Below are 72,089 nucleotides of genomic sequence, written 5' to 3' on the forward strand. Positions count from 1 at the left end.
ATCTGTTCACCACTGCATCAATGGAGCTGCACAGTAGGGGTGGTTCGAATGTCACGATGGGCAGACCCTAACCCTTCAATGTCCCTGTTTTCACATGCAGGCTAGGATGAACGACAAGAGCGAAGAGCTGGAGAGACTGGGGGACAGCCAGACACCTCTGAGGAGGAGGAGGGAGCCTCAGATGGTGCACCATCACCTCATTCCCCTGCACCCTCCACCAGCACAGAAACCCTCACTCGGTGGGTATCCACTTGCTGTTAGATTTGGGCACACAAGCTGGTGAGCACGTCACAGACAGGCCCGGGCAGCTGACGGAGGCTGTGATAGCCGAGGCCACTGGCAGTTGGAAGCCTGTGGGAGGCCAGGCCCATGCTGAGTCCCAGGCTGATGACGTGCCTCTGGTGTCACCAGCAACACGGAAAATACTGCAGCTGCAGCAAGAGGTCAGGCAATATCTGGCAGAGTTGCCAGAGGATATGTGTACCCAAGTTCGGATGATGGAGGAGTCCATCCAGGCCTTGCATGCTGTACTGTCTCTGATGGGGGTGTGTCTGGCTTCCTTCCTTGAGAGATTGGTGACTCTGATGGAGAGCCAGATCCAGCCGACCAATCAGTGGCTGCCGGAGATGTGCGCAGACTTGCACTCCATCGCTTTGTCCATGAGCTCCATCCAGCGGTGACAAGGTGAAAGGGGGACGTGGCACCTGAACTCTTCACCAGGTCCACGTCCCTCTCAGGTCAGCAGCGAGGTACAAGTGTGTCTTATAAGGGGGAGGAGCAGCTGGCTGCTAAATCTGGGGTCCCCTCTCAGGGTGTTCCTGGTGTGGACAGTAGCTCCAAAGCCCCTCTGCGAGTGACACAAGTGATGCCAGTGCCAGCCTCCATCATCCTCGATGACAGAGTGGGGTCCCTGTACCTGTGCAGGAGGCCCTCAGTGTGCCGGGGCCCTCCAGGCCTCAGGCAGCAAGAGGACGGCCACCAATGTCATCCCAAGCCATGGGGCAGCAAGGTCAGCAGCCTGTCTCCATCTCAGTTGACAGAGCAGGGGGAGCACCACGTAGGAGCACCCGGAAAAGATTTAAGAAGAGCACCTAGATTCACTGAGGGGTTCACGGGTGAATGTACATTCCAGATGGATAGGGTTGTGTTTGGTGTCACACGGAATATAGAAATGATGTTCTCTCACTATGTCTCCTTCTTATTGTTGATACCCTTTGGGACTTCATTTAAACCCTTCCTCCCAAGGGGCTGGAAGTGAGGGACCAAGCCCTGAGTTTACAAAGCTTCGGCCTTGTCACTGTGCGATGTGTACCTGGACGCTGCAGAACAGAAGGAAGGAGGTGACAACAGGGCTGCTTAAAGCTAAGACTTTATTGCTGTGGTTCCAGAAGGTGGTAAGGCTCAAAGGAAACTTGAATGTATAAGGGTGTCTCATGTCTCCCTTGTGTGTATCTCATGGCCCCTTTCCTGCTGTGCCTGAGGTTTTTCATCTGGCACTGCTTGGGCAGCATCCTCCTCCACATCCTCATCATCAGAGGAGACACCACACTCCACGATATCCTCACTAGTCAACACCTCACCCCTCTGTAATGCCAGATTGTGCTGTGCACAGCAAACCACCACGATATGCGAGACCCTCGCTGGGACATACTGAAGGGCTCCACTGGATCGATCTAGGCACCTGAATCTCATCTTCAGGAGACCAATGGCCTCCTTGATGGTCGCTCGGGTTGACCCGCAGCAGGTGTTGTACCTCTCCTCTGCATCCGTGCGTGGGTTCCTCACAGACGTCAGTAGTCATGTCCTCAGTGGGTAGCCCTTGTCTCCAAGGATCCATCTCTGAAAGCGGATGGGGCCGCGGAAAGGTTCTGGCACCTGGGAGTGCCTTGGTATGCAGGCGTTGTGGCTGCTTCCCGGGATTTGTGCAAACACCTATGGGATCCATTTGCAGTGGTCGCAGACCAATTGCACACTGAGCAAGTGGAAGCCCTTCCTGTTGAAGGCTGCTGGCTGGTCTGCAGGAGCCTTGATGGTCACATGGGTGCAGTCAATGACACCCTACACCTGGTGGAATCCAGCGATGGCCCCGAATCCTATAGCTCTCTCAGCTTGACTGTTTGGATCAATGTGCACATAGTCACTGGCCCTCCTGAACAGGACATTGGTGACCTCCTTGATGCACTGATTCACTACAGACTGTGAGATTCCACACATATCTCCAGTGGATCCCCGCAATGATCTGGTGGTGAAGAAGTTCAGTGGCACGGTGACCTTCAGTGACACTGGCATCAGGTGCCCACCAAGTCGCATGGGGCACAGCTGCATCATGGCAGAGAGATCAGTGACGACCTCCGTGGAGAGGTGCAGTCTGCGGAGACATTGTCACTCGGACATCTGCAGGTAGTTGAACCTCGGCTGACGTGTTCCTCTGCCTCCTTCTCCAGCCTCATGTTCGAGGCTGGCCTTCCTGTGGGCCCCCAAGCTGCTGTGGTGCCCCTGCTGGTGCCTGCGCCTCCCTCCCTTCCTCTCTACTCCTCCTCCTCCTCCTCAATGGGAGCCTCGAATCCAATGAGAGCCTCGAATGAGGCCCATGACAGGTTGCCCCTCCCTGAGTGCAAGGCCTTCACAGTAAACAACACCCAGCCACATTTACCTCACTTGTCATCCTCAATGAGGTGGCACTGCCCCAATGACACCCTGGTGTGGCTCACCCTGCAGAGCTGGCACATTGGCCCCCACTCCTGACAGTGTTTCCCGATGCCCTATCCCCCTCCACCCTTGCTGCCAAGTTACGCTGCCTCACCCGATAGCTTCCCAGTGAAGCCAACACTCAGCTCCCACCTCCCAGTCACCTCCTTTAACCAGGCGAGGCTCTGAAGCCCCAGGGTTCCCGTGTGCTATTAGTTCAATTGGATCCAGTGAATAAAATTGCTGACAATTGGACTCATAAATACTTTAAATGCCTTCTTGCCGTGTGGATGTGCGAAGTCTGCCCTCCATGTCAGCCGCCGACAGAAAAATCCGGTCCAACGTCTTCCATCCCTATTTTATACACCCCCCTCCCCCTCCCCAGCCTCCATTCCCGTCTCCAACGGTCCCATAAAATTCTGGCCCATGTCTCTAAGACTAATGGGAGTGAAACTACAGCTGCTCCTTAGACTGAACAGGGAGAGCTGCTCTCTCTGTGTTTAAAGTGAATGAATCTGCTCTTTACCTTGTCTTACTGGAACGTTCACTGTCTGGAGATGTCTGTTTGAAAATGTTTTCCTGTTATATTAATGGAGCAGAGGAGCAGATGTGAGGTACTGTTGAACAGAGAGGTTTGGAAGTGGGTGAAGGGGTGGAGTGACGGTGTGAGTGAGAGGTGCAGTGAGTTGGCCATTCTCAATAGAGTGTCAGGAATGAAGGTCAGCGGAACAGACCAGGCAGGAAACACAAAAAGAGCGAGGAGAATCTGGTGTGAAAAACAGAGATTAAACAACGGGCTTGTTCATTTGGTTTGGGTCTGGTGTTTAGAATACCTGGAATCTGGGTTCACTTCCCTTCCAACTCAGCGAATTGTATCAACATTATGTTCATAAAACCATAGAATGATACCCAAAGAAGGAGACCATTTGGTCCATTGTGTCAGTGCTGTCTCCTGTAATCTGTACATTTTTCCTTCCAGTATTTATCCCTATCGCTTTTCAAAGTTACGACTGAATCTGCTTTCAAGTCCTGATCAGACAGTGCATTCCAGATCACAACACATCACTGTATAAAAAATCATTCCTCATTTCGCCTCTGGTTCTTTTCTCAATCACCTGATGAATACATCCTCTGGTTACTGACCCTTTTGCCACTGGAAACAATTTCTCCTTATTTAACTTATTGAAAACCTTCTTGATGATGTCACATACTAGACTGCCAGTAAAACTGAAGCCCATGGAATAAAACGGACAATGACAGCATGCATATGAAGTTTGCAGACTGATGGGAACATAGGAGCAGGAGTAGGCCATTCAGCCCGTCGAGCCCACCCTGCCATTCAATATGATGATGACTGATCGTCCACTTCAATGCCTTTTTCCCACACTATCTCCATATCCCTTATGTCATTTGCATTTAGAAATCTGTCAATCTCTGCTTTAAACATACTCAATGACTGAGCTTCCACAGCCCTCTGAGGTAGAGAATTCCAAAGATTCACAACCCACTGAGTAAAGAAATTTCTCCTCATCTCTGTCCGAAGTGGCTTTCCCCTTCCGTTGAAATTGTGTCCCCTGGTTCCAGACTCCTCAACCGGGGGAAACATCTTAGCTTCATCTACCTGTCTATCCCTTTAAATATTTTGTAAGTTTCAATGAGATCACCTCTCATTCTTCAAAACTCTAGAGAATACAGGCCCAGTTTCCCCAATCTCTCTTCATTTGACAGTCCCGCCATCCCGGGAACAAGTCTGGTGAACCTTCGTTGCACTCCCTCTCTGGCAATGATATCCTTCCGAAGGTAAGGGGAACAAAACTTCACACAGTATTCCAAAGTGCAATCCAACCAAGGTTATATACAAATGAAGCAAGACTTCACTACTCCTGTACTCAAATCCTCTTGCGATAGAGGCTAACATATCATTAGCCTTCCTAATTGCTTGCTGCACCTGCATGTTAGCTTTCAGTCACTTATTGACAAGGACACCCAGGCCCCTTTGTACATTCACACTCTTACCATTTAACAAATAATCTGCACATCTGTTTCTCCTACCAAAGTGGATAACCTCACATTTTTACACATTATATTTCATGTGCCACTTTCTTGTCCACTCACTAAGTCTGTCCAAATTCCCTTGAAGCCACTTTGCAACTTCCTCACAACACACATTCCCACCCAGTTTTGTGTCATCTGCAAACTTGGAAATACTACATTTGGTCCCCACATCCAAATCATGTGAACAGCTGGGTCACAGTGTGGTGGTGAACAGTTGTATTTCTGTCTGGAGGAAGGTTTACAGTGGGTTCCCCATGGTTCCTCATAACTTCAGTTATGTGCAGAGACTGGAAAAGCTGGGGTTGTTCTCCTTGGAGCAGAGCAAGTTCAGAACAACTTTGACAGAGTTAGAATCAAGGAATCAAATGGTTACAGGACAGAAGGAGACCATTCAGTCCATCATGTCCATGACAGCTCTTTGCAAGAGCAGATCAGCTAATTCCACTCCTCTGCCCTTTCATTGTAGCCCTGCAAATTTTCTCTATTCAGGTGTTTATCCAATTCCCTTCTGAAAGCCACGATTGAATCTGCCTCCAGCACACTCTCAGGCAGTGTATTCCAGATCCGAACCACTCACTCTGTCCCACACCCCGGTACCATTGCAGAAAATCTTTTCTGTTCATTTCATCCCTCATAAATAATTGAAATGAAATGTTTATTAGGAAATGCACAACATAAAAAGGAGAGAGAAATAAATGCTGAGTAAAATAGAAGTCAATGTTTGGAAGGTAAAAAGAGCAAAAGATGTAACTTTTATTCTGGATGAGTGAGAGGAATATATCACACTTTGGGGCTTTTGTAAGAGGATTTACTGATAAACCTGGGATATGAGAGGAAGCTGGTTCATGGTTTACAGAACAAATTCAGCCCCTGGGGTGGAGCCAACAGCTGCACCGTCCAATAACAGACAGGACGGGGACACTGTCTCAGGCCTGGTGAGCTCAGTCGATGAAAGCATGAAACTCTGAATCTCAAGTTTTTGAGTTTGAGCCCACGGTGGGTGTTTTCTATTTCCTTTTTAGGCTGATTTTACAGGCATTCTCCAGCTCTGAATTCCTCGGCAGAGAGTTCAAGGAGTGTTTGAAATGAGATTCAACAGCAGTATGAGAAAGTCTGTCCTTGATTCAGGACTCTTACCTCTCTGCAGCATCTCGCTGCTGAAGATTGAACTTTTTCTCATTTCATTCTCAGCTCAGGGTCAGTGTGGATCACTGGGACTTCTGTCTGTCTCCCACTTCACAATCCATCAGTGCTGAGAAATCAATGGGGAATATTACTCACATGTTGTAATGTTTTATAAATACTTGAATGCATTTCACACTGTGTCCAACAGTGTGAATCTCCCCTGGTATATCAGCGCACCAACACTTCAACAGAACATTCACATAATGTGAGCTCTGAGATCTGTTCAGATCCCATTCCCAAGACCTGGAAAGTGGGATTGGGCTGGATCACTCTTTTTCAGCTGGCACAGACACGATTGCTAAATGGTCTCATTCTGTGCCATAAATTTTCTCCATTTTCTATGTTCTATGAAGTGAGGTGTGATTGGGAGGGGCAATTCCACCAGGGTTATATTTTCTACCAAAGGAATGACACAAGGGATACTTCACATTTTTATTCATTCATTCATGCGATGTGGGCATCGCTGGCTAGGCCAGCATTTATTGCCCATCCCTAATTGCCCATGAGAAGGTGGTGGTGAACTGCCTTCTTGAACCGCTGCAGTCCATGTGTGGTAGGTACACCCACAGTGCTGTGAGAAAGGGAGTTCCAGGATTTTGACCCAGCGACAGTGAAGGAACGGCGATATAGTTCCAAGTCAGGATGGTGTGTGGCTTGGAGGGGAACTTGCAGGTGGTGGTATCCCGTGCATTTGCTGCCCTTGCCCTTCTCGGTGGTAAAGGTCGCTGGTTTGGAAGGTGCTGTCGAAGAAGTCTTGGTGCATTGCTGCAGTGCATCTTGTAGACGGTTAACACTGCTGCCACTGTGTGCCGATGGTGGAGGGAGTGAATGTTTGTAGATGGGGTGCCAATCAAGTGGGCTGCTTTGTCCTGGACGGTGTTGAGATTCTTGAGTTGGAATTGCACCCATCCAGGCAAGTGGAGAGTATTCCATCACACTCTTGACTTGTTAATTGCAGATGGTGGACAGGCTTTGGGGAGTCAGGAGTCATGGATGAGTGAGAGGAATATATCACACTTTGGGGCTTTTGTAAGAGGATTTATTGATAAACCTGGGATTTGAGAGGAAGCTGCTTCATGGTTTACAGAAAAAATTCAGCCCCTGGGGTGGAGCCAACAGCTGCACTGTAATTACTCATCTCAGGATTCCAAGCCTCTGACCTGCTCGTCTAGTCAAGTTATTTGTATGGCTCCCCATGGTAACCTCCATGATGTTGATGGTGGGGGATTCAGTGATTGTAATGCTATTGAATGTCAAGGGGAGATGGTTAGATTCTCTCTTGTTGGAGATGGTCATTGCCTGGCACTTGTGTGGTGCGAATGTTACTTGCCACTTATCATCCCAAGCCTGTGAGACTGAAATAGCTCAGTTGGGAGTGTGTTAGACTGAAGATCCCTGGTTCAATCTGGGGTTTTGGCAGTTCTCCTTTATTCTGCATCGCCCTTTGGTTTTGACTCTTGAGCTGCACAATTTACACTGAAATTATTTACCCAACTCTGAAGGTTGGATTGGAATAGAGAGATATCAAGGATGGGAAATATTTACATTGTCTGCTTTTGCTTATTCTCTATCTCCTTGTGTCCTTTTCCCCAGTTTTTGAATCTTTCGGGGCCGGGTGAACATTTGATTTGCTGCACATGTCCCAAACTGAAGCCTTTTCCACATCTCTGTTCGGTCAGACCTGCTCTGTCTGTTTTTGCTGCTCGTGACCATTAACGAGAACAGGCCACGAGTTCAATGTTTATCAGCAAACGGAAGATAATTGGAATGAATTCTGTGTTACTCCAGACCAGTGACAAAGATGCAATGGATGTTATTCAAAATAAATTCCCTTTGACATTTGATGTAAAGTTGTTTGCATCTAAAAGTTGGATTTTAAGTGTGACAAAAATGTGTCAAATTAATGACTGACCATGTGACAGCGCACATGGGGATCAAATCCACAGCCTTGTTGTTATCAACACTGCGTCCGAACCAACTGAACTAAACGGCCTATAGACAGAGCCAGGTATGGGTTTGAGCCGCACGCTGTGCGGTTTGTGTTTTGTTTCTCACGCTGGGTGACAGAGCGATTGTCCAAACAATGGACACATCACATCCCTGAAACATTGTTCTGATAGAAAACAGTGTGAAATAAGAATTGAGCATGGAAATGGAACGGAACCAGAAATCAGGACTTTAATCTATTAAAGTTGATCTTGAAATTCCACCATGCACGAACATTCCAAGAGAACGAACTCTCTTCTGAGAGAAAATCCAGGAACATGAGCTGCTGTAAAATATAAGTGAGCCTGACATGATTTGAACACACAACCTTCTGATCTGGAGTCAGATGCGCTGCCGTTGCGCCACAATCTCACAGGTAAAGCAAAGTTTTACATTCCTTGCAGATTTACTTCTTGTTTAGATTCAGTGATTGAAATTAATTCACTCCTCATCTGACCTCCGCTCTGAAAAGGCCTGCCACCCCGACCTGAACCCAACGGGACCCGACGACCTGTGTCGGGTCCGGGTCGTGTTGGGTCACTCTTCCGGGTCTGGCTTTAGGGCTCGGGTCAGGTCGGGCCAGGTTCGGGTCGGGCTGGGTCCAGGTCGGGCTGAGTCCGTGTCAGACACACACAGTAAGTATTACATTTAACTCTGCTGGGAAGTTGAGTTTAATAAGTGTCAAAAGTTGAAAAGCCAACCTAAGCTGGGAGTCCGGGTCATCAAGGAGGGAAACTCTGAGTCTGCTCAGTGAGCAAGTGAGCATCTCTATGACGTCATTGCGCTCATGCTGCAGCTTCCTGTAGATTCGGAATCGGGAGGGAGGTGAAGTGAACATTCCGGTGGTCGGGTAAGGCTCGGGTCGGTTCGGGCGCGGGAATAAATGGAGATACTCGGGCCGGGTCGGGCTCGGGTCCAATGTGGTTCTGTCAGGTTCGTGTCGGGTTTTTTTTCCTGACAGTTCAGTGCCTTATTTAAACTATTACTTGGAGTTCTGTTTTACAGGGTCTCGGCAGTTTAAGTGTTTCCCAGACCCACTACTCTGATTAATCAGACATTTTGCTGCTAACTGCTGCTGCTACAATTGAAATGTAAAAAAGAATTTCCAGTGACCTGCAACCAATGGACAAATACATTTCAGAAAGATAAAGCTCATTCACCAATCCACAAATGTGTTTTTCTGCTTATATTTATAAACAACTCCTTCTCTCCACTATGAGAACTATACAATCACTACAGTTATTTGAAAGTTAGTATAAGATGTTCCAGTTCATCAATTTTAAAACTGCATCAGGTATTTTCCAGAAAACTTCTCTGTTGGAACCTCAGTCCCATTTCGATTGAAAGTGGACAATTAATGTATTCACTTGTTCATTGTGGACAGGTTCTGACTTAGAATAAATCTCATTAACTTTCAATGAGGTGGCAGTATTTCTGTGCTCCCATTTTACACAGTCTGTCCTGTTCATGCACCATGTTTTTGTTCTCCTCTCCCATTCTCCACAGGATACAGATTGCAAGCATCATCAATCTAGCTGTTGAAAAGCATTGGAAGAATCTGGTCACACAGGTATTGAAACGTTCATTTTCTGCCATTTTACAAGTTGGTTGCTTTAAACACAGTACGATGTGCAATCATCTTGAAAAGAGATTCTCTTCAATATCCAATACAAACTGAATTACAAACCTGACAGACAAACACAGGAGAACAAGTGACCAGTGAACACAAACCTCATGGTGCTCATTTTCAGATTTCTTGCAGTCATCCGAGAAAACAAGTGAAAGAATATTCCAATGAAATGATTTGGAAAGTAGGTGTGACTTTTGTTGGTGTTTTCTTTGCTCTGTTGGTGAAACTTTCTTGCACCTGACTCCTGTTCATGTCTCTGTTTCCTCTATTGAATGAGGAAGGAGGTATTTGATCAGAAATCAACTGGATTGTGTACCTTTGAGAGGGGATTTCTGCACCATCAGGGCTGGAAACAGGAGTGAGTGAAAGACAATGTGTGGAGTTTGATTTTGTACAGAGGGAGAGCAAATCTAACAGGACTGTGAGATATTGGCCTGGATTTTACAGCCCCAATAGCGGTGAATTCTGAGACTTTCACTGCTATTGAGGGTCTGAACAGCACTGCAACTGCTGGTACATGCACACACTAACACCAGCATCTGGAAGTTGTGGTGGTGAGAAATGTGCTTAGAAGGAGCCTCTGATCATAATCGCACCAGCCCACTCTTTAAAGTGACAGGGACCTGTAGTTCAGCAATTTGGGCTCATTGCCCACAATGTACCCTGATTTTTACCTGGGTTGGATTAAAGCCGGTACCAACAGGCTGCTCGGGAAAGACTTTTCTGTTGACACAACAGCTCCACTATTCCAGGAAGACACCGGCAGCAGCAGTGGTCAAATTTCAGTGGGAGTTCAGACATTTTAAATGTTGTATTTTATTTCTTAATTGTATGTAACTTTTTAGCATAGCCTGATCAGAGTTCTTAAATTTACATCTTACTTTTTATTAACAAGATTGAAGTGCTTTTAAAAGATCTCTAAATGAATACGACTTTTTATCAAGATTTACTTGGCTTCTTTGTAAAGACTCTTGAGCAAGATTGAAGTGACTTTTAAAAACTACATCTTATCCTTTAAAATCCTGCTTCCATGTAGATGACATTGGAAGATGACTTCAGAATAGCTTAGACTATCTTTCTAACAGGTACTGCAACAGCTTAAGACCTACTTTTCTGCAAAAGCTGGTGAATTACCTTCCGGGAGCGGAGAGGAGCGGAGCGGAGCAGACCTATATTGACCGATATGAGGAGAACGTTGAGAGCGGAGCCTATAAATCCAATCCGAGGATCGAGGCCCAGTCTCTTCCCTTCCAGGAGTGGAGTGGAGCTCTTCCAGTGTGCTGGAGTTTTGAAAAAAAAGAAGCCAACTGTGATGTCAGAGGAGAGCTGCAAGGTGATTGGTTGGTGAGTCACTGCTGTTCGTGTATTTAAATATCATAAAGAAAAGGGCAAAGTATTTTACTTGAAAAAAAAACCTCTGCTGATAAGATGAGTACTACTAAAGTGTTTTTTTAAATTCAGTGTCGCTTATGAAGGACTTGAGATTGTAGTGGGTAGAACAAGGCCCCTAGTGTCATTAGTATTTTTTAATTAAGGGAGTAACTAATTAATCTAAGGGTAAGTCATGGCAGGAGAGCTCAGCCCCGTGATATGCTCCTCCTGCGCTATGTGGGGATTCAGGAACCCTCCCAGTCTCCATGACGACCATGTGTGCAGGAAGTGTATCCAGCTGCAGCTACTGGCTACTCGCATTATGGAGCTTGAACTGCAGGTGGTTTCACTGTGGAGCGTCCACGAAGCTGAGGGCATCATGGATAGCATGTTTAGTGAGGTGGTCGCACCGCAGGTCATGGATGCACAGGCAGAAAAGGGATGGGTGACCACCAGATGGAATAGTAGGAGCAGGCAGGTAGTGCAGGAGTCCCCTGTGGCCATCCCCCTCTCAAACAGAGATACTGCTTTGGTTACTGTTGGGGGGATGACCTCCCAGGGGAAAAGAGCAACAGCGCGGTCCGTGCCACCACGGAGGGCTCTGCTGCACAGCAGGGGAGGAAAAGGGGTGGAAGAGCTATTGTGATAGGGGATTCTATCATAAGGGGTGCAGATAGGCGTTTCTGTGGCCGCAAACGAGACTCCAGGATGGTATGTTGCCTCCCTAATACTAGGGTCAAGGATGTTTCGGAGCAGCTGCCGGAAATTTTGAAAGGGGAGGGTGTGCAGCCAGAGATCGTGGTCCATATTGGTACGAACGACATAGGCAGGAAGAGAGATGAGGTTCTGCAAAGTGAATATAGGGAGTTAGGCAGAAGGTTAAAGAGCAGGACCTCTAGGGTTGTAATCTCAGGATTACTCCCTGTGACACGTGCTAGTGCGGGTAGGATTAGGAGGATTAGGCAAATGAATGCTTTGCTGAAGACTGGCGAAGGCGGGAGGGCTTCAGGTACTTGGATCATTGGGATCTCTTCTGGTGCAGAGGTGACCTGGACAAGAGGGACGGGTTGCATCTGAACTGGAAGGGGACCAATATCCTTGTAGGGAGATTTTATAGTAATACACTGGAGGGTTTAAACTAGTCTTGCAGCGGGGGTGGGACCCAAAGTAGTAGTCTCTCCGATGAGATAGTTGAGGCAAATGGAGAGGTTAAAGCAAGCAAGTCCAGTAGGCAGGCCAGGAAGGGGCAGGACAGGGAGCGTGGAAGGTCTGGTGGGCTAAACTGCATTTACTTTAATGCAAGTATCCTTACAGGTAAGGCAGATGAACTCAGAGCATGGATAGGTACATGGGATTGTGGTATTGTAGCTATTACGGAAACGTGGTTGAGGGATGGGCAGGACTGGCAGCTCAATGTTCCGCGGTACCGATCCTTCCGGCGTGACAGAGGTGGAGGTAAGAGAGGAGGGGGAGTTGCACTATTGATTAGGGAGGGCATCACGGCAGTACTTAGAGAGGATATCCCGGGGTGAATGTCCAGTGAGGCCATACTGGTAGAACTTAGAAATAATAAAAGGGTGATCCCTTTGATGGGATTATACTATAGGCCCCCCAATAGTCAGAGGGAAGTGGAGGAGCATATATGTAGGGAAATCACAGATCGGTATAGGAATTATAGGGTTGTAATAGTAGGTGATTTTAACTTCTCTAATATTGACTGGGACTGCCTTAGTGCTGAGGGATCAGATGGGGAAGAATTTGTTAAGTGAGTCCAGGATAGTTTTCTGAAGCAGTACGTGGATGGCCCGACTAGAGAAGGGGCTACACTCGATCTCCTCTTAGGAAATGAGGATGGGCAGGTGGTTGATATGGCAGTGGGGGAGCACTTTGGGACCAGTGACCATAACTCTATTAGCTTCAAGATAGTTATGAAAAAGAATAGGACTGGTCCTCAGGTTGAAGTCCTAAATTGGGGGAAGGCTAATTTCCATGGCATCAGACAGGAACTCTCAAAAGTTGAATGGGAGAGGCTGTTTACAGGTAAAGGGACGTCTGGCAAGTGGGAGGCTTTTAAAAGTGAGATAGGAAGAGTTCAGGGCCAGCATGTTCCTGATAGATGGAAGGGCAAGGCTAGCAAGTTTAGGGAACCTTGGTTGACGAGGGATATTGAGGGTCTGGTCAGGACAAAGAAGGAGGCATACGTCAGGTATAGGCAGCTGGGATCGAGCGAGTCCCTCGAGAAGTATAGGGGATATAGGAGTATACTTAAGAAGGAAATTAGGAGGGCGAAAAGGGGCCATGAGATTTCCCTGGCAGATAAGATAAAGGACAATCCTAAAAGATTCTATAAGTGTATTAAGAGTAAAAGGGTAGCTAGGGAGAGAGTAGGTCCCCTTAAGAATCAGTGTGGCAATCTATGTGTGAAGCCACGCGAAATGGACGAGGTCTTAAATGAATATTCCTCGTCTGTATTTACCGTGGAGAAGGTCATGGAAGCTAGTGAGTTCAAGGGAGGGAACAGTGATATCCTGCAGCATATCAACATTACAAAGGAGGAGGTGTTGGAGGTTTTGAAGCGCATTAAGGTGGATAAATCCCCAGGGCCTGATCAGATGTATCCTAGGATGCTATGGGAAGCAAGGGAGGAGATTGCTGGGGCGCTGGCAGAGATTTTTGTATCATCGTCAGCCACGGGTGAGGTACCGGAAGACTGGAGGATAGCTAATTTGTTAATTAATAAATTAAATAACAAATCATGTCGCCTCTTTCTCTTCTAAACTCTGGTGGAGACAAGCCTCGCTTGTCCAATCTTTCCTCGTAAGACAGCCCACCCATTCCATGTATTAGTCTCGTAAACTTTCTCTGTACTACCTCCAATGCATTTACATCCTTCCGCAAATAAGGAGACCAGTACAGTACTCAGTACTGCAGAAGAGGTCTCACCAATGTTCTGTAATGCTGAAGCATAACCTCCCTACTATTGTAATCAATTCCCATGGTGATAAATGATAACATTCTATTAGCTTTCCTAATTACGTGCTGGACCTACATACTAACCTTTTGCAATTCATGCCCTCGGTCACCCAGATCCCTCTGCATCTCAGAGCTCTGCAATCTCTCACCATTTAGATAATATGCTTTTTTATTCTTCCTGCCATAATGGACAATTTCCGACTTTCCCACATATACTCCATTTGCCAAGTCTTTGCCCAATCACTTAACCTATCTATATCCCTTTGTAGCCCCCTTATGTCCTCTTCACAACCTACTTTCCTACCTATCTTTGTGATCAGCAAATTTAGCAACAATACCTTCGGTCCCTTCATCTAAGTCATTTATATAAATTGTAAAAAGTTGAGGCCCCAGCACAGATCCCTGTGGCACACCACTCGTTACTTCTTGCCAACCAGAAAATGACCCATTTATGCTGACTCTCTGTTTCCTGTCAGCTAGCCAATCTTCTATCCATGCCAATATGTTACCCCCGACACCATGAGCTTTTATTTTCTGCAATAACCTTTGATATGGCACCTTATCCTTCTGGAAATCGAAATACAATACATCCACTGGTCCCCCTTTATCCACAGCACATGTAACTCCCTCAAAGAACTCCAATAAATTGGTTAAACATGATTTCCCTTTCAAAAAACCATGTTGACTCTGCCTGATTACCTTAATTTTTTCTAAATGCGCTGCTATAACATCCTCTGTAATAGCTCCAAACATTTTCCCTAAGACAAATGTTAAGCTAACTGGCCTGTCGTTTCCTGCTTTCTGTCTCCCTCCCTTTTTGAATAAATGAGTTACATTCACTCTTTTCCAATCTAACGGAACTTTCTCGAATCTAGGGAATTTTGGAATATTAAAACCAGCGCATCAACTATCTCACTAGCCAATTCAGGACCTGGCGACTTGTCAACCCGCAGCTCCAACAATTTGTTTAGTACCACTTCCCTGGTGATTGTAATTTTCTTGAGTTCCTCCATCCCTTCAATTTCCTGATCGCCGGCGAATACTGGGATGTTATTTGTATACTCAATAGTGAAGACCGATGCAAAGTATCTGTTCAATTCATCTGCCATCTCTTCATTATCCATTATTAATTCCCCAGACACACTTTCTATTGGACCAACAGTCGCTTTGTTAACTCTTTTCTTTTTAAAATATCTATCGAAACTCTTACTAGTTGTCTTGAAATTCCTTGCGAGCTTTCTCTCATACTCTAATTTTACCTTCCTTATCAATCTTTTAGTAATTCTTTGCTGTTTTTTTTATATTCTGTCCAATCTTCTGACCTGCCTCCCACCTTTGCACAATTATAGGCTTTTCCTTTAAGTTTGATAGTATCTTTAACTGTTTTCGTGAACCATGGATGGTGAGTCCCACCTTTGGAACTTTTCTTTCTCGTTGAAATGTATCTATTCTGTGTATTCTGAAATATCCCCTTAAATGTCTGCCACTGCATCTCTATTGACTTATCCCTTAACCTAATTTGCCAGTTCACTTTAGCTAGCTCTGCTTTCATGACATTATAATTGCCCTTATTTACATTTAAAATACTAGTCTGGGACCCACTCTCCTCTCCCTCAAACTGAATGTAAAATTCAATCATATTATAATTGCTACTACCTAGGGGCACCTTAACTATGAGGTCATTAATTAATCCTATCTCGTTGCACAATGCCAGGTCTAGTATAGCCTGCTCTCTGGTTGGCTCCAGAATGTATTGTTCCAAGAAATTATCCCCAAAACATTCTATGTACTCCTCATCTAGGCTACCTCTGCCCATCTGAATTTTCCAATCTATATGTAGATTAAAATCCCCCATAATTATCACAGTACCTTTCTGACAAGCTGCCATTATTCTTCCTTTATATCCCATCCGACAGTGTGGTTAATGTTAGGTGGCCTGTACACCACTCCCACAAGTGACTTCTTGCCTTTATGATTTCTCATTTGTACCCAAACTGCTTCTACATCCTGATCTCCAGAACTCAGGTCATCCCTCTCTATTACGCTAATACCATCATTAATTAACAGAGTTACCCCGCCACCTTTTCCAAGCTTCCTGTCCTTCCAAAATGCCATGTCACCTCCAATATTCACATCCCAATCTATGTCGCCCTGCAGCCATGTCTCTGTAATGACTATCAGATCGTACTTATTTATTCTATTTGTGCTCCCAGTTCATCTGTTTTGTTTCAAATGCTCCATGCGTTCAGATACAGAGCATTTAGTTTTGTCCTTTTATTATTTTTGTCACCTCCAGCCTTATCTGTCGATTTACTCTTAGATTTGTACATTCTGTCCCTTCCTGACACAGTCTGTTTATCATTTCCCATATTTATACCTTTCTCTCTTGCCTTGTCTCTCCTCCTTGATTCACCATATCTTCCCAAATTTGATCCCTTGCCCCCACTATTCGGTTTAAAACCGTCTCTACTTCCCTCGTTATGTGGCTCGCAAGAACACCGGCACCAGCACGGTTCAGGTGTAGACCGTCCCAATGGTACAGCCACCTCTTTCCCCAGTACTGGTGCCAACGCCCCATGAACCAGAACCCACTACTACCACACCAGTCTTTCAGCCGCACATTACTTTCTCTAATCTTATTTGTCCTATGCCAATTTGCACATGGCTCAGGTAATAATCCAGAGATGATTAACTTTTAGGTTCTGCTTCTTAATTTGGTACCTAGTTCCTCATACTGACTTTGCAGAACCTCTATCCTTGTCCTGCCTATGTCGCTGGTACCGACATGGAACACGACGACTGGATCCTCCCCCTCCCATTGTATGTTTCGCTCCAGCCCTGAGCAGATGTCCTGAATCCTGGCACCGGCAGGCAACACAGCCGTCTGGACTCTTGCTTTTGCTGCAGAGAACAGAGTCAATCCACCTGACTATACTGTCCCCTACTACCACTACATTCCTTTTTTCTCCCTCTTTGAGCTGCAAACACTTACTGCAGACGTGTTTGCCCTGGATCACACTGGCATCCAGGAACTCCCACATGCTGCAGCTGTGACACATCACCTGTCCTGTCATCCTTAACGTGTTTCAATTAACTACTTAAATATTTTATTCAATTATTCATTTTATTGCATATTTTATTAAACTTACCACTAGTTTGTTTACTATTTTAAACGTTAGGACTGAAATGGATCTTAATCACTTACCAGATGCGCATCAAACATGCAGCTTTTTCCAAACCAATCAACTACCTGCTTGCCTGTGATGTCACAGCTCAACAGATCCTCACCAAACAGCTCCTTCCACTGCACCGAAGCAAGAACCAAATTCTGTAAGACCGCAATTGTTGACAACGCGATCGGTAGGTGGCGCTGTTTTGGCACATGCGCAGATGCAGCATGTGCCACGAAAACGTCATAGCCAGCGACTGTTGCAGCTGCCAGGACCAAAGATGGCGCTATTCAAATAATCACAGAGATGAAACCTAACAAACACGTGGCAGAATACAATGGCCGGAGTGAGAGAGTGGAGCGGGCCGGGGAGATCAGCGCGGGGGCCGGGGAGATCAGCGCGGGGGCCGGGAAAGGCAGCGCGGGGGCCGGGGAGATCAGCGCGGGGGCCGGGAAAGGCAGCACGGGGGCCGGGGAGATCAGCGCGGGGGCCGGGAAAGGCAGCACGGGGGCCGTGGAGAGCAGCGCGGGGGCCGGGGAGATCAGCGCGGGGGCCGGGAAAGGCAGCACGGGGGCCGGGGAGATCAGCACGAGGGCCGGGAAAGGCAGCGCGGGGGCCGGGGAGAGCAGCGCGGGGAGACCAGCGGTAGCGGTGCCGGGGAGGTGGGGGGGAGAAAGAGGGAGAGGGAGGGGGGTAGAAAGAGGGAGAGGGAGGGGGGGAGAAAGAGGGAGAGGGAGGGGGGGAGAAAGAGGGAGGGGGGAGGGAGAGGGAGGGGGGAGAAAGAGGGAGAGGGAGGGGGGAGAAAGAGGGAGAGGGGGAGAGGGAGGGGGGAGGGGGAGAAAGAGGGAGGGGGGGTGAAAGAGGGAGAGGGAGGGGTAAGGAAGGGGGAGGGGGAGAGCTGGGGGGAGAGGGAGGAAGGGGAGAGAGTGGGGGGGGAGCAGCGGAACGGAAGAGGAGTGCAGCAAAAGACTTACTGGCCAGTCCCTGGACCCGGTGACACCAAGGTCTTCGCACGCTCGCTCCCCGCGGCTCTCTACGGCCTCTCGCTTCCGGCCCTCTCCATTCAGCCGTTCCCTCCAGCTGCGGATGCGCAATCCAGTTGCTTTCTCCCCTACCCAGTTGCTTTCTCTAAATCTCCTCAGTACTTCAGGCATTGCAACTGTTTGGTCCCTGCATTTTGCATGCTCCCTCTCCCCACCCCTCCCCGCACTCCCCACCCCTCCCCCTCTTCAAACACCCCTCCCTATGCCCCCCCCCCACCATAGTTGAATATCTGAAGTGCAGTTGCAAAGTCGGGGAAATAGCATGCAAAACAAAACCTCAACAATTCTGGGTTTAATTATTGAAAAGTTTTATTAAGTTCATTAAGTATCTGAGGAACTGCTGTGCATGGATACATGAGTGTTGTGTCCAGCATTCCCGTTAGACAGACAGGCCGATTCTCTGCTATGCACAGCTGAAGAGATTGTTCCTGGAGAGCCTTGTGGTGAATAAAAGCTTGGCTCTCTATTCCACTACTGTATTGTCCATGTGAAGAAGGCAAAGTCACAAGAGTCTGAGCTCAATCTATTCTTGGTGAATGTTCCCCAAGTGCATCCCAATGTTCATTCCCAATTCATCCATAAATGCAATGTTCCTTTTCACATCGTGATGAGCTCCGCAGCATGATCCAGTTGCCTTCGTTGCTTGAATGCTGACCGTAAGTCTCGAGGATTGTTTTCTCGACGGCATGTTTTACATGAAAACAAGAAAAGCAAATCAGAGTCAGAGCTTGCCTCCCTCCATCCACTGAAATTACTGTTGCGCACACCTTTTTAAGTTCTGCAGTGAAGGCACCAATTGATAACGTCGCCAATGAAGCACTTATTACCCACCTCAGATGCAGGAATCATCACATCCTTGCGTCCTCTCCCGCACTGCCTCCTTTGCTTGAATGCCGTCCTTAAGTGTCAAGGATTGTTTTCTCAAGGGCACGTTTTACATGAAAGAAAATAAGGAAAGAACATCAGTGTCAGAGCTTCCCTCCCTCCAATGAAATTACTGTTGAGCATGCTTTGTGTTCTGCGGTTAAGGCATGTACTGATAACACCGCCAATGAATCACTTAGTACCCACCTCAGCTGCAGGAGGCAGGATGATGTTACTGCCCCTATCTCGTGATGGTTCAATGCTGCTCTCAGGGAAAACATAAATGATGTGAGGGTGCTGGAAAAGAAGCACATTTCTTTTGGGCTATGAACATAAAGCTGGCCATTTAGCCCAGCAGTTCCCTGCCAGTGGTTATGTTACTCGTGCGTCTTTCCATCCATTCCCATTTAATCCTGCCTACTACTATCACCAGTTGTGTTCACAGCAAGAGCATTCACATTTCTGCTACCACTGGACACGGCATGCTTGTTTCTTTTAGTGCTCAGTCTCTTCTTGCTGAATGTTCCCCAAGTGCTTGACCCCTTTGGACGCCCTCTCTGCTTGACAGGCAGCAACTGGCAATTGCGGAGACTCACAAGGCTCTGCATGGTTGTTTCAACGTCGGATGGGGTAACAGGTGGCTGTGTGTCCATGAGCACTGCCCTGATGGGTGTAGGAGCAGGTAACTGTGTGCCCATGAGCACTGCCCTGATGGGTGTAGGAGCAGGTAACTGTGTGCCCATGAGCACTGCCCTGATGGGTGTAGGAGCAGGTAACTGTGTGTCCATGTGCACTGCCCTGATGGTTGTAGGAGCAGGTGACTGTGTAACTGAGCAGCAAGGAGAGGGTACCGCAGGTAGGGGAAGTGGAGATTTGAACAGGTAGGCATATGTATGGTCCATCAGATCATTAGGCCAGGGGGTGAGACGCTCAGGATCCAGGGTTTGTGACACGTGACTGATGTCCAGCGCGCGGCCACCTCCATCCGAAGGTGCTTCCGGGCAATTGTTGGGCATAGTAAATGGCTCCATCTCATCAGCCAGTCCTTGCTGCCAGCGGAGAGTCTGTTGCCGCAGCCAGTCCAGTCTCCTCATGAATGCTGCCGTTCCACTCTGCAGAACGGCCTGTTGCAGCTGGTACAATTGATCTGAAAGCAAGCGGTATTTTTCATTGTGGCTGAGGGGCCTTGGCTGTTCCTCTGTAATCACAATGGCAGCAGCCATGCCTGTCGTCGTTGGTGTCTAAGATGCACGCCAGCGACAATTGGGGGCGAGCCTGTCCAAAGGCAGACCCAGATGCCTCTGCACAACAACAGCACGTTTGCAGGGCAACAAAGTCTGAATGGAGAAGATGCAGCTGCAGGTAGCCTGGCCATCATGTATCTGCAGTGTGTACTGTTTGGCGCCAGAAATCACAGTCACTGTGCCTTCATCCTGCTACCTGCAGTGGCCCAGACAATGGAAATGTTTTCAGAGCAACTCACAACAAGGGCTGGAGAACATGCGGTGGCCCAGACAATGGAAATGTTTTCAGAGCAACTCACAACAGGGACTGGAGAACATGCGGTGGCCCAGACAATGGAAATGTTTTCAGAGCAACTTACAAAGGCAGAGCAACTTACCTTGGAACAATCTCCTGTGTCAAATAAAAATGAAGCAAGTCTCCAAAACGAATAAATAATTCAGATAAGATGCCCGACGAAACCTCCGCTCCTTCCACTTTCAAAAAGTCGCGCCGAAGCTTTGACGCATGCGCAGAGGCCAAACTGGCGCGTCAGGAGGAAGACGAAATAACGCGATGACGTCATCTGCGCATGCGCACAACCTTACCGGCAGGTTGGTCCGCAGCGCATGCGCAGAGATGAATAGACTGTGTGCGCATGCGCGTACCGCGTCCTTTGCGCATGCGCAAATCAGTCCTGGAGAGTCGGACCGCAGCGCATGCGCAAGGGGCATGACACCGTCTGCGCATGTGCGCAACGCGGCGCATCCTGATGACGTTATCCGATGAAGTAGCGTTGTCATGAATTACTTTGATTCTGTAAACTCACCCCAGCGGCTCTCTGTTTCCCTGCTCTCACTCTCCATTGTGATGTCACTCCTTGATTTTTTTACCCCAGCTCTGCTCCTGCTGTGCTCCTCTCTCTCTCTGTCTCTGAGTCAGTGCTTTTGACACACTTGTTAACTCTCTGTTCCGTCGTGCTCTTCTGCCTCTGGTCCAAAATCTGACCCTGGTGGGATTTGAACCCACAACCTGTGAATGGCTTTTTTTTATCATTATTTAGAAGTCCAACACGCTATCCATTGCGCCACAGAGCCTCACCCATTTTTATCAACATCACTAAGGCCTTTGATCTTGTCAGCAGAGACGGCCTCTTCAAACTGCAATGGAACACAGGCTGCCCTCCTGACCTCTTGGGCATCATCTCTTCTTTCCACGAGAACATGCACAGTTCCATCAGTTACAATGGAGCAACATCAGACGCTTTCAAGATCAGCAGTGAGGTAAAGCAGGGCTGCGCGCTGGCGCCAACTCTCTTAGGAATAGAGGAACATAGGAGTAAGGTATTCAGCCCGTCGAGCCTGCTCTGTCATTCAATTCGATCATGGCTGATCACCTACCTCAAAGCCCCTTTCCCATGCTATCCCCATATCCCTTGATGTCATGAGTATCAAGATTTCTATCAATTTCTGTCTTGAACATGCTCAATGATTGAGCTGCTGCAGCCCTCTGGGGCACAGTATTCCAATGATTCACCACCGTCTGAGTGAAGAAATTCCACCCATCTCAGTTTTAAATGGCCTACTTCTTATTCTGAGACGATGTCCTTTGGTTTTAGACTCACCAACCAGGGCAAACATCCTATCTACATCCACACTGTCACGCCCTGTAAGAATTTTGTCAGTTTCAATCAGATCACCTCTCATTCTTCGAAACTTTAAGGAATACAGGCCCAGTTTCCTCATAAGACAATCCCACCATCCCAGGGATTAGTCTGGTGACATAAAAACAAGAAATGCTGGAACCACTCAGCAGGTCTGGCAGCATCTGTGAAAAGAGAAGCAGAGTTAACGTTTCAGGTCAGTGACCCATCTTCGGAACTGACATATATTAGAAAGGTCACAGGTTAGAAGCAAGTGGGGTGGGGGTGGGGCAAGAGATAACAAAGGAGAAGGTGTAGATTGGACAAGGCCACATAGCTGACCAAAAGGTCATGCAGCAAAGGCAAACAATATGTTAATGGTGTGTTGAAAGACAAAGCATGAGTACAGATTAGGTGTTAATGGACTGAATATTGAACAGCAGGAAGTACAAACCTGAAAAAAAACAGTAGGTAAGCAAACTGAACAAACTGAGATGAAATGAAATAAATGCAAAAAAAAGATTAGTCTGTTGACCCTCTGTTTCACCCCCTCTATGGCAAGTGTATCCTTCATAAGATGAGGAGACTAAACTGTACACAATACTCCAGTGCGGATTCACCAAGGCTCTAGACAATTGCAGCAAGACATCTTTACTCCTGTACTCATGACCCCTCGTGTGGGTACAACATACCATTTGCCTTCCTAATTGATTGCTGCACCTGCACAAGAGCTTTTAGTGTCTCAGGAACAAGGGCACCCAGGTCCCTTTGGACATCGACACTTCCCAACCTCTCACCATTTAAGAAATACTCTGTCTTTCTGTTTATTCTACCAAAGTGAATAACTTCACACTTATTCACATTATATTCCATGTTCTTGCCCATTCACTTAGCCTCTCCAGGTCTCCTGGAAGCCTCTCTGCATCCTCCTCACAACTCACACTTCACCGAGCTTTGTGTCATCTGCAAACTTGGAAATATTACATTTAATCCCCACATCCAAATCATTTATATAGGTTGTTAACAGCTGTGGCTCCAACACTGATCCTTGCAGTACCCCAATAGTAACAGCCTGCCATCCTGAGAAGGACCCGTTATTCCTGCTCTCTGTTTTCGGTCTGTTAACCAATTCTCAATCCATATCAGTATATTATCCCCAAGCCGATGTGCTCTAATTTTGTTTACTCACCTCCTGTGTGGAACCTTACCAAAGGAAAATACAAATACCACACATCTACTGGTTCTCCTTTATCTGTTTTATAGGTAACATCCTCAAAAATCTCAACAGGTTTTTCAAACCTGTTTTCCTTTTCATAAATCTCTCTTGACTCTGCCCAATCATGTCATCATTTTCGAACTGTCTAGTTATCACATCCTTTATAATTGGCATATTCTTCTCCATGCTGCTATTGTCCACTTTCAATTACTCAGATATAGGTGTTCACCTGCACATCAGAGCTGACGACAAGCTGTTCAAATTGGCAAGACTGTGCGCCAAGACCAAAGTGGGTAAATTCCTAGTCTGTGAGTTGCTATTTGCTGATGATGCTGTGCTGACATCCCATAATGAAGTTCAGTCACAGCAGCTTGTAGATCGGTTCTCCCTGGCCTGCAAAGAGTTTGGACTGACAATCAGCATCAGAAAGATGAAAGTTACGGGCCAGGACGAAGAGACTCCACTTTCCATCAACATCGACAACCTCACTTTGGAGGTTGTCAACAGCTTCACATACCTTGGATCAACAATCACCAGCAATCTGTCCCTTGATGCTGAAATCAGCACCAGGATTGTCAATGCTGCAGCTGTCATGTCAAAGTTGAGAAGACAAGTGTGAACCGACAGCAAACTGACCGAAAATACAAAGCTCCACGTGTTCCAGGCTTGTGTTCTCAGCACCCTCCTTTATAGTAGAGAAGCATCAACAACTTATACAAGCCAAAAAAAGCGGCTGAACAGCTTCCACCTCCACTGCCGCAGATGGATACTGGGCATCTCCTGGCAGGACAGAGTGCCGAATGCGGAAGTACACCAGAGTGCAGGGATCCGCAGCATGTTTGCCCTCTTGAGTCAGCGGTGACTCTGTTGACTGGGCCAAATGGATGACGGTCACATTGCCAAAAACATGCTCTGTGGTGAACTTGCTATCAGCATGAGATCAACAGGTCAGGGAAAAAAATCAAGTCCTTTGGAGAGGTTTGAGTTAATTCAGGAGAGTGGGCATGGATTTATCAATGGGAGTTCATGCTTGACGAATCTAACTGCATTTGTTGATAAACTATCTGAGAATACTGATGAAGGGAATGCAGTGGATGTTGTTTATATGGATATTACGAAAGCATTTTATAAAGTACCACATAAAAGGGTGGTTAACAAAATTGGGGTTCATGGATTAGGAGGGTCAGTGTCCATTTGGATAGTAAATTGTTTTAAAGACTGAAAACAGCGAGTCTTATTAAATGGTTCTTGGTCAGACCGGAGGATAGTCGACAGTGGTGTTCCCCAAGGGTCAGTGCCAGAACCACTGTTTTTTTTGCTAAAGGTAAGTGACTTGGATCTTGGAATACAGAGTAGAATTTCAAAATAAGCCGATGACACCAAACTTGGAGGAGTGGCAAACAGTGAGGATGATATGAACTGCCTGCAACAGGACAGTGATAGGCTAGCAGAATGGGCAGACAGGTGGCAGATGGAATTTAATAGTGACAAGTGTGAGGTGATGTATTTTGGCATAAGGAATAGGGAGAGGCAATATATACTTAATGGCACAGTTATAAAGAGTGTGCTGGAATAGAGGGACTTGGGGTTCATGTGCACCGATTTTTGAAGGTGGCAAGACATATTGCGAGAGTGGTTCGCAAAGCATATGGGATCTTGGGCTTTATAAATAGAGACATTGAGTACAAAAGCAGGGAAGTTATGCTGAACCATTCTAAAACTCTGGTTAGGCCCCAATTGGAGTGTTGCTTCCAGTTCTGCTCAGCAGACTTTCGAAAGAATGTGAGGGTCCTTGAGAGGATGCAGAGGCGATTTACCAGAATGGATCCAGGGATGGGGGATTTTAGTTACAAGGTTAGGTTGGAAAAGCTAGGATTATTCTGCCTATATCAAAGGAGATTGAGTGGAGAATTGATAGAGGTGTATAACACCTCTAGAGAACAGGCCATCCTGGACTGGGTATTGTGTAATGAGAAAGGATTAGTTAACAATCTTGTTGTGTGGGGTCCCTTGGGGAAGTGCGCCCATAATATGATAAAATTCTTGATTAAGATGGAGAGTGAGAGAGTTGATTCCGAGACTCGGGTCCTGAATCTAAACAAAGAAAACTATGAAGGTATGAGGCGGGAGTTGGCTATGATAGATTGGGGAACGTTACTTAAAGGGTTGACAATGGATAGGCAATGGCTAGCATTTAAAGAGCGCATGGATGAATTACAACGATTGTTCATTCCTGTCTGTGCAAAAGTAAAACAGGAAGGGTGGCTCAACTGTGGCTTACAAAAGAAATTAAGGAAAGTATTAGATCCAAGGAGGAGAAATATAAAATGGCCAGAACAAGCAGCAAACCTGAAGATTGTGAGCAGTTTGGAATTTAGCAGAGGAGGACAAAAGGATTGATTAAGAAGGGGGAAATAGAGTATGAGAGTAAGCTAGCAGAGAACATAAAAACTGACTGTAAAAGCTTCTCTAGATATGTGTCGAGAAAAAGATTAGTGAAGACAAATGTGGGTCCCTTAAAGTCAGAAACGGGGGAATTTATAATGGGGAACAAAGAAATGGCAGACCAATTAAATACATACTTTGGTTCAGTCTTCACAAAGGACGATACAAATTACCTCCCAGAAATGTTGGGGAACATAGGGTCTAATGAGAAGGAGGAACTGTATGAAATCTGTATTCGTAGGGAATGTTTGGGAAATTGATGGGAATGAAGGCCGATAAATCCCCAAGGCCTGATAATCTGCATCCCAGAGTACTTCAGAAGGTGGCCCTTGAAATAGCAGATGCATTTCTGGTCTTTTTTCAAAATTCTATCGACTCTGGAACAGTTCCAATGGATTGGACGGTAGTTAATGTAACTCCACTATTTAAAAAAAGAGGCAGAAAGAAAACAGCGAATTATATACCGGTTAGCCTGACATCAGTCGTGGGGAAAATGCTGGAGTCCATTATAAAAGATGTAATAGCAGAGTGCAATAATAACTCGTCTCCACTCCTAGTATTTCTAAATCCCACACATTCACTATAATGTGAACAATTATTTCCTGTTGTGTCTCTCTCAGATTTGTAAACTTCACTGTATTGGAGTGAGGTGACATCTACTGGCGGGAAGCAAGAACTGCAATCAAGCAGCAGAAACTCCACAGTCTGTCAGGGTTAAAGAAACATTGCAATGTGAGGATCCAGCAAAGTGGTTTGATTGGGTAGATGGAGACATGATTCCACTTGTGGTGGTGTCTGAAGCAAAGGCCAGAAATACAAAATTGTCATTAATAAAAGAAATGAGGAATTCATGAAAAATGTAGCAACGTAGTGAATGGTTAGAATGTGGATAGAATAGAAAGTGAGATTGGATGGACAGAAGCAGTCTGAAAGGATGGCTGAAACAAAAGGTGAGTGCCCAGAAACGTTAACTGTGTTTCTCACAGCACAGATGCTGCCAGAGCTGCTGAACATTTCCAGCACTTTCTGTTTTTATTTCAGCATTTGCAGGATGTTGCTTTGATCTGAAAAAAAAAATGGATGATTGGCTGGGGGGTTCCAGTGAAATTCCACAGCAGCTAAAACAACCTGACTGGTCAGTGGCTCGTTGGTCTAGGGGTATGATTCTCGCTTGGAGAATGTGGTTGATTAACATTTAAGAAATCCAGGGTTCTTATCCCAGATGAGCCCTGGCCTGCTGGCATTTTTAGATTCAGGTTATCTCTTGGTTTCAGCCTTGCAGAAGGTGGATTTGACTTCCAAACAGAGCTGGCATGAGGACCAGACAACTGGATTCAAAGAGCTTGTCGACAAAATTGCAATAAACTAAATGTACAGATAGCCAAGTGGGAATATCAAGTTGTTGCTGGAATTGTGACCTGACTCCAAAAACAACAGGACTGGGTTCTGGACTGGAATGGAATGGAATTCTTCAGTGTTTCTGTTGTTTGGCTTGCATTGAATCATCGATTTTCTTGTTTTTCACTTTGTCCATGCCTTTGAATAATTGTGGATCCTTCTTCAGGGTGTCTTCTTTCACCAGGTAGTTCTGACCTCTGATGATGTTGATTGTAATCAGCTTCAATTCGCTGATAGTTTTGGAAGTGAGCAGATTTCCTTTGCTTGAGTCTACAACATGGAACTCAGTCTGACATGTGGACCCATGGGAGGATTTGAATGCCATCCCTGCGTTGGAGTTGCATCCATCCAATAAGAGACCGAGTAGAAGTGACACTTCTGTCAGTCGAATATGAGACTTTTAATGGCAGGGTTGTGAGTTTGAGTGCCATTCTGTTATTCCCTTTTTTAAGGCTTCATGAGCAGAGAGTACAGGGAGTGTTTGACATGAGCAAGTCTCGCTTTGATTCAGGACTCTAACCTCTCAGCAGCATCTCACTATGAAAGATTGAATTTGATCTCATTTCATTCTCAGCTCGGGGTCTGTGCGGCTCAGTGGTACTTCTGGCTGTCTCCCGCTTCACAATCCATCAGTAATGAGAAAGCAATGGGAAATATTACTCACATGTTGTGTTCTTTAATTTTTTGGAAAACTTGAATGTATGCATTTTCTTCCAAAACAAGGACACCAAGTTGCTGTTAATGTAGGTTTGAAATAGCTCAGTTTGGAGAGCGTTAGACTGGAAATCTAAAGGTCCCTGGTTCAATCCCGGGTTTGAGCAATTTTGCTTCCTTATGCGTCCCTTGCCTTGGTTCTGATTTTCCAGTTGCACAATTTACTTTGAGATTATTTCCCAAGCACCAGTGGATTGAATTTGAGAAACAACACAGAGTCATTTACAACATCGAAGGTGGTCATTTGGCCTATCACGTCCATGCTGGCTCTCCCCGGAGCAATCTAGTCAGTTCCACTCACCAGCTCGATCCCTTTCCTCCTGCAAGTTTCTTTCCTTCAAGTATCCATCCAATTTCCTTTTCAAATCATTGATTGTCTCTGCTTCCACCACACTCGTGGGCCAAGACATTACCACCCACAACATAAAAAATTCCAACTCATCAAGGATGGGAAATACTTACATCTTCTATATTTGCTTATTCTCTATTTCTATGAGAATAGACTGGCAGTCAACATGAAAGGAAACCCAAAAATCTTCGAGCAGCATGTAAATGATAAGTGGGTAGTAAGAGGTTGAGTCGGGCCTATTAGGGACAAAAAGGATAATATAAGCTGAGAGGTGCAGGGCAATGTTAATCTACTTAATGAGTACTTTGTATCAGTGATCACTAAGGAAGTGGAATTTGACAAAATATCAGTCGAAGTGAAGAGAGTAGAGTCAATGGAGAGGGTACAAATTGAGAGAGGGAGGTACTAAAAAGGCTGGCTGTGCTTAGGGAAGATAAATCACCTGGTCTGGATGGCTGGCATCCCAGGTTGCGAAAGGAAATGCGGATGCAGATAATGGAAGAGTTTGCCATAATCTTCCAATCTTCCCTGGATACGGGGGAGGTGCCAGAGGATTAAACAGCAGCAAATGCGACACCCTTATTCAAGAAAGGGTGTAAGGACAGTCCAGGTAACTACAGGCCAGTTAGATTAACAGCAGCGGTGGGTAAGGTTTTAGAAAGAATAATCAGGGTAAAAAATCAACAGTCACTTGGAGAGGTTCGAGTTAATTAAGGAGAGTGAGCATGGATTTATAAATGGGTGTTCATGCTTGACTAATCTAACTGCATTTTTTGATGAACTAACAGAGCAGGTTGATGAAGGGAATGCAGTGGATGTTGTTTATATGGATTTTAAGGAAGCGTTTGACAAGGTACCACATAAAAGGGCGGTTAACAAAATTGAGGTTCGTGGTATAGGAGGGTCAGTGTCCAATTGGATAGAAAATTGGTTTAAGGACAGAAAACAGCGAGTCTTATTAAATGGTTCTTTGTCAGACTGGAGGATAGTCGACAGTGGTGTTCCCCAAGGGTCAGTGCTAGAACCACTGCTTTTTTTGCTCAAGGTAAGTGACTTGGATCTTGGAATACAGAGTAGAATCTCAAAATATGCCGATGACACCAAACCTGGAGGAGCGGCAAACAGTGAAGATGATATGAATTGCCTGCAACAGGACAGTGATAGGCTAGCAGAATGGGCAGACAGGTGGCAGATGGAATTTAATAGTGACAAGTGTGAGGTGATGTATTTTGGCATAAGGAATAGGGAGAGGCAATATATACTTAATGGCACAGTTCTAAAGAGTGTTCTGGAATAGAGGGACTTGGGGTTCATGTGCATCAATCTTTGAAGGAGGCAAGTCATATTGCGAGAGTGGTTCGCACAGCATATGGGATCTTGGGCTTTATAAATAGAGGCATTGAGTACAAAAGCAGGGAAGTGATGCTGAACCATTATAAAATTCTGGTTAGGCCCCAATTGGAGTGTTGCTTCCAGTTCTGCTCAGCAGACTTTAGAAAGAATGTGAGGGTCCTTGACAGGACGCAGAGGCGATTTACCAGAATGGATCCAGGGATGGGGGATTTTAGTTACAAGGTTAGGTTGGAAAAGCTAGTATTATTCTGCCTTTCTCAAAGGAGATTGAGTGGAGAATTGATAGAGGTGCATAACACCTCCAGAGAACAGGCCATCCTGGACTGGGTATTGTGTAATGAGAAAGGATTAGTTAACAATCTTGTTGTGTGGTGTCCCTTGGGGAAGTGCGCCCATAATATGATAAAATTCTTCATTAAGATGAAGAGAGTTGATTCCGAGACTCGGGTCCTGAATCTAAACAAAGAAAACTATGAAGGTATGAGGCGGGAGTTGGCTATGATAGATTGGGGAACGTTACTTAAAGGGTTGACAGTGGATAGGCAATGGCTAGCATTTAAAGAGCGCATGGATGAATTACAACAATTGTTCATTCCTGTCTGTGTAAAATTAAAACAGGAAAGGTGGCTCAACTGTGGCTTACAAAAGAAATTAAGGGAAGTATTAGATCCAAGGAGGAGAAATATAAAATGGCCAGAACAAGCAGCAAAACTGAAGATTGTGAGCAGTTTGGAATTTAGCAGAGGAGGACAAAAGGATTGATTAAGAAGGGGGAAATAGAGTATGAGAGTAAGCTCGCAGAGAACATAAAAACTGACTGTAAAAGCTTCTATAGATATGTGTAGAGAAAAAGATTAGTGAAGACAAATGTGGGCCCCTTACAGTCAGAAACGGGGGAATTTATAATGGGGAACAAAGAAATGGCAGACCAATTAAATACATACTTTGGATCTGTCTTCACAACGGAGGATACAAATTATCTCCCAGAAATGTTGGGGAACATAGGGTCTAGTGAGAAGGAGGAACTGTATGAAATCAGTATTAGTAGGGAATGTTTGGGAAATTGATGGGATTGAAGGCCGATAAATGCCCAGGGCCTGATAATCTACATCCCAGAGTACTTAAGGAAGTGGCCCTTGAAATAGCAGATGCATTTCTGGTCTTTTTTCAAAATTCTATCGACTCTGGAACAGTTCCAATGGATTGGACGGTAGTTAATGTAACTCCACTATTTAAAAAAAGAGGCAGAAAGAAAACAGCGAATTATATACCGGTTAGCGAGGCCTGGACAAGGTATGCCAGCCAAGAGCGACGTCTCAATTCATTCCATCTTCGCTGCCTTCGGAGAATACTTGGCATCAGGTGGCAGGACCATATCTACAACACAGAAGTCCTTGAAGCGGCCAACACCCCCAGCTTATACACACAACTGAGTCAGCGGCGCTTGAGATGGCTTGGCCATGTGAGCCGCATGGAAGATGGCAGGATCCCCAAAGACACATTGTACAGCGAGCTCGCCACTGGTATCAGACCCACCGGCCGTCCATGTCTCCGCTATAAAGACGTCTGCAAACGCGACATGAAATCGTGTGACATTGATCACAAGTCGTGGGAGTCAGTTGCCAGCATTCGCCAGAGCTGGCGGGCAGCCATAAAGACAGGGCTAAATTGTGGCGAGTCGAAGAGACTTAGTAGTTGGCAGGAAAAAAGACAGAGGCGCAAGGGGAGAGCCAACTGTGCAACAGCCCCGACAAACAAATTTCTCTGCAGCACCTGTGGAAGAGCCTGTCACTCCAGAATTGGCCTTTATAGCCACTCCAGGCGCTGCTTCACAAACCACTGACCACCTCCAGGCGCGTTTCCATTGTCTCTCGAGATCAGGGGGCCCAAAAGAAGCCTGACTTCAGTCGTGGGGAAAATGCTGGAGTCCATTATAAAAGATGTAATAGCAGAGTGCAATAATAACTCGTCTCCACTCCTAGTATTTCTAAATCCCACACATTCACTATAATGTGAACAATTATTTCCTGTTGTGTCTCTCTCAGATTTGTAAACTTCACTGTATTGGAGTGAGGTGACATCTACTGGCGGGAAGCAAGAACTGCAATCAAGCAGCAGAAACTCCACAGTCTGTCAGGGTAAAAGAAACATTGCAATGTGAGGATACAGCGAAGTGGTTTGATTGGGTAGATAGAGACATGATTCCACTTGTAGTGGTGTCTGAAGCAAAGGCCAGAAATACAAAATTGTCATTAATAAAAGAAATGAGGAATTCATGAAAAATGTAGTAATGTCGTGAATGGTTAGAATGTGGATAGAATAGAAAGTGAGATTGGATGGACAGAAGCAGTCTGAAAGGATGGCTAAACAAAAGGTGAGTGCCCTGAAACGTTAACTGTGTTTCTCACAGCACAGATGCTGCCAGAGCTGCTGAACATTTCCAGCACTTTCTGTTTTTATTTCAGCATTTGCAGGATGTTGCTTTGATCTGAAAAAAATGGGTGATTGGCTGGGGGGTTCCAGTGAAATTCCACAGCAGCTCATGAAGCCTGACCTGTCAGCGGCTCTTTGGTCTAGGGGTATGATCCTCGCTTAGAGCGTGTGGTTAATTAACATGCGAGAGATCCCGGGTTCAAGTCATGGGCGAGCCCTGGTCTGCTGGCATTTTTAGATTAAGGTTATCTATTGGTTTCAGCCTTGCAGAAGGCGCAATTGACTTCCATGCGGAGCTGGCTTGAGCACGAGACAACTGGATTCAAAGAGCTTGACGACAAAATTGTAATTAACTAAATGTACAGATCGCCAAGTGGGAATATAAAGTTGTTGCTGGAATTGTGACCTGACTCCAAAAACATCTGGACTGGAATGTAATGGAATTCTTCAGTGTTTCTGTTGTTTGGCTTGCATTGGCTCATCGATTTTCTTGTTTTTCACTTTGTCGATGCCTTTGAATAATTGTGGATCCTTCTTCAGGGTGTCTTCTTTCACCAGGTAGTTCTGACCTCTGATGATGTTGATTGTAATCAGCTTCAATTCGCTGATAGTTTTGGAAGTGAGCAGATTTCCTTTGCTTGAGTCTACAACATGGAACTCAGTCTGACATGTGGACCCATGGGAGGATTTGAATGCCATCCCTGCGTTGGAGTTGCATCCATCCAATAAGAGACCGATTAGAAGTGACAGTTCTGTCAGTCGAATATGAGACTTTTAATGGCAGGGTTGTGAGTTTGAGTGCCATTCTGTTTTTCCCTTTTTTAAGGCTTCATGAGCAGAGAGTACAGGGAGTGTTTGAAATGAGCAAGTCTCGCTTTGATTCAGGACTCTTACCTCTCAGCAGCATCTCACTATGAAAGATTGAATTTGATCTCATTTCATTCTCAGCTCGGGGTCTGTGCGGCTCAGTGGCACTTCTGGCTGTCTCCCGCTTCACAATCCATCAGTACTGAGAAAGCAATGGGGAATATTACTCACATGTTGTGTTCTTTATTTTTTTGGAAAACTTGAATGTATGTATTTTCTTCCAAAACAAGGACAACAAGCCACTGTCAATGCAGGGCTGAAATAGCTCAGTTGGGAAAGCGTTAAACTGCAGATCTAAAGGTTTCTGGTTCAATCCCGGGTTTCAGCAATTTTGCTTCCTTCTGCGTCCCTTGCCTTGGTTCTGATTTTCCAGTTGCACAATTTACTTTGAAATTATTTACCAAGCACCAGTGGATTGAATTTGAGAAACAACACAGAGTCATTTACAGCACAGAAGGTGGTCGTTTGGCCTATCACATCCATGCTGGCTCTCCCCGGAGCAATCTAGTCAGTTCCACTCACCAGCTCGATCCCTTTCCTCCTGCAAGTTTCTTTCCTTGAAGTATCCATCTAATTTCCTTTTCAAATCATCGATTGTCTCTGCTTCCACCACACTCGTGGGCCAAGTCATTACCACCCACAATATAAGAAAGTTCCACCTCATCAAGGATGGGAAATACTTACATCTTCTATATTTGCTTATTCTCCATTTCTATGAGAATAGACTGGCAGTCAACATGAAAGGAAACCCAAAAATCTTCGAGCAGCATGTAAATGATAAGTGGGTAGTAAGAGGTTGAGTCGGGCCTATTAGGGACAAAAAGGATAATTTCAGCTTAGAGGTGCAGGGCAATGTTAATCTACTGAATGAGTACTTTGTATCACTGTATTGGAGTGAAGTGACATCTACTGGCAAGAAACAAGAACTGCCGTGATGAGATCAGCCATGATTGTATTGAACGGCAGAGCAGGCTCGAGTGGCTGACTTGCCGACTCCGGCTCCTCGTTCTTATGTTCGTAGAATCATGCAGCACAGAAGGAGGCCATTCGGCCCCATTGTGCCTCTGCTGACTCTCTGACAAAAAGATGCAATTAGTCCAACCCCCTGCCTATTTCCCCATAATCCTGGAGAATTTCACTTTGAAATATTTGTCCAATTCCTTTATGAAAGTTATAATTGAATCTGTTTCCACCACCCTGTCAGACAATTCATTCCAAATCCGAATCAGTTACTGGGTAAAAAGATCTCTCCTCACCTCCCCTTGACATTTTTGGCCAATTATTTTAAATCTGTGTCCTCTGGTTACTGACCCCCAGGACAGTGGAAACAGTTTCTCCCTCTCTACCCTATGAAAATCCTTCATGATTCTGAACACCTCTATTAAATCTTCCCTTAACCTTCTGTACTCTGAGGAGAACAATCCCAGCTTCACCAGCCTGTCCAGAGAACTGACACCCCTCATCTATGGTATCATTCTAGTAAATCTCCTCTGAACTGTCTCAGAAGCTTTGATGTCCTTTCTAAAGCCTGGTGCCGATAACTGGACACATTACTCGAGCTGAGATCGAGCCAGCGACGCCCACATCCCACGAACGAATAAAAAAACGCTCCCGAACCAGTCCCCAATTCTGAAGCATTTATTACGTTCCCTGCCCAGTCCCCAAATCTTATTCATTTAGAAACGCTCCCTGCCCAGTCTCCAACTCTTATTCAATTATCGACACTCCCTGCCCAGTCCCCAATTCTTATCCATTTACAGACGCTTCCTGACCAGTACCCAAATCTTATTCATTTAGAGACGCTCCCTGCCCAGTCCCCCAATTCTTATCCATTTGCAGACGCTCCCTGCCCAGTCCTCAATTCTTATCCATTTACAGACGCTCCCTGACCAGTACCCAAATTTTATTCATTTAGAGACGCTCCCTGACCAGTCCCCAATTCTTATCCATTTATGGACGCCGTTTCGGGAAGCCTCACCGGGAAAAGCTTCACCACCGCCATCCGCAGGGATACAGATGGGATTGTTCCATCTTATTGTGGCCCTGAGGCCCTGCTCTAGCTGTGTGAGCCCGCAAAGTCTTCTCGCACTTTGTGAATATCCCGCTCCAACTCCGAACCCGCAGCTCGAGCTGCTGACAAAGCTCCCTACCGAGCCTGCGCACCCAGCTCCTGTCACAGATAGGGCGGATTCTAGGCCGCTGAGCATTCTGGGTATCACACCTGTCATCAATGCTATTCTTTCAGCTGAAAGGTTTTATTACGTACATTTCATGACCTGGAATCGTCGTGAGTGTTTTCTTTTGCACCTGTCAGTGCCTGGCAGGATAGAGTCAGCTTCACTTTGCAGCCATGAGTTTCTGGTGTGAGAAAGTGGTGTTTAACTCAGTATATTTCAGTTTTTGGTCTGTGACTGTGGGTATTATTCAGTACTTGTTTGTTTCTGCTATCTTTCAACAACTTGTATGTGAGCATCAGCTTTTGTCGATATCTATCAGTTTCTGAGAAGTGAGAAAGGGTTTGATTCTATCCCTATTAGTTTCTGTTACATGCATGTGTCTTTAATCTGCACCTCCTCTGAGTGTGTCTTCGTCTCTGTACTTGTAGGTGAGTATGTGTTTTGCTTTGTATCTCTCAGTCTTTGAAGTGTGAGCCTGGGTTTGTACCTAATTTCCTTTGTACCTTGCAGTTGGGATATGAAAGAAAGATTTTTACACGTTACCTGCCAACTGCTGCTACGTGACTGTGGGTTTCACACTGCATCTGTCAATTTCTTGTCTGGTAATGCGAAGTTTACAGTGTACCTGTCAGTTTCTTGCATGTGAGTGTTGATTTCACTCTGAAAAGAATCATAGATCATAGAATAGTTACAGAACAAAAGGAAGCCATTCAACTCATTGTGCTTGTGCTGCTTCTATGCACGAGCAACTCAGCTCATGCCACAGACTCATGTATTCCATGAAAACATGCAATCTTTCCACTTCAGATATTTATCTTATACCATTTTGAAAGCCATGGTTGAATCAGCCTCCATCACACTCTCAAGCAGTGCATATCAGATCTTAACCACTCGCTGTGCAAAAGAAGTTTTTCCTCATGTTGCCTTTGGTTCTTTTGCCATTCACCTTAAATCGGTGTCCTCAGGTTACAGAGCCGTGAATAATATTCCCCATTGCTTTCTCAGCACTGATGGATTGTGAAGCAGGAGACAGCCAGAAGTCCCACTGAGCCGCACTGACCCCGAGCTGGGAATGAAATGAGATGAAGTTCAATCTTTCACAGCGAGATGCTGCAGAGAGATGAGTCCCGAATCAAAGTGAGACTTTCTCACACTTTTGCTGAATTTCATTTCAAACACTCCTTGTACTCTCTGCTAATGAAGCCTTAAAAAAGGGAAAAACAAAATGGCACTCAAACTCACCACCCTGAAATTAAAAGTTTAATGTTTGACTGACTGAACTGTCACTTCTACTCGGTCTCTTATTGGATGGATGCAACTGTATTCTCCAACGCAGGGGTGGCATTCAAATCCTCCCATGGGTCCACATGTCAGACTGAGTTCCATGTTGTAGACTCAAGCAAAGGAAATCTGTTCAGTTCCAAAACTATCAGTGACTTGAAGCTCATTACGATCATCATCATCAGAGGTCAGAACTACCTGGTGAAAGATGACAATCTGAAGAAGGATCCACAATTATTCAAAGGCATCGACAAAGTGAAAAACAAGAAAATCGATGAGTCAATGCAAGCCAAACAACAGAAACACTGAAGAATTCCATTCCATTCCAGTCCAGAACCCAGTCCTGTTGTTTTTGGAGTCAGGTCACAATTACTGCAACAACTTTATATTCCCACTTGGCTATCTGTTCATTTAGTTAATCAAGCTCTTTGAATCCAGCTCTCTGGTCCTCAAGCAGGCTCCATATGGAAATCAATTCCGCCTTCTGCAAGGCTGAAACCAATCAATGACCTGAAACTAAAAATGCCAAAGAAGTAGGACTTGTCCAGGATTTGAACCCAGGATCTCTCACACATTAATTAATCACTCACCCTAAGCAAGGATCATACCCCTAGATCAACATGCCACTGTTATCAGAACTTCCTTTTAGCTCCTGTGGAATTTCACTGGCAGCCAAAGCCGACCATCCATTTTTTTTTCAGAGCAAAGCAACATCTTGCAAATTCTGAAATAAAAACAGAAAGTGTTGGAAATGTTCAGAAACTCTGGCAGCATCTGTGGAGAGAGAAACAGAGTTCACCTTTCAGGGCGTTTACCTTTTGTTTGAGCCATCCTTTCACACTGCTTCTGTCCACCCAATCTCACTTTCTATTTTATCTAGATTTCACCCACTCACTACCTAAATACATTTATCATGAATTCCTCATATCTTTTAATAATGACAATTTTATATTTCTGGCCTTTGCTTTGGACTCCACCACAAGTGGAACCATGTCTCCACCAACCCAATCAAACCCATTCACTATTTCCTCAAATTGCAATGTTTCTTTCACCCTGACAGACGATGGAATTTCTGCTGCTTGATTGCAGTTCTTGCTTCCTGCCAGTAGATGTCACCTCACTCCAGTACAGTGAAGGTGACAAATCTGAGAGCACACAACAAGAAGTAATTGTTCACGTTGTTCATTGTTCAGTGAACAGGTCCCTCTATTCCTGCACACTCTTTAGAACTGTGCCATTAAGTATATATTGCCTCTCCCTATTCCTTCTGCTAAAATGCATCACCTCACACTAGTCACTATTAAAATCCATCTGCACCTGTCTGCCCATTCTGCTAGCCTATCACTGTCTTGTTGCAGGTGGTTCATTTCATCCTCACTGTTTGCCACTTCTCCAAGTTTTGTGTTATCGGCATATTTTGAGATTCTACTCTATATTCCAAGATCCAAGTCATTTATCTGTCGCAAGTAAAAAGCAGTGGTTCCAAACGTGACCCTTGGGGAACAGCACTGTCGACAACCTTCCAGTCTGAGAATGAATCATTTATTGCGACTTGCTGTTTTCTGTCCTTAAGCCAATTTTCTATCCAATTGGACACTGACCCTCCTATTCCATGAACCTCAATGTTGTTAATCACCTTTTATGTGTCGTTTCTTAAAATCCATATAAAGAACATCCACTGCATTCCCTTCATAAACCTGCTCTGTTAGTTCATCAAAAAATGCAGTTAGATTAGTCAAGCATGAACTCCCATGTATAAATCCATGCTCACTCTCCTTAATTAACTCAAACCTCTACAAGTGACTGTTGATTTTTTCCCTGATTGTTCTTTCTAAAACCTTACCCACCACTGCTGTTAATCTAACTGGCCTGTTGTTAGCCGGACTGTCCTTACACCCTTTCTTGAATAAGGGTGTCACATTTGCAACTGTTTAATCCTCTGACACCTCCCCCGTATCCAGGGAAGATTGGAAGATTATAGCAAGCCTTTCTGTTATCTGCATCCACATTTCCTTTCGCAATCTGGGATGAAAGCCATCCGGACCAGGTAATTTATCTTCCTGAAGCATAACCAGCCTTTTCAGTACCTCCCTCTCTCAATTTGTACCCTCTCCATTGCCTCTACACTCTCCACTTCTCCTGATATTTTGTCAAATTCCACTTCCTTAGTGATCATTGATACAAGGTACTTATTAACTAGATTAACATTGCCCAGCAGCTCTAAGTATATATTACCCTCTTTGTCCCTAATGGGGCCCACTTCACCGCTGACTACCTGCTTATTATTTATATACTGCTCGAAGATTTTTGGGTTCCCTTTCATGTTGACTGCCATTCTATTCTCGTAGAGATAGGGAATAAGCTAAATAGAGAAGATATAAATATTTCCCATCCTTGGCTGAGGTGGAATTTTTTTATGCTGTGAGTGGTAATGTCCTGACCCACGAGTGTGGTGGAAGTAGAGACAATCAATGATTTGAAAAGGAAATTGGATGGATACCTGAAGCAAAGGAACTTGCAGGAGGAAAGGGATCGAGCAGGTGAGTGGAACTGAGTAGCTGGCTCCGATAATTGCTGCAGTCACTGCGATCCCCCTTAATTTTGTACAAGGTGACAATGTTTGCATCACGCATGTTTTGAGCCCTTGTTGAGCTGGACTATGGTGGGCTCACTGTCCAGTTCCTCCATGACAGGGAAGTCTGGAATGGCACTGAGAGCTACTTCAATGACAATGTTCTCCGTTATGTAGAGTTCAAGATAATGCTCCACTCACCTTTCCATCTGCTTGTTAGGTTCAGTGATGATCACCCCTCTCTTTGTCTTCAACAGGTGCTGATTTAGTTACTACTTGGCCCATTGCTTTCTTAATTCCTTCAAACATAGCATCCCCGGATTCATCAGCAGAGTTTTAACCAGTATTGATTGGTGCAGTGCCGAGCAGTCTGCAGAGACTTGTTTCTGGCAGCTCTGAGAGCATTTAGATGTTGTTTGCTGGGGACTTGTTTGTAGTTCATGAGGGCGCTCCTCTTAGTTGCAGTAACTGACTCCATTTCAGTCCAATAAGCCTCAAACCAGTCAGCATTCCTCCCATCTCTTCTCCTATACACAGTGAGTGCAGAGTTATAGATGGTGGTGTGCAGATGATTCCACTTTGACACTGCACTGAGGCCTTGAGCATTGTTGTCTGAAAGAGCCTGATCGAGGATGTTGAGGAACTCCTGGGTCCTTTCTGGATCAGTCGTTCGGCAAGTGTTGATCAGAAGACGAGCTTTTATCATGGATGGATGAAGCTTCCTTGGCTGAAGCCTGACCTTGTTACACACCAGGGAGTGATCAGTGTCACAGTCAGCGCTGTGATAGCTGCGAGTGATGAGGACACTGCTGAGGGTGTTATGTCTGGTGAAGATAAGGTCTAGCTGGTGCCAATGGCATGATCTCGGATGTCTCCAGGACACCTTGTAGCACAGCTTGACCTGGAAGTAGCTGTTCATCACACAGAATCCATGGTGACAGCATAGCTCCAGCAACCTCTGTCCATTTTCACTCATCTTGCCAATCCCCTGGTGCTCTATGCACATTGGCAAAGCTGTGTAGTCTGTACCCAAGCTTGTGTTGAAGTCTCCTAGAAGGTACAGTCCCTCAGTGCTGGGAATTCTACTGATGGCAGTGTCAAGTGTCACATAGAATTGATCCTTGACATCTGGGGTGGAGGTGAGTGTCGGGACATAGATGCACATGAGATTAACTGGGCCCACACTTGTTGACAAGTAAGAAGTCTCTCTGAGCCTACTGTGGGTGGTTCACTCATTTGAAGTGGCGTGTATTTTACTGTGAAACCCACTCCATGCTCACGAGTTGCCTCTTGGGCTTTCCCCTGCCAGAAGAAGGTGTAGTGTTTCTCTTTGAGGGATCCACTTTGAACGAGTCTAGTTTCTTGCAGCACAGCAATGTCCACATTGAGCATTCACAGCTGTCTTGTGTGTGTCATCAACCTGCAGAAGGTTGTCGGTAAGGCCAGGACACATGGTCCTCACATTCCAGCTTGTGATGCGAAGGACTGGTGTCTTCTTTGTTGAGTTTGTTTTTCTTGGTGCATAGATTATCAATCCGTCTGTTGAGAGATGACTCTCCAAGCTCCAAGCACCCATTGAAGCAAGCAGGTCGTGGCTTCACAGCACCTAACTGACTGGGGGCTGCCCAGCTTGGAGTGAATGGTAGCTATCCAATGAGACACTAAGAGCTCTCCCACTGTCCGAAGTAACCCCTGGCGCTCATACTCTACACCAATTGAATGAGAGCTTATAATCAGTAACTGTTTATTCCCGGGTTGTGCTCATGTTTAACCACGAAGCTGGAGTGTCCTCTCTCGGGCACAGGCCTGGGCAAACAGTATGGAGACCCTGAGCATCAGGACCCCCTCTCAGCATTGCTCGTATTGTCCAAAGGAAAGGAAAAACCAGTACTGTTTGTTACCAGTTCTGTTGCAGGAGTTGCTGGAAAACTGCCTGATAAGTCACAGGTAACCGCCCCCAGGACTCCACTCCGGATTTACTGTCCAGGTTTACTGCCTCAGCCTTCTTATTTATTTATTTAGAGATACAGTACTGAAACAGGTCCTTCCAGCCCACCGAGTCTGTACCAACCATCAACCACCCATTTATACTAATCCGACATTAATCCCATATTCCTACCACATCCCCTCAATTCCCCTACCACCTACCTACACTAGGGGCAATTTACAATGGCCAATTTACCTGTCAACTTGCAAGTCTTTGGCTGTGGGAGGAAACCAGAGCACCCGGCAGAAACTCACGCAGTCACAGGGAGAACTTGTAAACTCTGCACAGGCAGTACCCAGAATCGAACGCGGGTCACTAGAGGTGTGAGGCTGCGGTGCTAACCACTGCGCCACTGTGTCTTCTCCAGACACCCCTTGAGAAGTGAGACTTTTTGCCCAGAGATGGGGCTCTGTTTCTTGGCATCAGGATGGAACCACACACCAGTGGGCCTGTATGACATGCACAAGGATATCACACACTGCCCCATCTCTGGTACAGATCAGAGTCAGACACTGAACAGATTGCAACCCACAAGGACATCACAACATTCCCGTTCTCTGGGACAGGTCAGTGTGATACACCAAACAAACAGCACCCCACAGGGACCTCATAAATGCCACGTCCCTGTGACAGATCAAGGTCAGACACTACAAATATTGCAACCACAGGAACATCACAAATTGCCCCATCCCTCGGACAGCTCGGGGTCTGACATTGAACATATTGCAACAACAAGGACATTACTGTATTACTCCCTCCATTCTGAAAAACAAGCATTCACCCTACTTTTTACCCTGCAGCCAATTTTGGATCCACACTGCCACTGCCCCTTTAATCCCATCTGCTTGAATTTTGTTAGCAAGTCATAGAGAGATGCAAAACTGAAACAGGCCCAACGGCCCACTGAGTCTGTGCTGACCAACCACCACCCATTTATAGTAATCCTACACCATAATCCCATATTCCCTATAACATCCCCACCATTCTCTTACCTACACGAGGAGCAATTTACAACAGCCAGTTTACCTATCAACCTGCAGTCTTTGCTTGTGGGAGGAAACCGGAGCACCCAGCAGCAACACACAGTCACAGGGAGAACTTGCAAACTCTGCACAGGCAGTACCCAGAACTGAACCTGGGTTGCGAGAACTGTGAGGTTGCAGTGCCAACCACTGTGCCATTGTGCTGCCCCAAGTCTAGTTTATTGTACCTTTTCAAACACAATTTTGACGTCCAGACACGTACCATTAACCTCACCACCCTCGTCAACTCTCTCTGAAACTTCATCAAAGAAATTAATTCATTAATTATTTCAGACACAATCTTCTGTTAACCAATCTGTACTGGCTGTCATTTATCAGCCCATGTTCTACCAAGTGACAGTTAATTTCCTCCTGGATAATTGTCTCTAAAAGCTTCCCCACCACCGACATTAGGCTAATTGGTCTGTAGTTCCTGGGTTTATCTCTCTTTTTAAACAGGGCTGTAATATTCACAACCCTTGCAGACTTATCTTTTAATTCTGAAAAGTCTATTGCAGACAATCACTTTGGGCATGACTTTAACCAATTAAAGCAACAGGATACTTGATTAATAAGTCCAGAACTTTTATTGAGAGTAAAATAGTACTTAATAATTGAAAGTAAAATTATACTTAACAAACTTGGGGAATATAACTTTACAGCTCTGGGGACTGGTCGAGCTTGGTCTCAGAGTGTCACGGTCCTCTTTGTCCAGTCTAGATCCCTCGTCAGATGGAGAACTTGGTTGATGATCTGAGTCTTTACCCCTGAGATCTTCTAGTGTTCCTGCACACTGAAACCTTACAAGATCTCTACTTTTAACCCCTGGATGGCCATCACACCACCATGTAAAATAATAATTGGTCCTAGCTGTTGCGAGGTACATTTAATTGGTTCTTAATAATGTCTTCCACTAACAGTCACCTGTCCTCAGAATCTCAGACATGAGTACAATGGAGTGGTTTCACACTGTCTCCCAATCTGATCTGAAACAAGTTTCCTGTTCATTAAATCTAGACTCTTGAAGGTCACGATGTACCATACCATGGGTTTTATCAGGGGTCCGAGAAAGGTCCATTGTTTGAATACATTTAGCTGAAACTGTCCTTTCCCACACAGACCCAGAAACTCACAGTAATTAGATTGAACTAACTTTAAATGAAAACCCATTCTCTCTAAAATGTTTATTGATTCATTAATTATAACTCAATCAAGGTTCATTACGTTTACAATCATCTGTTTCAGGATGGGTAGCTACTCATTAATTATACAGGATATAAACGTTAGTACTGAACACAAAATGGTTCCTTTGGTCATGTGTTCATTATAAAATGGCTTTCTTAACGTTGTTAGTTATGACAATGGATACATGATAAAAATGGTCAAGTTAAACTGAGATCGAACTACCCAAGCTTACCTCCATCCTCCAGTCCTCTGGCATCATTCCCACATTCAAGGAGGATTGAAAGATTGTGGTTCGAGTCTCTGCTATTTCCACCCTGACTTCCCTCAGCAACCCAGGATGCAGCCCATCCAGACCGGGTGACTTTTCTACTGTGAGCACTGCAAACCTTGTAATTGTCTCCTCTTTAACTATTTTCATCCCCTACAAATTCTCCACTTCCTCCTCCTTTACTGTGACATTTGCAGCACCCGTTTGTTTTGTGATGACAGATGAAATGTACTTAATTAGTACCTCAGCCACACCCTCTGCCTCCACAGGATCTCCTTATTGACCCACCCTTTCATTGACTGTCCATATGTTGGTAAAAGACTTCAGTGTTCCCAGTTATGTGACCTGCTAATCTTTTCTCATACATTCTCTTGCTGATCTCATTTCCTTTTTCAGCTCTCCTCTGTACTTTCTGTATTCTGCTTGTTTCTCTACTGCATATGAGTCCTCACATGATTTTTCAGTGAATGGTTTTTGAACTATTTTGTAAAAGGATTTAGTTTTGTAAATTTCTCCCTCGCTCCCCTCATGGTCAGGCAGAAAGTTGAACTGCTGTGTTTTCAAACAGCAACAGCTTTATTTGAAAAGCCATTGGGACAGGATTCCGGGTTTTAATCCAGTCACAAATCTGGTTCTGATGTCTTGTGGCTCCAGCTGTCACATGACCTGTCAGAGGATGACCTCATAATTGACCCAGTCATGGAGCTGTGGGTTGATGTTTAAATTGCTTCAAAATAATTTTCCAGAAGGACAATCAAAATGAATCGATATATAAAAGGTAGATTTTGTGAATTTGTGCTCCCAGTGGAAATTCCTGCAGAGTCTGCTGGTTTTCATATCCCCAATTCCCCACAGGACGCTCTGTGCTCGGAGTCTGTATTCATTACATCAACATTATACAGAATCATTTCATGGGAGACCCCAGTGTGAATTGTAGACAGGTGGGTCAGTTTCAACTTTCAAAGTAACACAGAAGCAAAATACTGCTGATACTGGAAATCTGAAATAAAAACAGAAAATGCTGGAAATACTCAGCAGGTCTGGCAGCATCTGTGGAGAGAGAGACAGAGTTAACTTTTCAAATCTGTGACCTTTCATCAGAACTGAGCTGAAATTGTCTGAGGGACTGCGATTGTGGAATCAATTTCAGGGTCAAAGACATTGTACTTGGTAAGGATAGGAAGATGGAGATTATTAAGTACAGTGCAAAAATATAGATGCTTTTACATTATTTTAATCAAAATTGATTTAAACTTTGTGCTCATGAATCCTATCTTTTGATCACAATGACACTGATAACAATGGAAAAAGCAAGACTTGCATTTCACGACCACAGAACATTGCAAACCCTTTTACAGCCAATGAAGGAAGGACTTTTAAAGTGTAGTCACTCAACAGTACAATAGAGTACCCTACAATAAAGATGTATAAGATTCTCACCACACAACTGCCAGACAATGACCATCCCAAACAAGAGAGAATCTAACCATCTCCCTTTGACATTCAATGGCATTACCATCGCTGAATCTCCCACTCTCAACAACCTGGGGGTTACCATTGAGCAGAAACTGAACTGCAGTAGCCATATAAATATTATGGCTACAAGAGCAGGTCAGAGACTAGGAATCCTGCGGCAAGTAACTCACCTCCTGACTCCCCAAAGCCTGGACATTAGTAAGGGGTATGATGGAATACTCTCCACTTGTCTGGCTGGGTGCAGCTCCAACAATACTCAAGAAACTCAACAGGACAAAGCAGCCCGCTTGATTGGCACCCCATTTACAACATTCATGCCCTCCATCACTGGCACACAGTGGCAGCAGTGTGTACCATCCACAAGATGCACTGCAGCAATGTGCCAAGGCACCTGAGACAGCACCTTCCAAACCCGCGACCTTTATCACCTAGAAGGACAAGGGCAGCAGATGCATGGGAACACCACAACCTGCAAGTTCCCCTCCAAGCCACACACCATCCTGAATTGTAACTGTATCACCGTTCCTTCACTGTTGCTGGGTCAAAATCCTGGAACTCTCTTCATAACAGCAGCACATGGTCTGCAGTGGTTCAAGAAGGCAGCTCAGCACCACCTTCTCAAGGCAATTAGGGATGGATAATTAATGCTGGCCTAGCCAGCGACACCCACCTCCCATGAATGAATTTAAAAAATGATAATATCCTGTAATCCTCCAAAGTAGAAAATACAGATGGAAATGAAAAATAATAAAACAGTCAGCATGGATTTCATAAAGAAAGACTTGATGAACCTTATCTTTGAAAAAGCAACAGCAAGAGTAATATAGCAGATGTAGAAGAGTTTAAGTTAATAAAGCCTCATCCATTTATGTGCTTGAACCATCAAATTGTGGGTTAACAAACAAACATACTAACTGACAGAGCTGCATGTTGTGCTTTCTAAATTACCCTAAAGTAGGGTGTTAATGAGTTAAAGCTTCAGGTTGCTGCAACCAGAATAGCCATTGTCCACTATCAGTTTTACTGTTATAAATAAAGATGGAACATTCATTGTGAATCTATAGAAACAGTCTGGTCCTGCACACTGCAGACACATCCACGTCATCACCAACCAGCTCTCCTATAATTGGTGCAGTTATTTGACTTTGCCCCATTCGCTCCATGGAATGACTTTTAAAAGATTTTAAATTACAAGCAGTTTTGTTAATGTTCAGCCTTTGAGAAGAAATCATTCCCTGGCCACAGTGGAAACAGCATTGAATATAAAACAGTAGACTACCAGGGAACACAGTGAAAGCTGATCAGCTAATCTATAATTACTTACATTTCTTAATTTTGCTCTTGCTATTCGGTTTTTCATCATTTTCAGCTACTGACTGTGGATATTATTGTGATTAAATGTGAAAAGATGCACTGTGTCTCAGCCCCGGTATATTGGCTCTTTCTCTGTACAGTGCTGTATGCACTCAGATACTGACAGTGTCTCTCCCTCCCTCAACTTTCCAGCCCTGACGGTGCAGAAAGCGCTGCTCAAAGTTACACATTCTGACTGTTTGCAGTTGATTAGTGAGAGATTATTAACGTATCCTTCTGCAGCGCTGCCTCGGTTAATAACAGCAGATCGAAGTCACATTTCAGATACAGAAACAGATGCATCAATTATTCACTCTTTCCCAGAGTTAGTGAGGCCGGGACAAGCAGCAACATTCCGGCCCCACACTCTGCAATTACCCAGCACCAGTGGAAAGCAGTGAATACAGATTCAATCAGTGGGTTAATGTCCATTACAGGGATGCAAGATTCCACAGCCCAGGATAAACATCCCCATACACCGAGAACAAGCTCAGGAAAACCCGGGGGAGTTAATATCCCAGTCACTGAGCATTCCAGCAACATTGAACAAGTTCCTGAACTGAGTGAACCTTTCAAAGTACAGAAGTGCGGACGAGGTCAAAAAGGTCTGAACAGTTGAGGTGACTGAGCGGTTTCAGCTTCTCTGTTCAGGTTGCAGCTTTCACTGGAGGCATGTGTTTAAATTCCACTTCTGACAACTTGATTTTCAGTTACTTTGCAGAGCTTCCTTGAAGGTTTGAGGTAGAGTAAATACTGAGGAACTGTTTCTAACTGCTGAAAGGTCAATAACCGAAGGTTATAGATTTAAGGTGACTCACAAAACCAGAAGGAACTTGAGGAAAAATCGATTTCTGAAACATGTGGTTAGGATTTCAGTTATGTGGATAGATTGGAGAAGCTGGGGTTGTTCTCTTCAGAGAGGAGATTTGAGAGAGGTGTTCACAATCATGAGGGGTCGTGACAGACCCGATAGAAATTGTTGGTAGAAGGATTGAGACTCAGGTAAAAGCTGTGGCTCAGTTGGTCACACTCACCTCGAAATCACAAGCTTCTGGGTTCAGATTTCACAGCTGACACTCCAGTGCAGTACTGAGGGTGTTGAAGGTGCTGCCTTTCAGGTGTGATGTTAAACCAAGACCTGGTCTGCATGTTTGGGTGAATGTAAAAGATCCCATGCTGCAATTTCAAACAAGTGAAGAGCAATTCTCCCTTGTGTTGTGATCAATATTTGCCCCTCAATCAGATCAGTTGGTCATTATCACATTGCTGTTTGTGGGTATTAGCTGCTGCATTTCTGACATTACAACAGTGATAACACTTCAAAAGTATTTCATTGTCTGCAAAGGGCTTTGATATGTCCAGTGGTCTTGAAAGGTGCTATATAAATGCAAGTCTTTTCTTTCTTAATCACAACACCTTGCTGTGTAAACAATGGTTCTTCATGTCACCTCTGGTTCTTCTGCCAATCACCTGATATCTGTGTCCTCTGCTTACTGACCCTTTTACCACTGGAAACAGTTTCTCCTGATTTAAACTATTGAAGTACTTCATGACTTTGAACAAATGTGTCAAATCTTTTCTGAATTTTCTCTGCTGCAAGGAGAACAACCCCAGCTTCTCCAATCTCTCCACATTACTGAAATCCCTCACCCTGCTACCATTGTGGTAAATCTCTTTTTTATTCTTTCATGGGATGTGGGCACTGCTGACACAATGTGATTCCTATCAACGGAGCGGCCCGCTGACATCATCGGACTGTGCCAAGCTGTGCATAGGCACAGCTACATCTTGCCAGGATTAAGTGGCACATGTGGAGGATGATGTCATTGCGCAGCGCCAACATCATCGCATATCCGCGCTTGGTCCATCTTCGCACATGTGCGCTAAAGCGTCATTCAGGTATCCAGCCCCTCACTCAGCTGGAGGAAGCGGCTGAATAGGAGACTTTGAGGCTGGAGCTCTCCCCCGTCGGCAACTCGCTCCAGGCCTCGACGCTTCCTCCCCTCAGCCGCTCGCTGTGTACCTCGATGCTCCCCTGGACAATTGTTCCCCACTCGCGTCATCCAGCTCTATGGCCGCTTGCTCTCTGCCCCCCAACCCCCGCTCCAGCCGCCAGCTCTAGGCCATGCCACTTCCCTCCTCTGGGCCACTCACTACTCACTTCTACGTCACACTTTGCAGCCCACCTTGCTTCTTCGGGCGGCGCGTGGAGACTGGACAAACGTGGGAGCAAGTGGCCGAGAGAAGGGAAGCAGCGCAGCCTAGAGCTAGTGGCTGGAGGGGAGGGGGGTGGGGAGGGAGCGAACGACTGGAGAATGGGGTGACATGATCGGGAGACAATCGGCCAGGGAAGTAGGGGGGGAGCAGCGAGGTCTGGAGCGAGCGACTATGGAGGGTGGAAGCGGCCGGTGCAAAGCAGGGGGAGAAAGCGAGTTGTGCCACCTAGTGGTTGCGTTGTCAGCAAACGCAGCCTTTATTGTCCATCCTTAATTGCCCTTGAGAAGGTGGTGGTGAGCTGCCTTTTTGGAGCTGCTGCAGTCCATGTGTTGTACGTAAACCCACAGTGCTGTTAGGAAGGGAGTTCCAAGATTTTGATCCAGTGACAGTGAAGGAATGGTGATACAGTTCCCAGTCAGGACAGTGTGTAACTTGGAGGGGAGCTTGCAGATGGTGGTGTTCCCATTCATCCAATGTCCTTCTAGGTGGTCGAGGTTGGAGGTTTGGAAGGTGCTGTCGAAGGAGGCTTGGTGAGTTGCTGCAGTGCATCTTGTAGATGGTACACACTGCTGCCACTGTTCACTGGTGGTGCAGGAAGTGAATATTTAATGTCGTGGATGGAGTGCTGATCAAGTGATCTGCTTTGTCCTGGATGGTGTTGAGTTTCTTTGGTGTTGTTGGAGCTCCACTCATCCAGGCAAGTGGGGAGTATTACATCACACTCCTGACTTGTGCCTTGTAGATGGTGGACAGGAGGTGAGTTCCTTGCAGCAGAATTCCCAGCCTCTGACCTGCTCTTGTAGCTACGGTATTTATATGACTGATCCAATTCAGTTTCTGCTCATTGGTAACCCCCCCGGATGTTGATTGTGAAGGATTCAGCAATGGTAATGTCATTGACTGTCAAGGGGAGATGGTTAGATTCACTCTTGTTGGAAATGGTCATTGCCTGGCATTTTTGTGGCGTGCATGTTACTTGCCACTTATCAGTCCAAGCCCAATCTTGCCCAGGTCTCTCTACATGTGGACACGGACTGCTTCAGTATCTGAGGAGTTACTAATGCAACTGAACATTTTGCAATCGTCAGTGAACATTTCCACTTCTGACCTTATGATGGAAGGAAGTTTATTGATTCTAGACAGATACATGAATGGGCAGGAAGAAAAGAGATACAGACCCTTAGAAAATAGGCGACATGTTTAGATAGAGGATCTGGATCGGCGCAGGCTTGGAGGGCCGAAGGGCCTGTTCCTGTGCTGTAATTTTCTTTGTTCTTTGTTTGTTCTTTGATGAAGCAACTGAAGACGGTTGGGGCCTAGGACACTACCCTGAGGAACTCCTGAGCGATGTCTGGTACTGAGATGATTGGCCACCAACAACCAGCACCATATTCCTTTGCGCAAGGTATGACTCCAACCAGTGGAGATTTTTCTCCTTGATTGCCATTGACTTCAATTTTGCAAGGGCTCCTTGATGCCCTTGGCAAGAGCAGTCACTGTCACCTCACCTCACCTCCTGAATTCAACTCTTCTGTCCATATTTGGGCCAAGGCCATAATGAGGTCAGGAACTAAGTGGCCCTGGCGGAACCCAAAATGAGCATTGGTGAGTAGGTTATGGCTGTGTAAGTGCTGCTTGATAGCACTGTCAACGACACCTTCCATCACTTTACTGATGATCAAGAGGAGGCTGATCGGGCAGGAATTGATCGGGTTGGATTTGTCCTGCCTTTTGTATACAGAACATACCTGGGCAATTTTCCACATTGCTGGGTAGATGCCAGTGTTGTAGCTTGGCGGGCGGTGTGGCTAGTTCTGGAGCACAAGTCTTCAGCACTGCAGCCAGGATGTTGTCAGTATCCAGAGCCTTCAGCCATTTCTTGATATCATGTGGAGTGAAGTGGATTTAGCTGAAGATTGGCACCTGTGATGCTGGGGACCTCAGGAGGAGGCCGAGATTGATCATCTACTTGGCACTTCTGGCTGAAGATGGTTGCAAATGATTCAATCTTGTATTTTGCACTGATATACTGGTCTCCCTTATCATTAAGGATGGGGATATTTGTGGAGCCTCGTCCTCCTGTTAATAGTTTAATTATCCACCACCATTCAGGACTGGATGTGGCAGGACTGCAGAGCTTTGATCTGATCTGTTGGTTGTGAGATCACTCAGCTCAGTCTATTGCATGCTGCTTCCGCTATCTGACATGCAAGTAATCCTGTGTTGTAGCTTCACTCATTTTTAGGTCTGCTTGGTGCTGTTCCTGACATGCCCTCCTGCACACTTCATTGAACCACTATTGTTCCCCTGGCTTGATGGTAATGGTAGAGTGAGGGATATGCCAGGCCATGAGGTAACATATTGTGTTTAAATACAATTCTGCTGCTGCTGATGACACACAGTGCCTCATGGATGTCCAGTTTTGAGCTGCCAGATCTGTTCATTTCTTCCCTCAGATATAATTGAAAAAAAAATTCTGAAGAAATGCATGAACTAAATAAAAATGAGAGAGAAATAAATACTGACAAAATGGATGGCAGAATTTGGAAGGTAAAAAGATTTCAGTTTTATTATTGATGAGTGAGAGGAATATATCACACTTTGGGGCTTCTGGAAGTGGATTTACTGATAATCTGGGGAATTGATAGGAAACTGCTTCATAGTTGGTGGAACAAATTCCCGCCCTTGGGGTGGAGCCAAAAGCTGCATCCGTCCAATAACAGACAGAGTAGAAGTACTGTATCAGGCCTTGTTAACTCAGTAGGCAGAGCATGGGACTTTTAATCTCAGGGTCTTGGATTTGAGACCCTTGTTGTGTGGTTGTTCTTCCCTTTTTCAGTCTTCATCAGCAGAGAGTTCAAGGAGTGTTTGAAATTAAATTCAACAACATCACCAGATTTCAACTACTCTCATCCCGCCCCCTCCCAGTGTAGTTGACAGGACTCTCAACCTCTGCCTTCCCCCTTCCCCTCCCTCCCAGATCTGCAACAGGGTTCCCCTTGTCCTCACTTTCCACCCCACCTGCCTCCACATCTAAAGGATCATCCTCCACCATTTCCGCCACCTCCAGCGTGATGCCACCACCAAACGCATCCTCCCCTCCCCTGTCAGCATTCCGAAGGGATTGTTCCCTCCGCGACATCCTGGTCCACTCCTCCATTACCCCCAATACCTCGTCCCCTTCCCAAGGCACCTTCCCATGCAATCGCAGGAGATATAATACCTGCCCTTTTCCCTCCTCTCTGCTCATTATCTAAAGCCCCAAACACTCCTTTCAGGTGAAGCAGCGATTTACTTGTACTTCTTTCAATTATGTATACTGTATTCACTGCTCACAATGCGGGCTCCTCTAAACTGGGGAGACCAAACGCAGATTAGATGGAACACCTCTGCTCAGGCCGAAAGCATGATCCTGAGCTTCGGGTTGCTTGCCATTTCAACACTTTCCCCTGCTCTCATGTCAACATTTCTGTCTTTGGCCTGTTCCAGTGTTCCAGTGAAAATCAACCCAAGCTCGAGGAGCAGCACCTGACCTTTTGATTCGGCACTCTACAGCCTTGTGAATTGAACATTGTGTTCAATAACATCAGAGCATGACTGGTGTCAGGCAACCACAAGCATTAACACACTCTTTGCCTTTGTCCCAGGACAGCTTTGTTATTTAATCTCTCCTTCCCTCTGCACTATCAAACACCTTCCCCTTTGTTCTCTCCCACATGCCCCTCCCCGTCACTTGTTTAAAACCTAATTCTTTTCTAACCTGTGTCAGTTCTGATGAAAGGTCACAGACCAGAAACGTTAACTCTGTTTCTCTCACCACAGATGCTGCCAGAGCTATTGAGTATTTCCAGCACTTTTTGTTTTTATTTCAGATTTCCAGCATCTGCAGTATTTTGCTTTTATTGTGTCAGAAAGTCTTTCCTTGATTCAGGACTCTTACCTCTCTCCAGAATCTCTCTGCTAAAGATTGAACTTTATCTCATTTCACTCACAGCTCAGGGTCAGTGTGGCACAGTGGGACTTCTGGCTGTGTCCCACTTCACAATCCCTCAGTACTGAGAAAACAATGGGGAATATTACTCACATGTTGTGTTCTGTAACATTTTACAAACACTTTCATGTATATATTGACTTCCAAAGCAGTGACAGAATGGTGGCTTTAGTGTGTTGTTGAAATAGCTTTGTTGAGTTCGTGCTGTACTAACAGTTAAACAGTTCTTGGTTCAATCCCAGGTTTTGGCACTTTCAACCTCTCCTGTGTCTTTTTCTTTGGCTCCAATTGTCAAGCTGCATGATTTACTCTGAAATTAGCACCAGAGAACCAAGGCACCAGCGAGCACGAGGAGCTGAAATAAGCACAGATCAAATCCACTTAATATTTCTGACTGAAGATGGTTGCAAATGCTTCAGCTTCATCTTTTGCACTGACGTGTTCAGCACCACCATCATTGAGGATGTGAATGTTTTTGGAGCCTCCTCATCTTGTTAGTTATTTAATTATCCACCACCATTCACGACTGGATGTGGCAGGACTGTGGAGCTGTGATCTGATCCTGAGGGAGATATCCGTGTGTGGAGTGGCGGGATGTATGGAGAGTGATCCTGAAGAGGGTGTCCGAGCCTGGAGTGGAAGCTTTCCGTGGAGGGACAGGAGTAGGTCATTCAGCCCCAGTGTTTTATAAAGGTTTAGCATAACTTATTTGCTTTTACTCTATGCCTCTATTAATAAAGCCAAGTGTCCTGTTTGCTCTTAGCAACCTTTTCAAACCTTGATCAAAAAAGATTGGTGTACATTGTCTCATTCTTCCTCCCAAACTGTATCACTTCACAAGTCTCTGTGTAAAATTTTATCTGTTGTGTGAAAGCCCATTTTACCAGTGTGTTTAAGTTCCTCTGAAGTGTGTTACTGTCATTGGCATAGGATGAAATTCACGAGCATTCTTTGATGCTATCTCCGTGGAAAGAGCAATCTTACAGACTAGCTCAAATTGGGATTTTGTGCGTTCAGTATCTTTCCTCATCCACCAATATAACCACAAATCTGTCTCATAATGTACGGTCTAAGAATGTGCCAATGTTGCAATGTGGTGATAAATTCTTCAGTGTCACAATGTACTCACCAACTGTTTCACTACTTTTCTGATTTCTGGATCCAAGTCTGTAGCTTTCCGCGATCTCTAGTGGCTTAGGGTTGAGCCTCACTTCAACGAAGAAACGGAAAATTATGATTTAAAGATTACACTGTCAATCATTCACATCTCTGTCTTCTCCTGAACTTCGAGTTCAAATTTGTTTGTGAAGTTGATTCACACGTTAAGACAGCACAGTCTTTGTCTTTGTGAAGGAAGTGATTTGGGAATGGCTGTTTGAAACTGTCCCTTCTTGCACAGAAATTCAGTGCAAATACTTGATCACTCACAATTTCCTTGAGAGAAATTTGTTCACAATCGCATTCGACACAGAAACGGCCTCAGCATTAATCTCACTGAAGCAGAATGTGACCGTGTTGTTTGTTTCAGAATGTTGTTGCCGTTATTTTCGCTTTTAACCAAGACTGGGAGACAGGGCAAGGTTGATCCGAGGTTGGAATATATTATCATTCAGGAGCAAGAAAAATCAAAAGGAACAAAATAAGAAAACCCAGTCTCCGGATTTGAGAATCTGTAGATCCGCTTTGGGAAAGTGAATCAGAGCAGAATGAAGGGTGAACTGTCCAGAAGAGATGAAGACACAGCTCAGTCAACACGTTCCCCTGGTTTATGATGCTGGAACATTCCTCACACAGAAATGATTCAACCCAATGACAAACATTCTTCCAGATGATAATTTATGCCACTGATTTATGGACTGTCTCATGTGGTTACCGAGTGACGACGAGAAGATATTAAACTTTGTTCTATTCAATCTAGCTGTGATAAAGTTTGAATTTTTCTCCCTTTTATAAACAGTATTTGAAGGGTCTCGGTAACAATGTTCAGTGTTGATGAGAGTGGGGTCTGGGTGAGAAGCTGCTGAGTGTGACAGGGTCAGGACTGGATGCAGGAAGTTCTCTGACAGTCTCCCTCTATCTCTCTAATGGGTTTGAGTTGATTTACGACTGGTAGCTTTTATTTTACTTTTCTTATTTAGAGATATAGCCCCTTCGGCCCACCGAGTCCGTGCCAACCAGCAACCACCCATTTATACTAATCCTACATTAATCCCATATTCTCTACCACATCCCCACCATTCTCCTACCACGTACCTACACTAGGGACAATTTACAATGGCCAATTTACCTATCAACCTGCAAGTCTTTTGGAGGTGGGAGGAAACCAGAGCACCCGGCGGAAACCCACACAGACATAGGGAGAACTTGCAAACTCCACACAGGCAGTACCCAGAACTGAATCCTGGTCGCTGGAGCTGTGAGGCTGCGGTGCTGCGGTTCTAACCATTGCGCCACTGTGCTGCTGTTGGTGTTTTGATAAATGAAGGAAGGTCCCTCCACCCATTTTTGTTGGACAGACAGTGTGGTATAAGGATGTAAAGGGTTAATGCTGAAGTTAGTGGGATCAACCCCTCCCACTGTCAGAGTGATGATAGAACAGTCACATGAGATGAAGTTTTGGAGAAGAGAGAGCAGCACCAAGGATGCTAGCTTAGCAGGCTTGATGAGTGTGTATAGAGTATTGTGCAAATTAGAAAAGAGTTCTTAGTTCTTTCAGCAGGAACTGTGTCCAGAAAATATCGAGAAACTCACAATTTTATTATTCAGGAGTCGGAACACAGATATTAATTGCAAGTGACAGTTCTGGGACCAATTAACAAAAAAAGTAGAGAATAATATTGCTCACTGATTGAAATCCCCTAGTGAGGAGACAGTTAAACAGGTGATCTTTTGGGGCATCCTTCGATCCAAGGTTTCAGCAACATTTAATCTCCCTTTTTGGTGAAATTCTCTGTTATTTGCAACTTTTTTTTATCAGCTTTGATGGGCGAGTGAAAAAACTGAAAAGATTGAACAGTTCCATCCTTTCTTTTCTTCCTTCTTCTCTTCTTTCCATCAGTTTCTCTTTTCTGTCCCAGATCAATATAATGATGAGAATGCCAATTTAATCTGCTGTTTCTGGTGTTTTATCCATTCCAATCAAAATTTCAACATTCCAATCAAATCTATTTGTTATTCCACAGTGTCTCTCCATGTGTTTTATTCTGTTGTATTCTCTCACAGTCTGTTTGATGATCAATGTTACATCTCACTCTCTGTTCTGGTGAAGATCAGAAGCAGTGATATCTGTTTACACCACCCGACAAGTCGGCCTGATGCTGTGGCTCGCTGATCATGTGGGGTTAAAGCAATTCTTCCAGTCAGTTAGTTCAGTTTTCATTTCATGAGAAATTCGGTCATCATGACTTCGTCAGTGACCTAATGGTTCAGGTGTCTGAGTGATGTTAATCATGATGTGATGAAATGATTGTATGTTCCAGTCTTTCCGTGGTGGGTTTTCACACTGAGTAGAAACGTGTTGGACATGGTCTGGAAATGTTTCACACTGCTCCATTCCCAACTTCATTTACTGACAGAAGATATATTTCCATCATTCCACAGCTGGCTGCACAGCCAGAAGCTGTGCTGAAGGTGACAGCTATATCTCTGCAACTGACAAGGTGGCCGAGAGGTTAAAGCGATGGACTGCTAATCCATTGTGCTTTGCACACGTGGGTTCGAATCCCATCCTTGTCGCTAGTTTATGAGCTGTTTCGTGTATTGTTTATGTTGGGTGAGCTTATGAATCAAGTCAGCCTCGAAACCTGTTCTTGTCAATGTCCAGACAGTGATTCCAGAATTTGTTATACTTTATTAAAATTGAGACAGACAATTGGAATTCTTCACCCAAACTGCACTGGAATGAAGATCAAATAGGGATCACGAAACGGAGCAAGATTTTTCCTCCCCTCCTTCCTTCCATCATTACTTTCTCTGGATTTGCACCAAGTGAAAGACAAATGGGAAAAGCAAATGGCGAGGGAGCAGATGCAGAAAATTATCCTTTGGCAAGAAATTTATTTTCAAATCTTCTTGATAGATTAAGTGAGTGAGCAATGCTTTGGCAGATGGAGTTTAAAATGAGGGGTCATCTACTACCTACGATAGATCAGAGTGTTTTTTTGTAAGAGGTGAGATGTTAGAAACGGTTGAGGAGCAGAGACCCGAATACTGAATTGATAAAAGCTGGTAGAAAATAATGTGAAAAGTGAACAGAATCTGAAGTTTGGAACTCATGTTGTAGTGATATAAAGCTCTGTGCTCCTGAAGTATATGTCCAAGCCCAGATTGTGGGTAATCTGTGGAGAGTGATTTGGTTTTTATTCATTCTTGGGTGTGAGTATCGCTGATAAGGCTAGCATTTATTACCCATTCCTATTGCCGTTGAGAAGGTGGTGGAGAGCTGCCTTCTTGAACTGATGCAGTCCATATGGTGCAGGAACACCCACAGTGCTACTGGGGAGGGAGTTCCAGGATTGTGACCCAACAACAGTGAAGAAATGGCGATATCATTCCAAGTCAAGATGGTGAGTGACTTGGAGGGGAACCTGCAGGTAGTGAGTTCCCATGCATCTGCTGCCCTTGTCCTTCGAGGTGGTAGTGGTCACGAGTTTGGAAGGTGCTGTTGAAGGATACTTGGCGAGTTGCTGCAGTGCATATGGAGATGGTACACACTGCAGCCACTGTTTACTGGTTGTGGAGGGATTGAATGTTTAAGGTGGCGGGTGAGGTGCCGATCAAGTGCGCTGCTTTGTCCTGGATGGTGTTGAGCTTCTTGAGTGTTGTTGAGTGGGATGTATTCCATCACACTCCTGACTTGTGCCTTGTAGATGGTGGACAGGATTTGGGGTGTCAGGAGGTGAGATACTTGCTGCAGAATTCGTAATCTCTGACCTGCGCTTATAGCCACAGCATAGATGTGACTGGTCTTGTTACGTTTCTGGTCAAGATGTTGATGGTGGGGGATTTAACGATGATAATGCTTCTGAATATCAAAAGGTAGATTTTTTTTCTCTCTCATTGGAGATGTTCACTGCTTGGCACTTGTGTGGCCAGAAGGTTGATTGTCACTTATCAGCTCAAGCCTGAATGTTGCTCAGGTCTTGCTGCTTGCAGGCACAGACTGCTTCAGTATCTGAAGAGTTGTGAATCATCATCTAACATTCCCACTTCTGACTTATGTTGAAGAGAAAGTCGTCAATGAAACAGCTGGGATGTTTGGGTCTACGACACTACCCTGATAAACTCCTGAGGCAATGTCCTGGGCTGAGATGATTGGCCTCCACTAACCACAACATCTTGTTTTGTGCTAGGTATGACTTCAACAAGTGGAGGGTTTTTCCCCTGATTCCCATTGACTTCAATTTTGCGAGGGATCCTTGATGCCACACTCACTCAAGGGCAATCACCCTCACCTCTCCTCTGGAATTCCAGTCTTTCGTCTCTGTTTGGACCAAGCTGCAATGAGATCATAAGAACAGAAGATCGGAAGAACTCATAGCAGCAGTAGGCCATTAGGCCCCTCGAGCTTGCTCCGCCATTCAATAGGATCATGGCTGACCTGATCATGACCTCAACCCCACTTTCTTACCTGCCCACATAACCCTTGGCTCTCTTGTAGATAAAAATCTTGAAGACATTCAATGACCCAGCCTCCACTGCTCTCTGCGGTAAAGAATTCCAAAGATTAATGACCCTCTGAGAGAGGAAATACCTTCTTAAATGAAAAAGCCCTAAATCTGAAACTGTGTCTCCTAGTTCTAGATTCAACCACGAGAGGAAACATCCTCTCAGCATCTACCCTGTCAAGCCCCCTCAGAATCTTATATGTCTCAATACGTTCTCCTTTCATTTTTCTCAACTCCAATGAGTATCGGTCCAACCTACTCAACTTTCCTCATGAGACAACACCTTCATCACAGGAATTAATCAAATGAACCTTCTCTGAACTGCCTCCAATGCAAGTATATCACTCCTTAAATAAGGAGACCAAAACTGTACACAGTACTCTAGGTGTGGTTTCACCAGCACCATGTACATTTGTAGCAAGACTTCTCTACTTTTATACTCCATCCCCCTTGCAATAAAGGGTAACATTCCATTTGCCTTCCTAATTATTTGCTGTACCTGCATGGTAACTTTTTGTGATTCATGTACGAGGACACCCAGATACTTCTACACCGCAGCATTCTGTAATCTCTCACAATTTAAATAATATTTTCCTTTTCTATTCTTCCTACCAAAGTGGATAACCTCACATTTTCCCACATTCTACTCTATCTGCCAAATTATTTCCTGGAGTTGAGAGACCCTGGCAGAACCTAAATTGAGCATCGATGAGCAGATTATTGCTAAGTGTGTGGTGCTTGATAGCACTGTTGGTGACATCTTCCATCACTTTGCTGATGCTTGATAGTAGACTGATGGGGCGGCAATTGGTCAGATTGGATTTGTCTTGCATTTTTTTTGTGGAGAGGGCACACTTGGGCAACTTTCCACATTGTCAAGTAGATGCCCGTGTTGTAGCTCTACTGGAACAGCTTGGCTGAGGGCGCAGCTAGTTCTGGAGCACAAGTCTTCAGTACTAGTGTGGAAGTGAGCAGAAAGGCATGGCACTATGCTTAATGGGAAATATAGCCAAGTTAGGAATAGTAGCTTTGCTGAGCTTTGATTTTAAGTAGCAGAAACCACAATGAAATAGTTAAAAGTAAAGGCAGAGCGTGTGAGACTGTAAAGACTAGCCGACACTGGTAATTGCAAAGACATCTGTTCTTTATGGCCTGATTGTGTGACTCCCTGTGGTTTGGAACAAATGGACTCCTGTGAATCAAATGATGTCCATCCCTGTGTGAGTGATAAGGAGTGCTCGGCCCCTCTTATCTTCGTGAACTGCCACTACTTGATGTAGCTGCAGACTGCATGAAACACTCAGGAATGTACACCTAACAGAGATAGCAGGAAGCGCCGCAATTATTTGTCACAAGGTAGAGACAGACTCATGATCCATGTAGGGAGTGAGACTAGAATGATTATTGATGACTCCTATGCTCTTGCTAATTAGCTTGCTTGTCCGCTTTGTTTTATCTTGCTGGTACAAAACAATATTTTATTAGTAACAAGTATGTATTGAAAATGGAGTGTATTGGAACCTCAGTAACAGATGTACTGCATTTCACCACGTGGGTGAAGTCGAATTGTATCGCACTGATTGGTTAAACAAGGGGGTATAGCATGAATCTTAATGTATAAACAGTAGTACCTGTATCAAAAAACTTTACTTACTCTAGTGGACCAGACAGACTCTGGGTGGAGTCAGTGTCGTTGCATTAGAGGAAGTCAGCCGGCTAAATGCGCAAATAAAGTAATTGATTTTACCTACACATCCGACTCAGTATATTTAATGAACCAGACTGAAGCCAAAAAGAACTCAGATTTACACTAGAGCCGGAATGTTGTTCGGGCCCACAGTCTTTGCTGTATCGAGTGCTTTCAGCTATTTCTTGCCATTATGTGGAGTGAAGCAAATTGGCTGAAAACTGGAAGCTGTGATACTGGGGACCTCAAGAGGCCGAGATGAATCATCCACTGAGCAATTTCTGACTGAAGATGGTTTCAAATGCTTCAGCTTCATCTTTTGCACTGACGTGCTCGGCTCCACCAACATTGAGGATAGGGATGTTTTTGGAGCCTCCTCATCTGGTTCGTTATTTAATTGTCCTCCACCTTTCATGACTGGATACCTAGTTTCTCAGGGCAGTGTCCAAGGCCCAATCATCCTCAGCTGTTTCATTGATGGCTTTCTCTTCAACAAAAGTCAGAAGTGGGAATGTTCGCTGATGATTCACAACTCATCAGATGCTGAAGCAATCTGTACCTGCAAGCAGCAAGACCTGAACAACATTCAGGCTTGAGCTGATATGTGACAAGCAACATTCTTTGATCTGATCCTGAGGGAGATATCCGTGCGTGGAGTGGCGGGATGTATGGAGAGTGATTCTGAAGAGGATGTCTGAGCCTGGAGGGCAGAATCTGTGGAGAGTGGTCCTCAAAGGATGTCCGTGTCTGGAGATTTAGGATCTCTGAAGAGGGTCTCCGAGCCCATAGTGCTGGGATCAATGGAGAGTGATCCTGAAGTGGGTGTCCGAACCTGGAATGGCGGGATCTGTGGAGAGTGATCCTGAAGTGGGTGTCTGAGCCTGGAGGGCAGAATCTGTGGAGCGTGATCCTGACGAGTGTGTGTAAACCTGGAATGGAAGCTTTCTGTAGAGGTACAGGTGGAGGCCATTCATTCCCAGTATTTTATAAAGGTTTAGCATAACTTATATGCTTTCACTCTATGCCTCTATTAATAAAGCCAAGTGTCCTGTTTGCTCTTAGCTACCTTTTCAATCCTTCTAACATTGGTGTACATTGTCTCTCTGCTCCTGCACCCAGTTTAGAATTGTAACGTTTCATTTATATGGCATTCTTCCTTCCAAATTGTATCACTTCACACTTCTCTGTGTAAAATTTCATCTGTTCTGTGAAAGCCCATTTTACCATTTTTTTTTAAGTTCCCCTGAAGTGTGTTACGATCACTGGCATAGGACAAAATTCCTGAGCATTCTTTGATGCTATCCCCATAGACAGAGCAATCTTTTACGCGAGCTCAAATGTAGGATATTGTGTGTTTAGTATCTTATTTCACCCACCAATATAAGCACAAATATGTCACGTAAATCCTGTTCACTGCAGTCCCTGCTGCTGTTTGCTGCCTATATTTACAGATTTTTATCTCAACCTCGTCACCATGTTCTCTAATATATTCAGGGGGCATCAGCAGAGAAAATGTTCAACAAGCATGGCAAGTGCAATGAAATGTTTATTTATTTCATTATGTCATGAACATAATATACAAATTTTTACATGTGTGAATCATCAATATGTGTCTTCATAAATGGAACCCCGTCACAATAAACACTGCCACCGTTCAATATTTAGCAGACAGGTTTGACGGCCTGATGTGTGTGATTCCCATATTAATGTGTTTGTACAAAGTTCGGGGAAAGATGGAGATACGAATAATTTACAGGGAAATCTTTTAAGCATATTACCACATCTCTCACTCATAAAGATCTGCAAACACATGGATTCCAAAAGAACCTGAGTACAAAATCACCTAAAATAAACACAGCCAGAGAGACTTGCAATAACCTGTAGCTCAGGGAAAGTACATGATGTTATGGAAGGGATTCTGTTTCTTCTGTTGAAATATTTTTTGAAGAAGTCATAATCAAACTGAATAAATGTAGGACCAGTTCTTTTTCAAGAGAGAACCAAAAGAGCCAATTTGGCAACTATGTTTACTGGTTGTCACATGATTCAAGTTAAATATAGAACAGAAACCCTGGTAACCCGGAGAAATATGGTTAGTGAAGTCAGTCATGCCCCTTGATTGGGCAACCTTGGCAGCAGCAGCGCAAACCTAAGACAGCAGAAAACTCACAACCTTTGGTTGTAGCAGTAAGTGTGTTTTACCTGCTGGAGTGAGCAGCTGATAAAGTTAACCTGAAGAATCGTCAAGGAAGGAGAGAAGACCACAACCCAGTTTGTTTTCCAGAAAATCTTTAAAAGACCCTGAGAAGTCCACTGAGTTAATTCATCTTGTCGCATGTCTTTGAAGAAGGCCTGCTAAAATTAATTCTCAATGCCTTCTGAAAAGAACGGATCTAAAATACCCTAGTGACCTGTCTACGTATACTCGGAAGTTAGACTGTATTCCAGTTTTGGAGCAACATATCTCATCTGATGATTTCTTCAAAAATGAGCAAATAAACAGCCCAAGAGGTTTTTTTTGTCTGCAACAGAGTGCTGAATTAAAAAAAAATCCCTTTTATTTTTTTCAGCTATCCGGTGTGTGTGTGTGCGTGTGGCTCGAAGATAAAAAAAAGGACTTTAAAAGTTGTTCAAGGTGAAAAAGGAACTTTTAAAATTTCCACCTGTGTGTTTATGCTTTACTTCATGACTAGTTAAAACTTGTTCGACAATAAATGGATAATTTTGTTGTTCATTAAAGAAACCTGGTCAGTGTCTTCTATTCTGGGAAAAATAGAGTATATGATTGACTGTATCAGTATGTGGGAAAAGTTCACATAGATGTTGTGACCTGTGGAGAAGTGGGATGAGAATAAAGAGTGCCCTCCTCTGCCCTTAGTTGTCACAGCACTTGTGATCTGGCTCAGCAGCTTAACTGGTTCGAGTGTTTGTCTAATAATCAGAAAATCATGGATTCATATCATGGCTTCAAAAGTTTAGCTATCAATCATTTACATCCATTTTCTTGTGAACTTTAACTTTTCTTATGAATTTCATTCACAAAAGAAAACAGCTCAGATGTTGCCTTTGTGAAGGATGTGAGTTTGAAATGGCTGTTCCTGCTCGTACAGATGTCCAGTGCTAATATTTCAACGGCAACTCAATCCCGTACAATTTCTTTGAGAGCAATGTGTTTGCATTTGCATTTAACCTGGAAAACAGCTCAACATTAATCTCACTGAAGGAAAGTGTGACCGTGTTGTATGTTTCAGAGTGTTTGTGTCATTTTGTGTCTCTTTTAACCAAGACTATAACACGACGCAAAGGGGAGGGTTGATCCGAGGTTTAGAATATATTATCATTCAGGAGCAAGAAAAATCAAATGGAACAAAATAAGAAAACCCAGTCGCCAGATTTGAGAATCTGTAGATCCGCTTTGGGAAAGTGAATCAGAGCAGAATGAAGGGTGAACTGTCCGACTGCCCAGAAGAGATGAAGACACAGCTCAGTCAGCACGTTCCCCTGGTTTATGATGCTGGAACATTCCTCACACAGAAATTATTCAATCAATATTCATCTGCCAAGTCGGTCTGAGGCTGTGCCTCTCTGATCATGTGGAATTAAAGCAATTCTTCCAGTCAGTTAGTTCAGTTGTCATTTCATGAGAAATTAGAAGTCATCATGACTTTGTCAGTGACCTCATGGTTCAGGTGTCTGAGTGATGTTAATCATGATGTGATGAAATGATTGTATGTTCCAGTCTTTCAGTGGTGGGTTTTCACACCGAGTTGAAACGTGTTGGACATGGTCTGGAAATGTTTCACACCGCTCCATTCCCAACAGGCCATGACATGATGTGATGGAAATTTCATTTACTTACAGAAGCTGCATTTCCATCATTGCACATCTGGCTGCACAGCCAGGATCTGTACTGTCCAAACAGCTGACAAGGTGGTCGAGAGGTTAAGACGGTGGCGTGCGAATGCATTTTGCTTTGCATGTGTGGGTTCGGATCCCAATTTTGTCGTTAGTGTATGTAGTGTCTAGTACATTGTTGTGGGGGAGCTTTTGTGGAAAGTTGGCCTGGAAACATGTTCTTATCAGTATATCGCTGGTGATTCCAGAATTGTTTATACTTTATTAAAATTGAGACAGACAATCGGAATTCTTCACCCAAATTGGACTGGAATGAAGATCAAATAGGGATCACGAAAAGGAGGAAGATTTTTCCCTCCCTCCTTCCTTCCATCTTTACTTTCTCTGGATTTACACCAAATGAAAGACTAACGGGAAAAGCAAACGGCGAGGGAGCAGAAGCAGAACATTATCCTTTGGCAAGAAATTTATTTTCAAATCTTCTTGATAGATTAAGTGAGTGAGCAATGTTTTGGCAGATGGAGTTTAAAATGTGGGGTCATCTAGTACCTACGAAAGATAGATCAGAGTGTTTTTTATAAGTGTTGAGATGTTAGAAACTGGAGAAGCAGAGACCCACGTGCTGAATCACTAAACACTAACGGACTGGTAGAAAATAATGTGAAAGGGGAATGGAATCTGAAGATTGGAAATCACGTTGTAGTTATATAAAGCTCTGTGCTCCTGAAGTAAATGTCCAAGCCTGGATTGTGGGGAATCTGTGGAGAATGATTTGTTTTTTATTTATTCTTGGGTGTGAGTATCGCTGGCAAGGCTGGCATTTATCGTCCATCCCGAATTGCCCTTGAGAATGTGGTGGGGAGCTGCCTTCTTGAACTGCTGCAGTCAATGTGGTGTAGGAACACCCACAGTGCTATTGCAGAGGGAGTTCCAGGATTTTGACCCAACAACAGTGAAGAAATGGTGATATCGTTCCAAGTCATGATGGTGAGTGACTTGGAGGTGAACCTGCAGGTGGTGGTGTTCCCATGCATCTGCTGCCCTTGTCCTTTGAGGTAGTGATCACGGGTTTGGATGGTGCTGTCGAACGTTACTTAGCGAGTTACTGCAGTGCATCTTGTAGGTGGTACACACTGCTGCCACTGTGCTCTGGTGGTGGAGGGAGTGAATGTTTAAGGTGGTGGGTGAGGGACCGATGAAGAGGACTGCTTTGTCCTGGGTGGTATTGAGCTTTTTATGTGTTTTTGGAGCTGCAGCTATCCAGAAAAGTGGAGCGTATTCCATCACACTCCTGACATGTGCCTTGTAGACAATGGAAAGGCTTTGGCATGTCAGGAGGTGAGATACTTGCTGCAGAATTCCCAATTTCTGACCTACGCTAAAAGCCGCAGCATAGATGTGACTGGTCCAGTTTAGTTTATAATCAATGATAACCCCCAAGATGTTGTTGGTGAGGGATTCAGTGATGATAATGCTGCTGAGTATTAAAAGGTAGATGGTTTGATTCTCTCTCATTGGAGATGTTCACTGCGTGGCACTTTTGTGGCAACCAAGTCGCTTGTCACTTATCAGCTCAAGCTGAATGTTGTTCAGGTCTCGCTGCTTGTGGACATGGACTGCTTCAGTATCTGAGGAGTTGTGAATCATCACCTAACATTCCCACTTCTGACTTAAGTTGAGGGGAAACTCATTAATGAAAGAGCTGAGGATGGTTGAGCCTAGGACACTACCCTGAGAAACTCCTGAGGCAATGTCCTGGATTGAGATGATCGGCCTCCAACAACCATAATCATCTTGCTTTGTGCTAGGTATGACTCCAACAAGCGGACAATTTTTCCCTGATTCCCATTGATTTCAATTTTGCGAGGGATCCTTGATGCCACACTCACTCAAGGGTAATTACTCTCACCTCTCCTCTGGAATTCCACTCTTTTGTCTCTATTTGGAACAAGCTGCAATGAGATCACAAGAACAGAAATAGTAGCAGCAGGAGGCCATTTGGCCCCTCGAGCCTTCTCCGGCATTCAATAGGATCATGGCTGATCTGATCATGGCATCAACCCCACTTTCTTGCCTGCCCCCCATAACCCTTGACTTCCTTGTAGATAAAAATCCAAAGATGAACAACTGTCTGAGAGAAGAAATTCCTCCTCATTTCCTTCTTAAATGGAAAATCCCGAATTCTGAAACTGTGTCCCCTAGTTCTAGATTCCACCACGAGGGGAAACATCCTCTCAGCATCTACCCTGTCAAGACCCTTCAGAATCTTATATGTCTCAATACGATCACCTCTCATGTTTCTAAACTCCAATCAGTATAGGTCCAACCTGCTCAATCCTCCTCACAAGACAACCCCTTCATCACAGGAATAAATCCAGTGAACCTTCTCTGAACTTTTTTTTAAATTTCCAACATATACTTTATTCGTTAAAAAAACTATAAAAAGATACATTACAAAACAGTTCAAAAACAGCACCAAGTCAACAATACAAAGATTGCAAAGGAGATCAGTTTCCTTCAGTACAGGAATGAATTGCCTCACAACCCTTCCATTTCATTTTACCTGCCATGTACTTTTTGCAGCAAACAAATATTTTCTGGAATAAAAACAAGAAATACTGGAACCACTCAGCAGGTCTGGCAGCATCTGTGGAAAGAGAAGCAGAGTAAACGTTTCGGGTCACTGACCCTTCTTCGGAACTGACAAATATTAAAAATGTCACAGGTTATAAGCAAGTGAGGTGGGGGTGGGGCAAGAGATAACAAAGGAGAAGGTGCAGGTTGGACAAGGCCACATAGCTGACCAAAAGGTCAGCAATATAAAAGGTTGTAAAAAATGTAAAAAAGCAAAAAAGAAGAAAAAAGAAAAAACAACTAAAAATGAAAGTAAAATGGGGGGCCGTCATGCTCTGAAATTATTGAACTCAATGTTCAGTCCGGCAGGCTGTAGTGTGCCTAATCGATAGATGAGATGCTGTTCCTCGAGCTTGCGTTGATGTTCACTGGAACACTGCAGCAATCCCAGGACAGAGATGTGAGCATGAGAGCAGGGGGGAGTGTTGAAATGGCAAGAATCCGGAAGCTCAGGGTCCTGCTTGCAGACCGAGCGGAGGTGTTCCGCAAAACGGTCACCCAGTCTGCGCTTGGTATCCCCAATATGGAGGAGACCACATTGTGAGCAGCGAATACAGTATACTACATCGAAAGAAGTACAGGTAAATCGCTGCTTCACCTGAAAGGAGTATTTGGGGCCTGGGATAGTGAGGAGAGAGGAGGTAAATGGGCAGGTATTACACCTCCTGCGGTTGCAGGGGAAGGTGCCATGGGATGGGGACGAGGTGGTGGGGGTAATGGAGGAGTGGACCAGGTTGTCGTGGAGGGAATGATCCCTTCGGAATGCTGACAGGGGAAGGGAGGGGAAGATGCATTTGGTAGTGGCATCACGCTGGAGGTGGCGAAAATGGCAGAGGATGATCCTTTGGATATGGAGGCTGATGGGGTGGAAAGTGAGGACAAGGGGAACCCTGTCACGGTTCTGGGAGGGAGGGGAAGGGTTGTGGGCAGAAGTACGGGAAATGGGCCGGACACGGTTGAGGGCCCTGTCAACAACAGTGGGGAGGATTCCTCGGTTGAGGAAAAAGGAGGTCATACCAGAAGCACCGTCATGGAAGGTAGCATCATCAGAGCAGATGCGTCGAAGACGGAGAAACTGGGAGAATGGAATGGAGTCCTCACAGGGGGTAGTGTGTGAAGAAGTGTAGTCGAGGTAGCTGTGGGAGCCGATGGGCTTATAATGGATATTGGGAGACAACCTATCCCCAGAGATGGAGACAGAGAAGTCGAGGAAGGGAAGGGAAGTGTCAGAGATGGGCCACGTTTGGGTGAGAGAAGAGTGGAAATTGGAAGCAAAGTTGATAAAGTTTTCCAGTTCGGGGCGGGAGCAGGAAATGGCACCGATACAGTCATCAATGTACCGGAAAAAGAGTTGGGGGAGGGGGCCTGAGTAGGGCTGGAACAAAGAATGCTCGACATATCCCACAAAAAGACAGGCACAACTAGGACCCATGCGGGTACCCATAGCGACACCTTTTACTTGAAGTGCGTGGAGTTGAAGGAGAAGTTGTTCAATGTGAGAACAAGTTCAGCCAGGCGGAGGAGGGTGGTGGTGGATGGGGACTGGTTAGGCCTCTGTTCCAGGAAGAAGCGGAGAGCCCTCAAACCATCCTGGCGGGGGATGGAGGTGCAGCGCGATTGGACGTCCATAGTGAAGAGGAGGCGGTTGGGACCAGGAAACTGGAAATTGTCAAAATGACGTAAGGCGTCAGAAGAGTCACGGATGCAGTTGCGAAGAGACTGGACCAGCGGAGAAAAGATAGATTCAAGATAGGAAGAAATAAGTTCAGTGGGGCAGGAGCAGGCTGACACAATGGGTCTGCCGGGACGTACCCGTTTGTGGATTGTGGGAAGGAGGTAGAAGCGGGCTGTCCGGGGTTGCGGGACTATGAGGTTGGAAGCTGTAGAGGGAAGATCTCCAGAGGAGATGAGGTCAGTGACAGTCCTTTGGACGATGGCTTGATGTTCGGTGATGGGGTCATGGTCCAGTGGGAGATAGGAAGAAGTGTCTGTGAGTTGGCACTGAGCCTCTGCAAGGTAGAGGTCGGTACGCCATACAACAACAGCACCACCCTTGTCTGCAGGTTTGATCACCATGTCGGGGTTAGACCTGAGAGAACGGAGTGCCTCAAGATCAGAGGGGGACAGGTTAGAGTGAGTGAGGGGGCAAAGAAATTGAGATGACAAATGTCCAGCCGACAGTTTTCAATGAAGAGATCAAGAGCGGGTAAGTCGCCGGGGTGGGGGGGGGGGTCCAAGTAGAGGGAGAATGCTGGAGGTGGGAGAATGGGTCTGCTGGTCGGGAGGAGGACTCCTGGTCAAAGAAGTGAGCCTGGAGGCGGAGAAATATTTTCTGGATACAGCCCGAGGGGATTTCCATGGATCCAGTCCCTCACTTCACCTTGGTGGTGGTACCTTACACAGTGGTCTTCCCCAGTGAACCTTTGCAGCGGCTGCCCCAAGCTGTAGTGCGTCCCTCAGCACGTAGTCTTGGACCTTGGAATGTGCCTGTCTGCAACATTAGGTCGTGGACAACTCTTTGCGCTGGAAGACCAGCAAGTTTCGGGCAGACCAAAGGGCGTCTTTCACCGAATTGATAGTCCTTCAGCAGCAGTTGATGTTTCTCTCGGTGTGCATCCCTGAGAACAGCCTGTGGAGCACAGACCCCTGTGTTACACAGCTGCTTGGGATGAACCGCAATAAAAACCACTGCATCTTTTTCTACACCTGCTTTGCAAAGACAGACAGGGCAGTCCTCTCTCCTCTGTCTTGTTTGTTTGCTGTATTGAATCCTTTGCTGAGTCTATTAGGAAGGATGCAAGCAGAAGGGGCGGGTTACAATCCGAGGCAGTGGAGTCACTCAGGTTAAAACTTCCCTGTACCTGGATGACGTCGCCGTCTTTTGCTCGGATCTGCTGTCCGTTCGCAGACTGATCAGCATCTGCGACCAGTTCGAACTCACCTCGGGAGCCAAAGTTAACCACGGCAAGTGCGAGTCCATGTTCTTTGGGAACTGGGCTGACCGATCCTTTGTCCCCTTCACCATCAGGTCAGACTACCTGACGGTGCTGGGGATATGGTTCGGAAGTGCCGGGGCGTGCACCAAAACCTGGAAGTAGCGAGTAGCCAGGATACACCATAAGCTGAGCATGTGGGAGCAGCGATCTCTCTCCATTGTGGGTAAGAACCTGGTGATCAGGTGCGAGGCGCTCACGTTGCTGTACGTGGTGCAGGTCTGGCCCATACGTCACTCCTGCGCTGTGGCGATCACCCGAGCCATTTTCCGCTTCATATGGGGTTCCAAAATGGACCAGGTCTGGAGGGACACGATGTTCAAACCCCTGGATAAGGGCGGGAAAAATGTACCCAACGTCGCCCTCATCCTGATGACTACCTTCGTGTGCGGCTGCATCAAGCTGTGCGCAGATTGCCAGTGCACAATCTCCAAGTGTCACTACGTGCTGAGGTTCTATCTGTCCCCAGCGTTGTGAAGGATGGGCCTGGTCACATTGCCGCGGAATGCTCCATCCAGTTGGACCGTGCCGTACCACCTATCCTTCGTGGGAAAGTTTCTGTGGAAAAATATCTTTGACCACCAATCCTTCAGGTAGTGGTCTGCACGGAATGTCCTCAAGGCCCTACAGGAAAAGGAGATGGTGGATCCAGTCGGATGGTTCCCCGAGCAAACTTCCAAAGTCATTTGGCGGAATGCCTCATCACCAGAACTTTCAAACAAGCACCAAGATGAAACTTGGCTGGTAGTGAGAAGAGCCCTCCCCATCAGATCCTTCCTGCACGCCCGAAGTCTAACCCCCTCCGCACAATGCCCTCGAGGTGGCTGTGGTGAGGAAGAGACAGTTGCCCACCTCTTTCTCTGAATTGCCTCCAATGCAAGTATATCCATCCTTAAATAAGGAGACCAAAACTGTGCACAGTACTCCAGGTGTGGTTTCACCAACACCCTGTACATTTGTAGCAAGACTTCTCTCCTTTTATACTCCATTCCCCTTTGTAATAAAGGGTAACATTCCATTTGCCTTCCTAATTATTTGCTCTAGCTGCATGCTAGCTTTTTATGATTCATGTACGAAGACACCCAGATCCTTCTATACCGCAGCATTCTGTAGTCTCTCGCAATTTAAATAATATTTAATTTATCTGTTCTTACTACCAAAGTGAATAACCTCACATTTTCCCACATTATACTCCAGCTTCCAAATGTTTGCCTGGATCTGAGAGGCCCTGGCGGAATCTAAACTGAGCATCGATGAGCAGATTATTGCTAAATGCGTGGTGATTGATATCACTGTTGATGACATCTTCCATCACTTTGCTGATGATTGATAGTAGACTGATGGGGCGGTAATTGGTCAGATTGGATTTGTCCTGCTTTTCTTTTATGGACAGGACACACCTGGGCAATTTTCCACATTGTCGAGTAGCTGTTTGTGTTGTCGCTCAAAAAAAAATTATCTTAATAAATTATCGGCTGTAAGCACGTTTGTCATCGGGTTGAATAATTTCTGTGTGAGAAATGTTCCAGCATCATAAACCAGGGGAACGTGCTGACTGAGCTGTGTCTTCATCTCTTCTGGGCAGTCGGACAGTTCACCCTTCATTCTGCTCTGATTCACTTTCCGAAAGCAGATCTACAGATTCTCACATCTGGAGACTGGGTTTTCTTGTTAGGTTCCTTTTGATTTTTCTTGCTCCTGAATGATAATATATGCCAACCTTGGATCAACCTTGCGTTGTGTCCCAGTCTTGGTTAAAAGCGACACATAACAGCAGCAACAATCTGAAACAAACAACACAGTCACACTTTCCTTCAGTGAGATTAATGTTGAGGCGGTTTCCATGTCGAATGCAATTGTGAACAAATTTCTCACAAAGAAATTGTGGGTGATTTGAGCATTTGCACTGAATTTCTGTGCAAGGAGGGGCAGTTTCAAACAGCCATTCCGAAATCACTTCCTTCACAAAGACAAAGACTGTGCTGTCTTAACGTGTCACTCAACTTCACAAACAAATTTGAACTCGAAGTTCAGGAGAAGACAGAGTGGTGAATGATTGATCGTGGAATCTTTGGATGAGAAAAGATACTTAACATACAAAATCCAACATTTGAGCTAGCGTGTAAGATTGATCTTTCCATGGAGATGATCACTGGAACACTGGAACAGGCCCAAGACAGAAATGTTGACATGAGAGCAGGGGGGAGTGTTGAAACGGCAAGGAACCAGAAGCTCGGGGTCATGCTTTCGGACTGAGCAGAGGTGTTCGACATAATCTGCGTTTGGTCTCCCCAGCTTGGAGGAGACTGCAATGTGAGCAGCGAATACAGTACACTAAATTGAAAGAAGTACAAGTAAATCGCTGCTTCACCTGAAAGGAGTGTTTGGGCTTTCAATAATGAGCAGAGGAGGGAAAAGGGTAGGTATTATATCTCCTGCGATTGCATGAGAAGATGCCTTGGGAAGGGGACGAGGTGTCAGGGATAATGGAGGAGTGGACCAAGGTGTCGTGGAGGGAACTATCCCTTCAGAATTGTGAGAAATGTAGCCCACTTAATAATAATTTACACCAAGTCAAACTCTGAAGAAGTAAGTTTATTTAACGTTCTTGCAAGATCGGGTGTCCTACAAGCAGGCACACCGATCAACATATTCAGTTCATGTTTATACAATACAAATCCATTTGTCCACGCCTTTATTTTACATTATTTGTTATAACGTATTATGACACTAACCTATCCTATGGTTGCTACAGTCTCCTCCTCTGTTTACTTCTCCCCCTACTCTAACTTTCTAGCCCCTAACTCTTGTTTTTGTTTTACCTTATTTGGCTCTCCATTGTGTGTTTTAACTTGCAGCTGTCAGCCTTTATCTTAGTGGGGCAGTTTCTTATTCACTACATCCTTTGTTCTAACTCTTGCTGTTTCTCTTTTATCTGCCTAAGCACAATTTTTAAGTGATGTACTGTCCCAAGGTCTGTACTTACATTCCCTTATCAGTTCTCTTTTTCAGTGATGTACTGTCTTAAGGTCTCCACTTACATACCCTTATCAGTTGTCTTTGTCAGTGATGTACTGTCTTAAGGTCTCTACTTACATACCCTTATCAGTTCTCTTTTTCAA

General features: G+C 45.1%; 4 non-coding genes across 4 annotated transcripts; 3 read left to right on the forward strand and 1 right to left on the reverse strand.

Annotated features, from left to right (window-relative positions):
* Window positions 1–21,190: 21,190 nt before the first annotated feature.
* trnar-ucu (transfer RNA arginine (anticodon UCU)) lies at window positions 21,191–21,283 on the reverse strand. Its single transcript has 2 exons — window positions 21,247–21,283; window positions 21,191–21,226 (listed from the first exon to the last, which is right to left on the reverse strand). It is a non-coding gene; the product is annotated as a tRNA-Arg (tRNA).
* Window positions 21,284–27,634: 6,351 nt separating this feature from the next.
* On the forward strand, window positions 27,635–27,708 carry trnas-gga (transfer RNA serine (anticodon GGA)). The gene has a single exon. It is a non-coding gene; the product is annotated as a tRNA-Ser (tRNA).
* Window positions 27,709–32,858: 5,150 nt separating this feature from the next.
* Window positions 32,859–32,931, forward strand: trnac-gca (transfer RNA cysteine (anticodon GCA)). Its single transcript has one exon. It is a non-coding gene; the product is annotated as a tRNA-Cys (tRNA).
* A 22,854-nt stretch (window positions 32,932–55,785) lies between these two features.
* trnas-gcu (transfer RNA serine (anticodon GCU)) lies at window positions 55,786–55,867 on the forward strand. Its single transcript has one exon. It is a non-coding gene; the product is annotated as a tRNA-Ser (tRNA).
* Window positions 55,868–72,089: the final 16,222 nt, after the last annotated feature.

This window comes from Heterodontus francisci, unplaced genomic scaffold (assembly GCF_036365525.1).
Source record: "Heterodontus francisci isolate sHetFra1 unplaced genomic scaffold, sHetFra1.hap1 HAP1_SCAFFOLD_75, whole genome shotgun sequence".
NCBI lineage: Eukaryota > Metazoa > Chordata > Chondrichthyes > Heterodontiformes > Heterodontidae > Heterodontus > Heterodontus francisci.